This window comes from Dipodomys merriami, unplaced genomic scaffold (assembly GCF_024711535.1).
Source record: "Dipodomys merriami isolate MVZ:Mamm:240054 unplaced genomic scaffold, mDipMer1.0.p SCAF_7, whole genome shotgun sequence".
NCBI classification, from domain to species: domain Eukaryota; kingdom Metazoa; phylum Chordata; class Mammalia; order Rodentia; family Heteromyidae; genus Dipodomys; species Dipodomys merriami.
This window is the reverse complement of record NW_027206290.1, coordinates 69077703-69134702: the sequence shown is the minus strand read 5'-3', so window position 1 is coordinate 69134702 and position 57000 is coordinate 69077703. Positions and strand designations below refer to the sequence as shown.

General features: G+C 43.1%; 2 protein-coding genes, 1 long non-coding RNA gene and 1 other non-coding gene across 4 annotated transcripts; 3 read left to right on the top strand and 1 right to left on the bottom strand.

Annotated features, from left to right (window-relative positions):
- Positions 1-12601: 12601 nt before the first annotated feature.
- Defb126 (defensin beta 126) lies at positions 12602-21046 on the top strand. The gene is made up of 2 exons (XM_070006991.1): positions 12602-12802; positions 20607-21046. Exons 1-2 carry the CDS (start codon positions 12745-12747, stop codon positions 20987-20989), a joined length of 441 nt encoding a protein of 146 aa, XP_069863092.1. The 5' UTR covers positions 12602-12744; the 3' UTR covers positions 20990-21046.
- A 5897-nt stretch (positions 21047-26943) lies between these two features.
- Positions 26944-30760, top strand: LOC138816848 (beta-defensin 128-like). Its single transcript, XM_070006988.1, has 2 exons — positions 26944-27068; positions 30395-30760. Exons 1-2 carry the CDS (start codon positions 27020-27022, stop codon positions 30640-30642), a joined length of 297 nt encoding a protein of 98 aa, XP_069863089.1. The 5' UTR covers positions 26944-27019; the 3' UTR covers positions 30643-30760.
- Positions 30761-39407: 8647 nt separating this feature from the next.
- LOC138817426 (U6 spliceosomal RNA) lies at positions 39408-39514 on the bottom strand. The gene has a single exon (XR_011368871.1). It is a non-coding gene; the product is annotated as a U6 spliceosomal RNA (small nuclear RNA).
- A 4960-nt stretch (positions 39515-44474) lies between these two features.
- Positions 44475-50146, top strand: LOC138817300 (uncharacterized). Its single transcript, XR_011368801.1, has 2 exons — positions 44475-44807; positions 49777-50146. It is a non-coding gene; the product is annotated as an uncharacterized lncRNA (long non-coding RNA).
- The last annotated feature ends 6854 nt before the right edge of the window (positions 50147-57000 follow it).

The window sequence follows — 57000 nt, the reverse complement described above, 5'->3', positions numbered from 1 at the left end:
CTTGCATGCCTGAGGCCCTGGGTTCGATTCCTCAGCACCACATAAGCAAAAAGAAAAAAGCCAGAAGTGGCTCTGTGTCTCAAGTGGTAAAGCTCTAGCCTTGAGCTGAAGAGCTGAGGGACAGCGCCCAGGCCCAGAGTTCAGGCCCCACGACCGGAACCCCCCCCCCCCAAAAAAAAAAGAAAAAAAGAAAAACAAAACCAGAGTTTATATGGGACAATTAAAAAAAATGTTTTCATGTTTCACATTATATCCTACTGTACTTTCTTACTGTTATATTGTGGATTTATAGTTAGAATGTGATCTAGAATTTAGTCTTAATTCTTAAGTTCAGAAGATATGATTTCTGTCTCTGTCTCTGTCTCTTCTCTCCCTCCCTCTCCCTCTCCCTGTCTCTCTCCCTCTCTTTGTCTCTCTGTCTCTTTCTCTCTATCTCTCTGTCTCTCTCCCTCCCCCTAGTCCTGGGGCTTGAACTCTGAGCCTGGCCACTGTCCCTGAGCTATTTTACTCAAGGCTCCACTTTCTGTTTTTGTTTGGTTATTTTGTTGTTGTTATTTCTGAATTTGAACTTGGGGCCTGGGCACACTGTCCCTGAGCCTCTTTGTGCTCAAAGCCAGTGTGGTATCACTTGAGCCACAGCACCACTTCCTGCCCAAGCTGGTTTCAAATCACAATCCTCAGATCTCAGCCTCCTGAGTAGCTAGGATTACAGGCGTTGAGCCACAAGCACCTGGCATCCACTTTTGGTTTATCTGGTAATTTATTGGAGATAAGAGTCTCATAGAGGGCTGGGAAGGTGGCCCAGTGGTAGAGTGCTTGCTTAGCATGCATGAAGCCCTGGGTTCGATTCCTCAGCACCACATAAACAGAATAAAACCAGAAGTGGTGCTGTGGCTGAAGTGGTAGAGTGCTAGCCTTGAGCTGAAAAGCATAGGGAGAACACCCAGGCCCAGGGTTCAAGCCCCACGACCAACCAAAAAAAGAGTCTTATAGATTTTACTGCCTGGGCTAGCTTTGAACTGTGATCCTGAGATCTTAAGTCTCCTGAGTAACTAGGGTTATGTGTGTATGTTAACGGCGCCTGGCTTATTTTTTTTTCTTTCTTTTCCAACTTTCATGCTCTTACTCTTTCAGTTTGTTTCAGATGATTTGAGGGGAAGCAATAAGACTCTCCTTCCTTCCTTCCTTCCTTCCTTCCTTCCTTCCTTCCTTCCTTCCTTCCTTCCTTCCTTCCTTCCTTCCTTCTTGCTTGCTTCCTTCTTGCTCTGTGTAATTCAGTCTTCCCTAGAACTCATTATACAGCTCAGGCTACCTCAACTTTGTGATCCTCCTGCCTTAGTTTTCTGAGAGCTGGGATTATAGATACATGCCACCGTAGGCAGTAAGAATTTTTTTTTTTTTTTTTTGTTGGTCACAGAGCTTGATCTTTGGGTCTGGGTGCTGTCCCTCAGCTCTTCAGCTCAAGATTCACACTCTACCACTTGAGCCACAGCGCCACTTTTGGTTTTCTGGTGGTTTATTGGAAATAAGAGTCTCATGGACTTTCCTGCCCAGGCTGGCTTTGAACCACGATCCTCAGATCTCAGACTCCTGAATAGCTGGGATTACAGGAGTGAGCAACCAGTGCCCAGTTCAGTAAGACATTTTAAAAGTCTTTTTTTTGTTTTTTGTTTTTGTCGGTTGTGGGCCTGAACTCTGGGCCTGGGCGCTGTCCCTTAGCTTTTCAGCTCAAGGTTAGCCCTCTACCACTTGAGCCACAGCGCCACTTCCGGCTTTTTCAGCTTATGTGGTGCTGAGGAATCGAACCTCATCGGGCCTCATGCATGCAAGCAAGCACTCTACCACTGAGCCACCTTCCCAGCCCATAAAACTGTAAGTTTACTATAAATTACAGAGAAAGGAGATAGTAGCTCAGTTCACTCTATCAGTTTCACTCCAGTTTTGGAAATAAACAAAACCACAAATCATATACCACTGCAGGGCACATGGGCAGCAAAGATGGCGCTGGGAGAGAGCAGAGTGGGCTGAGCCCAATTTGCCTGATGATCAATGTGTAACCAGCCTGCGAAAGCTTAAGTGCATGATAGGGTGTGACCTTGACAGTGATTGGTTCCTCTTCCTCCCCTGCCATGCCACCAGCCCTTTTTGGCTTTAAAAAGGGCTGTTCTCTGCTAATAAAAGAGTTTTCTTCCTGCTTGATTTGGCTCTGCGCTGTGTCTGATTGTCTCCCAGGCTTAGGGAGGCTGGGGAACGGGCTAGCGGCTGCACTTACCTTTCCTCGACCCCGTCCGTCTGTCTTTCGTGGGACCGACGAAGACCCAACATACCACAGTTTATTCTGAACATGATTCTTGAGACCATAGATTACCTCTGCTTTTCTCACTACTCAATCTGCAACTCCTTGATCAGGATAGCAGAAGGAAGAAGGCATGCATGAAAGAACATATGACTGTAACCCTTGTAATTCATCCACACCTGTGTGCATGCACACTCATGTGCAAAACCAGCTTGTTCCATCTACTGCATTTTTTTTTATTGTAAAGATACTGTACAGAGGGATCACAGTTACATAAGTACAGTAATGAGTACACTTCTTATTGAGCATTATTACCCCCTCCTTTGTTTTTCCCCCACTATCCCTTCCCTCCCCACCTCTCCAACTCCTGCCTCCCCCCACAAGTTGTAAAGTTTGTTTTCAACATAGTGTCTTGCACATCTCATTGTTACATTGGGTCAACCTCTATCCTTGTTTCAGCATTTGGTTATTTCCCTTCCCCTTCCCAAATTAGAAAAATGTATATACAAGATGTAGGGTACCAGAATCAAATACTGTGAAAACAGAGGTTATACCATGGGGGAAGAACATACAAAAGAAACAAAAAAAATCATATAATACATTAAAAACAACAGTGACAAATTTAAAACCTCTTGTGTCCATATCTTGGGGTTCATTTTGCTTAGCATCATCTTATTTGGTCATATGTACATAGCTTTTGACCTTTTCTTGCATTTTTTCTTTTTTCTTTTTTTTGGTCCAGTCATGGGGCCTGAACTCTGGACCTGGGCACTGTCCACTGTCCCTCAGCTCTTCAGCTCAAGGCTAGTGCTCTACCACTTGAGCCACAGCGCCACTTCCGGCTTTTTGCTTTTTGCTTATGTGGTGCTGAGGAATCGAACCCAGGGCCTCAGGCATGCAAGGCAAGCGCTCTACCACTGAGCCACCTTCCCAGCCCCTTCATTTTTTCTTTACTGACAAAGCTTTCATTTTATTATTAGAGTGTCCCCAAAGAAACCTCCTATATAAAACAGTAGCTGGAAACAAAATAGACCAAAACTTACTGTATATAGTTACCCCTATAAAAAGGGTTAAAACGGTAATCAAGCCAAAGAGAGCCCCCAGGAGCTGAGTCCTGAGCTAGCTACAGACCTCTTCCCAGGGTGCACAGCCACCAGCCGAGAGCAGCAGGAAGATCTCGGCTCACACCTCACCTGTGCGGCTCCTCCTGCTTCTTCTGCGGGACTCTTTGACCTGACCACACACTGCTGTTTGGACTGGATATGATCACTGTAACCAGCTTCCTGCCATGGCCCCTCCCTGTGCCATGTCTGGGCCCACACCACTCACTAGTCAGGGGGTAAAGACTGTAGGTCCCTCGCCTCTGCTGAGGCTTCCAATGACAGAGATCCTGAGGAAATCCTCACTGACAAGAGAGAAGCCACTATTCCCTCCCTGAGGAAAAAAAAAATCCTTGTAGCTGGATAGGGATGGTCTCTTATCTTGTAGGAGTAGTCAGCTACTGAGCTCTTCACACTGTGTCCATTCCATACCGACTCAAATGGCTGATCCTTCATGGCCAGCAGAGACAGTGTGTATCTTCAGTTCTGTCATGGAATCCATCTGATGTGCAATTTGTCAAAAGTCACTAAGCACCATCAAGAAGCTTGGAAGTGACTATACCGTGGTGCCCAGCTAGAGTCAAAATCAATATTGGACAACAAACTTTCAGGAAGAAGTTTATAAATTCCTTAATATATATGTCACATCTAGACTGAACCAAGAGGATACAGATAGCTTAAACAGATCTATAATGAGGTCAAATGAGTCACAGAGAATCTCTAAACAAAGAAAATTCCCAGAGCAGATGAATTCACTATTGAATTATATCAAACATTTAAATAACTAACATTAAATGCCTCACAAACTATTACCAAAACTACAAAGAGAAAGAATTATCAAATTGCACTCTAAAAAGTCAATACTATCCTAATAGCAAAATCAGGTAAAATAAGGGTCATGTCTGTAATCCTAGATACTCGGGAGGCCCAGTTCTGAGGATCGTGGTTCAAAGCCAGCCAAAGCAGGGAAGTCTGTGAGACTCTTCAGTTAACCACCAGAAAACCAGAAGTGGCACTGTGGCTCAAAGTGGTAGAACACTTCTAGCTTTGAGCAAAAAGAGCTTAGGGACAGTACCCAGGTTGAGAGTTCAAGTCCCATGATTGCTGAGTGGGGGAGGGGGAGAGAGTACAGAAGTTAGTATGCTGGCTAGCTAAAGCTCTGCATCTAAGGCTCTACCCAAGACAAAGAAAAGCACAAAGGTGTACATATCAGCTACTTGGCTGGCTAGAGCCCTAACCCACCATCCAATACAGTGGTTAAGATTTACATACAACTGACTGAAGCTATTTGCTCCTCATTTTCCTAGTGAAACATTCAACTGGAGAAATAGGTGGAAAAGGGAAAAACTCACCATGTAAAACCAGAGTTGGCAATAGATTCCATGTATAGAACAAAGAATGAGCTGTGGGTTGCAGAGCTCTTGTTCTCCTGCTATCTAGGTTCAAAGACTCCACCTTGGGAACCACCACTCAAACCCAAGTCGAAGAAGCCAACTCCTCAGACTTGGGTTGAGACTTTTACTCCACAGGACCAGCCCACCTCACCCCAGAAGATGGCTCTGACTCCAAACCCTCAGACATTGTACTCAAGCTGTAGCTACTCAATCCAAGGCCCCAAAGGGCATATTTGAGATAAGACAACAGGAAATCTGCAAACAAAAAGAAGTAGTGAGGATGAGAGATTAGCGAAGAGCCTTTATTGTATTGATCAACCTTAGCACACATATACTCTTTTCCCTTTTGATCTTTTTAACCCGTTTCAATCTTTTAATCTCTTCTATATGTCATTTTTCTCATTGCTTTTTCTTTTCATTTTTCTATCTCTTGTTTGCAAACTATTTTACTGGTGATTTCCTCTCTTTTTCTTATTATTCTAACTTTTATATCCTGGTGCAATTTCTCCACAATAACTGGGTGATGTTGTTACCCATTCATATTTGCTTACCTGCCTCACACACAGTTCATTCCCCCTACCCCATCTTTCTCCTTGTTTCTTGAACCCTTATCCCCACCATTTATTTTTACTAGGTATTTTTAACTTCTGTATAAATAAGTTTTAGTCTTCTAACATCCTACTGTACCATTTAAGGATGTTAGACCTATTCATACAAAATTATTAAGATGAAAGAAGCCATGTACAAATACCATCACAAAATTAAAAATATAAAGAGCTAAATGGATTCAAAATATACACTAATGATCAACTAAATGGGGACAAATAAACAGCTAAATTAAATAAGGAAAATAATGCAAAGCATAAAAGGAAACTTCAATAATAATAATATAGAAATCCTGAAAATGTCAAATCAAAGCTGTGATAGAAAATGCACATTAACTCATATCTGACAGGTCCCAGTGGCTCACAATTATAATCCTAGGTACTTAGGAGGCTGAGATACAAGGATTTCAGTTTGAAACAAGCCTGGGCAGACAGAACCACAAGACTCATATCTCCAATTAACCAGCAAAGTATCAGAGTTGGAGGCATGGTTCAAGTGGTAGAGTATCAGTTACAAGTTAAAAACTGAGTATGTGAGGCCCTGAGTTCAAACCCCAATACCAACACACACACACACACACACACACACACACACGCACACACGCACACACAAACACACATGCACACACACACACACACACACACACACACACAATTAGTTGAAAGTTTCTCCAATGGAGAAACTCACATGGAAGACAGAATATGGGTTGGTGACAAAATAGATGTCATAGAAAAATCATATGAAGACAAAGAAACAGAAAGGAACAAACATGAATGAAATGAGCAATACTGTTAACTCTTGGACTCCACTAAAGGACCAAACCTCTGAATCATAGCCATTGAAAAAGAAGATGTTAAGTAAAGGCATGGGACATATATTCAATAAAGTAGGAGAAAGCTTCCTAAATCTTGAGAGAGACATGCGCATTCAGGCACTGGAGGCCTTTAAGACTCCAAAAAGACAAAATCAGAATATAATCTCTCCATATAATATTATCATTAAAAACATTAAATATAGAGTGTAAGGAAAGAATTTTGAAAGCTTCAAGGGAGATGTGCCAAGTTACCAATGAAGGCAAACCCATCAATACAACAGCAGACATCTTTCAAAAGAACTTTAAGAGCTGGGCGCCAGTGGCTCACGCCTGTAATCTTAGCTACTCAGGAGGCTGAGATCTGAGGATCGTGTTTCAAAGCCAGCCCAGGCAGGAAAGTCCATGAAACTCTTATCTCCAATAAACCACCAGAAAACTGGAAGTGGCGTTGTAGCTTGAGTTGTAGAGAGCTCGCCTTGAGCTAAAGAGCTGAGGGACAGTGCCCAGGCCCAGAGTTCAAGGCCCATGACCAACAAAAAAAAAAAAGAACTTTAAGGTAAAGAAGATTTGTAATAATGAATTCAAAGCACTAAAATAATTGCAGATTACTCAAGAAATTACTCATTTATAACTGAAAGATAAATTTTAAAATAAAAAGGCTCTGGCCTGTAATCCTAGCTTCTCAGGAGGTTGAGATCTGAGGAACACAGTTCCAAGCCAGCCCAGGCAGGAAAGGCCATGAGATGCTTATCTCCAATTAACTATTAGAAAACCAGAAGTGGCACTGTGGCTCAAATGGTAGAGTACTAACCTTGAGCATAAAGAGCTCAGGGACAGTGTCCAGGCCCTGAGTTTGAGCTCTACAACCAACCACCACAGCAAAAAAGCTACCCATGAAAAGCAAAAGGTAAAGTAATTTGTAATGTCTACATTAAAAAAATAGAGATATCTCAACTCAAATAAATAGCCTAATGATATACCTCTAGTAAAAAAGAAAAAAATAGGAACAAGCCAAATCTAAATATAGCAGACAGAAAGAAATAAAAAGCCAGGCACCAATGACTCACATTTGTAACCCTAGATAAAAAGGAGGTTGAGATCTGAGGATCACGGTTCACAGCCAACCCAGGCAAGAAAGTCCATGAGACTCATCTCCAATTAACCTCCAGAAAACGAGAAGTGGTACTGTGGCTCAAAGAGGTCGAGCACTAGCCTTGAGCGAAAAAGCTCAGGGACAGTGCCTAGGCCCCGAGTTCAAACCCACAACCGACAAAAAAAAAAAAAAAAAGCTCAGAAATTAATTAAATAATAATTATTAATAATAACTAAAAAGCTATGCAAAGAGTAAATGAAACAAAAAATAGGTTCTCTGAACAAACAAATACAATTGATAAAAAAAAACTTTAGTTAATCTAATTAAAAGGAGGCAGAAAGGGCTGGGAAGGTGGCTCAGTGGTAGAGTGCTTGCCTTACATGCATGAGGCCCTGGGTTCGATTCCTCAGCACCACATAAGCAAAAAGCAAAAAGCCGGAAGTGGCGCTGTGGCTCAAGAGGTAGAGCGCTAGCCTTGAACTGAAGAACTGAGGGACAGCGCTCAGGCCCAGAGTTCAGGCCCCACGACTGGATGCAAAAAAAAAAAAAAAAAAAAGGAGGCAGAAAATAACCCAAATTAATAAAATTAGAGGCGAATTGGGGAATATCACAACAAATAGTAATAAAATACAAAAGACTATGAGGGAATATTTTGAAAACCTATATTCAAAAAACTGAAATCTAAAAGAAACAGATTCCTAGAAGCAATTGGCCTACAAAAATTGAGCCGAGAATGTATAAACTTCACCAATAGATCTACAGCTTGATAACAAGCACTGAGATTGAAGCCACAATAGTCTCTCAGAAAGAAAGCCCAGGACCCAATGATCCACTGCTAAATTCTACCAGGCCTTAAAAAAATAAAAAAAGAACGAACACCAATACTCAAAATTTCCATGAAATAGAAAGAGAAGAAACACTATAAACCTTGTTCTATGAAGCAAGTATCGTACTCATACTAAAACCCAACAAAGATACACACGTGTACACAAACACACACACACCATAGAGAACTGCAGACCCATTTCACTGATGAAGATAGACCCAAAAATTAATACTCATAAACTGAACTTCAAGCCACATTGAAGATTGTCCTCCATAATCTAGTTGTTTTCATTCCAGAGATGTAAGGACAGTTCAGCATGTACGAATCAACAAATGTAACACAGCACAAAAACAGAACCAAAGACAAAAAAAAAATCACATAATCAGAGCACACAGTGAGGAATGAACATAGCCTGGGTCCCAAGATCCTCCCCAGATCCCCTGATCCCCAAGGGGCAAAGGGAAGGGGCCAAGGGACATGCTACAACCTCTCTGTAGATACCTGGAGGCCTGACTGTAGCTGCCTACGGTCTGAAGCCAGCCTCAAAGCAGTGAATCCCTCTCCCATTTCAATGAGTTGAGGGCAGCAATGGCTTCTCAGATTCTGGCCCTGCATGCTGCTGCTTTTCCTCTCACAACCTTGCAGGGCCCAAGGCAAAGCTCCCACCAGGCCACTGGGCAAAGAAGTACCTTTGGGCAGTGGCAGATAATGTTCAAGTGGTTCTACCTGGAGCAGAAAAGCTAAGAGCCAGTGTCCAGTTCCTGAGTTCACACCCCAGTACTGGCACATTTAAAAATGTATCACGAGCCGGGTATCAGTGGCTCATGCCTGTAATCCTAGGTACTCAGGTGGCTGAGATCTGAGGATTATGGTTTAAAGCCAGCTCCTGCAGGAAAGTCCGTGAGACTCTTACCTCCAATAAACCACCGGAAGTAGCAACCCATGACAAAAAAACTTGATCACGAAATTTTGTGGGTTTTTAAAAAATGGAACGATGAAACCAATTCTCTGAGCAGTACACAAGGTGTTTGTTTGTACTGGCTTCGGTAGGGAGGCAGAGAAGTACTGAGGGCTTCTTACCAATGGTTTGTGATGCTGCAGGATTGAACATTGTCCCTTAGGTCTATGCATTTCATTTTATTTGGTTCTGTGGATAGTGTAAGTAAAGGGCAAATGAGTTCTAATTTACAATATCTAGTCTTGCTAGATGTGAAAAAGGTTGCTAGTGACAAAAGTAGAGCTAGTAAACTAATACATTGAATACATTTTGTGTTAAAATTTATAGGAAGATTGTAAATATTTTGGGAGTCAAATTGCTAAAATACCCTTGAAACATGGCAGATGCATAAATAACCCTGACCACTGGGTGGATGCAGATGGGAAGGGTTCTAGGCCAGAACCTTCCTTTCAAATTGGAGCTTTTGGGTTTTTTGTTTTTTTGTTTTTGTTTTTGTTTCTTTGGTCCAGTCATGGGGTCTGAACTCTGGGCCTGGGCGCTGTCTCTCAGCTCTTCAGCTCAAAGCTAGGGCTCTACCACTTGAGCCACAATGCCACTTCCGGCTTTTTTCTTTTTGCTTATGTGGTGCTGAGGAATCGAACCCAGGGCCTCAGGCATGCAAGGCAAGCGCTCTACCACTAAGCCACTTTCCTAGCCCAGGAGCTTTTGTTAAATGTGTGGTTTATCTGGTACTACTTGAATGCATGGTGGGAAACTTAAGACCTTATTAGAAGCATCTAGTCTTTCTAGATGTCTAAATATGCATAACCTTGTAAAAATAGAGGGTTAACAGAATGCCCTTAAACTATTCGTTGTGGTTGAATTTGGGAATGAATTGTAATGTTTTAAAGACTATGCTATTTACTGGGTGGTAGCAAGGGTGGTTGGGGAGGAAGTGTGCAAAGAGCAGGCTCTCTTGCGCCTGTTCGGTTGGTTCAGATGGTCTAGACTTTGTTCTATATGAGTATTTTAGTTAATATAGCTAAATATTTAAGAGATAAGTCCTAATGCTCAAAGTAAGAAATAGAAAGTAATCCCTACATAAATGTCCTTTGGTTAGTGTTTAGCAAAAAACTGTCTCCTGGGAGTGAACTTAATATTAAGTCTTTTTTTTTTGGGGGGGGGTCCAGTCGTGGGGCCTGAACTCTGGGCCTGGGCGCTGTCCCTCAGCTCTTCAGCTCAAGGCTAGCGCTCTACCACTTGAGCCACAGCGCCACTTCCGGCTTTTTTCTTTTTGCTTATGTGGTGCTGAAGAATCGAACCCAGGGCCTCAAGCATGCAAGGCAAGCGCTCTACCACTGAGCCACCTTCCTAGCCCAATATTAAGTCTTTATCTTGGAGCTGGCATCTAGAGTGATGGAGAGGGAGAAGGGGAAGATGAGGGGAAGGCTCACTGCAGTAGCTCCACATCTAGAAGAGAGACTTCAGTTAGAATCATGAGTCTCTATGTGCATTTTTTGTAAAGTACTTGTATTTGTGCACAAAGCTTATTATTTCACAGCACTGAATCTTTATAGATGTCCTAGGTGACAATGAATGGTAACAAAGCAGAGCAAGTGAGATAGCTAACTTAAGTATCTGTTATAAGCAGCAGAAGGTGCATCTTGGATGTAGAATTGTGCCACCTCTGGGCAATAGAATCAGGACTTATTTGGAGGCTGGCAGCAGAGGGGTAGAAGGGAGTCTGCAGGGAGAGATTGTGCAGGTATAATCAGATTTACATTTTATTAAACACAGTCATGTATGTATGTGCATCTTCTGACTGTGCCATGGTGATGCATTAGTTTGTGGAGCTACGTTTTCTTGCTAATATGTTAACAAGTAAGTGTTATCACAGAGGTTATTTTATTTAATCATCTCAATTGATGCAGGAAAAGCCTTTGACAAAATTCAAAATCCAAGCTGGGTGCTGGTGGCTCATGCCTGTAATCCTAGCTACTCAGGAGGCTGAGATCTGAGGATCATGGTTCAAACCAGCCCCAGCAGCAATGTCCATAAGACTCTTATTTCCAATTAACCACCAGAAAACCAGAAGTGGCGCTGTGGCTCAAGTGGTAGAGCGCTAGCCTTGAGCTGAAATGCTGAGGGACAGCGCCCAGGCCTAGAGTTCAAGTCCCACAATCAACAACAACAACAAAAAATTCAAAATCCTTTTTCTGAGAAAAGCTCTGAAGAAACTAGGGAAAGAAGGAACATAGTTCAACATAAAAGGTTATATATGACATGCCTATGGCAGCCATCCTAAAAAGAAAAGAGCTGAAATAATTTCCTTTAAAGTCAGGAATGAGACAAGGCTGTCTACTTTCATCACTATTATTAGCACAGTGCTGGAATTCCTAGCTAGAGCAGTAAGACAAGAGATAAATAAAAGACATTCAGATAAACAATATGATTCTATGCTTTAAAAAAACTCTGACTAAAAAATTAGAGAAAGGGAGAGATTAAACTTCTTTCTGTATGTTTTCTTCTGAAAATATAAATCAATTTGCAGGACCCTGGGTTTAGTGGCAATGTAACTATCACACAAAGGGACAGATTCTAAATTATCAATATACAGGATTTCATCAAAAATAAATACCAATCATTAAAAGACACAAAAGTTGGGTCTGAGAAGGTGGCTCAGTGGTAGAGTGCTTGCCTAGCATGCATGAAGTCCTAGATTCAATTCCTCAGCACCACATACACAGAAAAAGCCGGAAGTGGCACTGTGGCTCAAGTGGTAGAGTGCTAGCCCTGAGCAAAAGAAGCTCAGAGTCAGTGGCTGAGGCCCTGAATTCAAGCCCCAGGACTGGCAAAAAAAAAAAAAAGACACAAAAGTATAGACAAGTCACAGACTAGAAGGAAATATATGCAAATCAGATATTCCACAAAGTTTTTGGATGTAAAATATATAATGTTAGAGTGTATAATGTCATCACTAAATTTACGAAAAAGAAGAATGAAAAGATGGAGTAAAGATTTAAACAGCTCCTTTACCAAAGAAGATATGTGAATGGCCAATACTGCCTGAGATGATGGTCAGAAAAGAATAATGTATAGAAAATAATCTGGTACGTATGGAGAGGATTGATATATAATAGATAGATGGATAGATGGATAGATAGATAGACAGATACATGGGGATACATAGACAGATACATGGGGATACATGCAGAAAAGAATGATATGCATTACATGTACTGGAAGGCATTATGTTTTAGTGGGAGAGATGGACAATGAATAAACTATTGTAATTCAGAAAGATGAACACTCTGATCGAACCCAGGCAGCTGTGAAAAAAATCAGACCAGGTACAGAAAAGGATCAGCATGAAGTCCTCCTGTAATTCTTCTTGCCCTTCCAATCTCCACACACTTCAACAGGACTTGCACCTTCTCTGCTAAGTTTTTCTCCTTCCCTCAAGGCATACCTAGCACAGGGCCCTTGGAGAATGATGCTTCAATTAGAGCTGCTGGCCAATGGACTGAAGTTACACTTGGCACAGTAGCGTATATCCTGCTGCTCTACTGATTGAGCCCAACCCTCCCTACGCAGACAATAAAGATCTGTGTTTAGAGTCAACCTGAATACAGAGTTCTGGACCCTGCAGAACCTCCTGCCAACTGTCTTTCAAGAACCATGAAGTCCTTATTGGTCACCGTTACAATCTTTATGCTCCTGGCCCAACTGATTGCAGGTAAATGCAAAATCTTGGGGAAGAAGATATGGCTAGCATAGAACAGGGGCCTGCACAAGAGTTCTCCATGGAAGGGAGATGAAGTTTGTCCTGCTGCTGCCCAGGGCCTCTGTCCCAGGCAAGGCAACCTCAAGAATCTCAGAGTAGAAGCCAGGAGCCTGTAGCTCACGCCTATAATCCTGGCTACTCAGGAAGCTGAAATCTGAGGATCAAGATTCAAAGCCAGCCCAGGCAGAAAAGTTCAAGAGACTCTTATCTCCAATAAATTACTCATAAAAAGCCGGAAGTGGCGCTGTAGCTCAAGTGGTAGAGCACTAGCCTGGAACACAAAGAGGCTCAAGGAACATTATCCAGGCCCAGAGTTCAAGCCCCAGGACCAGTAGAAAATAATAATAATTATTATTATCATCATCAGCTCAGAGTGAATGATTGGCATGGGGGTGGGAGATGCAAATCATCTGTAATCACCATCACAGGCAGAGACGGGCCAGCTATTCCAGGCTGCCCTCAGTTCTGACACTTAGAGCCAGGCCAGTCCAACCCTGCTCATTTCACTCTGCTCAAGGGTATGACTTTCACAGCTCCATAAAACCACTTCTCCCAAGTTCTTAGTCTTATAGACAAGATCTATCATGTTATTACTGATTTTGATTGTGGTTAGAAGGCTGCTTCTAAATACATATAGGACAGTAAGGCAGAAAAGAAAAATATGGACAATATGGGGAACTGTTGGCAGGTAATATCAGATTTCAGTTCTATTCATATAAGCATTCCTTCTTACTTTTCCTTCTTCAAATGTGGTTTTAGCTTTTAAGACAGAATTTTGGTATGTAGCCCAGATTGGCCTTGCAATCCTTGAACTTGCAGTCCTCGTGCCTCTACCTCTGTTGGGCCAGGATTATAAGTATATGCTACCATGCCCCACTCACTTTGTTATTTCATATTATTTTAAATTACTTTCTTTTGTTTTGTTTTGTTTTTATATATATATTGCAATGCTCACCAAACTCAGGTAAATGTGATAGCTAGGTAAATGTGATAGCTAGGTAAATGTGATACCACTGAGCTATATTCTCAGCCCTATTTTATTTTTGATTGACACATAATTGTGTATATTTGTGATGTCTTGATACATATGCTCATTATACAATGATCAAACAAAGGGTAATTAGTATGTACATACCATCTTAAACATTTACCATTTCTATATGATGGGAATCCAGATCCTCTCTTCTAGCTATTAGGCATTACATAAGATATTATTGTTAACTGTAGTGGTTCTCCTTAGTAACAGAACATCAGAACTTGTTTCTCCCACCTGAAATTCTGTACTTGATACTTTAAAAACCAAGACATGGATCATGGACCTGTTTTGGAAACAGAGAAATCGACTACAACTTCATCACTCTCCACGTTTTTAAGTTGCAGCCAACTGCTATATGGGTTTGTTACTTGCTTCTTTACCGTTTACTTTTAACTTTTGACTAACATGTTCTGATTTATACATGTTAATGAAGCTCTGTGTAATAATTCCACGTGTGCATATAATGTACAGTGATCAAATACAACCTCCCTTTACCCTCTCGTTTCCCAACCATGATCAATCTCTGGTCTTCATCTAGGTAGACTTTGTAAACTTTGTCTTGTGATGGTTTTGTTTTTATATATTTTTCTTACCATGTAGTAGTTAAACAAAGAGGTTTAATTGTGTTATTGCTATTCATGTATATAATGTCCCCCATCAAACTCACCCCTTCTTCTCATCTCCCTTCGATCCTCTCCCTTCACTCCCTTTTTTCAAAAAAATTTTATTTTTTATTTTTTTGGTAGGTTGTGGGGCTTGAACTCTGGGCTTGAGTGCTGTCCCTGAGCTTTTCAGCTCAAGACTAGTGCTCTACAGCTTGAGCCACAGCATCACTTCCAGTTTTCTGATGGTTAATTGAAAATAAGAATCTCATGGACTATCCTTCCTGGGCAGGCTTTGAACCATGATCCTCAGAGCTCAGCCTCCTGAGTATCTAGGATTACAGGGGTGAGCCACCAGCACCTGTTCCCTTTCCTTCTTAAAACAATGTCAACAAGTTTACTTAAACTTCAGACTGCACTGGGGCATTTTTCATAAGTCCTTTTTCTTTGAGAATATCATTTGAAGTAGGTGCATATTTTTCTGTCTCATTTTTGTGCTAGTATTGGAGAGTCCTTTGTTGTGTCATTTGGGCATTTTTTTCCCTAATGTGCTAATAATTATAACTAATACAGTACAACCTTGCTGATAGATGACTGTGAAACTCTCTGACTAGGTAAATGAGAAGCTCCATTTCTCAGTCCATGGTTACTAATTCTTTTAAATTAACAACAATGTATTTTCAGTTGCTCTTTTTGTTCAAGGCTAGCGCTCTACCACTTTGAGCCACAGCACCCCTTCTGGCTTTCTGGTGGTTAATTGGAGATAAGAGTCTCATGGACTTTCCTGCCTAGGCTGGCTTTGAACCATGATGCTCAGATCTCAGCCTCCTGAGTAGCTAGGATTATAGATGTGAGCCACTGGCACCTGGCTGTGTGTTTGTATTTTTAATCTTCCTCTCTCAATATGTTGATTGGTTTTACACTTTGTATTTATTTAAGGCACTGTCCCTCAGCTTTTCAGCTCAAGGCTAGCACTCTATCACTTGAGCCACAGCACCACTTTTGGCTTTTTTGCTTATGTAGTGCTGAGGAATTGAACCCAGGGCCTCATGTATGCAAAGCAAACACTCTACCACTGAGCCACCTTCCCAGCCCTGTTCTTCTTCTTCTTGAGAGCAGTTATTCCCTAATGCTTACTATTTCTCCCAATTCTGTTGTGTTATAGTTTTTTCACATTAGATTCGATTTGATTTTTCATGTGAGGCACAAAGTGAGCAGCCATCTCTTTTAGATTGAATTTCCTAATGGATATAGTCACATAATAACTCTGTAATTTGCCTGTAGAGATCGTAGTTTATGTTCTCTGTTCAACTTGGCAGTGTATGAGTTCATATGATGCAAAGGCTGTCTCCAAAGGTGTTCCAGGTTGATCACATCTTCCAAATTCTGAGTTTATGTTGCTTGATCCCTCCCTCTTTCTCAGGGGCTTTAATGACATACCTCACATACTTGCATGGTATCTTCTTTCCAAACTAAAGGGCCCTGAGAACATTCCTTATGGCCACTCTAGACAAACACCAGCCATTCAGGATCCTTCTTTATAATTAGCCAAGCTTACCTCCAGGTTCAGAAGCATCACAAGTACAATTCATGTATGCCAGAGCATAAGGACACAAAGGCAGGAAACTTGACTTGAGGCTTCTGTCCATATAGCTCATTTGTAGAAAGCTAAGGAAAACTATTTTAATGTTATCTCCATAAAGAGATTTTGGCCAGGCACTGATGGGTCACACCTATAATCCTAGCTACTCAGAAGGCTAAGACCTGAGGATCATGGTTCAAAACTAGCCTGGGCAGAAAAGTCCCTGTGAGACTCTTATCTCCAATTAACTGCCCAATAAAACAAAAGTGGCTCTGTGCTCAAAGTGGCAGAGCGCTAGTCTTGAGCAAAGGAGCTCAGAGATAGCGCCCAGGCCCTGAGTTCAAGTCCCACAACTGCAAAAAAAAAAAAAGGTATTTCAAACAGTGAGAGAGAAGGGGATCCATTGAAAGAGGATCTGGAGATGGGTTGAAGAGGAAGTACAATGAGAAAAATTGATTAAATCTTAATGTTCATCAGAAATATCAATATCAAGTTCTTCCTCTACTCTTGGCCTTTGCATATGATGTTGCTTCTTTGAACACTCTTCCTCAGGATCTTTAACTCCTGTGTCCTTTGATCTTTTAGGTCTAGGGTTAGATGTCACCACTTCTTCAGGGCAAATATCTTCAATGACCCTGGGCAGAATTCAGATTTCAGGAATGAGGGCTAGGAAGTGTATGTGTGTGTACTCAATACTCAGAAAAGGAGAAAACAGCTGATAAGAAGTATCAGGGGGGCTGGGAAGGTGGCTCAGTGGTAGAGCGCTTGCCTTGCATGCCTAAGGCCCTGGGTTTGATTCCTCAGCACCACATAAGCAAAAAGAAAAAAGCTGGAAGTGGTGCTAGCCTTGAGCTAAAGAGCTGAGGTACAGCGCCCAGGCCCAGAGTTCAGGCCCTACAACCGGACCCCCCCCCGCCCCCTCCCCCCCCAAAAAAGTATCAGGGGCTGGAAAGGTGGTTCAGTGGTAGAGTGTTTGCCTCACATGCATGAGGCCCAAGGTTCGATTCCTCAGCACCACATAAACAGAAAAAGCTGGAAGTGGCGCTGTGGCTCAAGTAGTAGAGTGCTAGCCTTGAACTGAAGAGCTGAGGGACAGCTCCCAGGCCCAGAGTTCTAGCCCCACGACCAACAACAACAACAAAAAAAAAGTGTCAGTAGCGATACAACACTCACAAATGATTGCTAAGATTAACCTATTATATCCTTTTTTCTTTATCACACTCATCTCAGTCTATACACACTGTGTTTAGTCTCTTGTTCATTTTCTTTCTTCCACTGTCCAGTGTAAGACCCTATCTTATTGTTTTATTCTCTTATTCTCAACCTCTTGCAGAATTCTCTGCACAGCAGGCATCTATCACATAGTTCTTGAGTGAATAGAAAAGTAGTTTGAGCAATGTAGAGCAAGGAGAAGTTCCAACGTCTCTTCCTGGCCTCCATGTGTTAGAACATGTGATAAGATATTTATATATGTGTGTAGTATGGGTACACAGGCAACCCCTATATAATGTCTCCCTAATGAATATATTGCTAATAGGACAGCATTTAATTTTTTATTCTCAAAATTTTTGAGAATATCCTTATATCTTAGTCACATGAACATACAGAGAAAGAGATAGACAAGCCAGGTGCTGGTGGCTCACTCTTGTAATCCTAGCTACTCAGGAGGCTGAGATCTTAGAATCATGATTCAAAGCCAGGTTAGGCTAGGCTAGAATGTCCATGAGACTCTTATCCCCAATTAACCACCAAAAAACCTGAGGTGGCACTGCTCCAAGTGGTAGAGCAAAAGAGGTCAGGGATAGCACCCAGGCCCAGAATTCCAGCCCCAGGACAGAAAAGGAAGAAAGGAAGAAAGGAAGAAAGGAAGAAAGAAAGAAAGAAAGAAAGAAAGAAAGAAAGAAAGAAAGAAAGAAAGAAAGAAAGAAAGAAAGAAAGAAAGAAAGAAAGAAAGGAAGGAAGGAAGGAAGGAAGAAGGAAGGAGGGAAGGAGGGAAGGAGGGAGGAAAGAAAGAAAGAAAGAAAGGGAGAGAAAGAAAGAGAAAGAGAAAGAAGAAAGAGAGAATGAAGAGAGAAAGAAAGAGAGGAAGAAGAAAGAAAGAGAGAAAAAGAGAGAAAGAGAAAGAAGAAAGAGAGAGAAAGAAGAAAGAGAGAGAGAAAGAGAAAGAGAGAGAGAGATAGACCAAGATAAGTGTGAAAATAAAGAAACAGATATGTATGGATTTTTTATATTTGTTTTCCCATAACTTGACCCATTTTTAACGAGACAATATATATATAAGACATGTCTAATGTTCTGATCTAAATATAATTAGGAGAACTTCAGAAATATAGAAAGGCATTTTGAAAAAAAATCTCACCAACTATCAACAAAAGCCATGTGTGTTTTAACAATGAGGAGAATATCAGGAATGATGTGAACATTTTTTTTTTCTGGGTCCTGGAGCTTGAACTTGGGCTTGGCTGCTGTCCCTGAGCTCCATTTTGCTCAAGGCTAGTACTCTACCACTTGAGCCACAATACCATTTCCAGCTTTTTCTGTAATTGGAGACAAGAGTCACGGACTTTCCTTCCCAGGCTGTCTTTGAACTGTGATCTTCAGATCTCAGCAGCCTGAGTAGCTAGAATTACAGACATAAGCCGCCAGTAAGCAGCTGATGTAAACATTTCTTTTGGGGGCGGGGGGCCGGTCGTGGGGACTGAACTCTGGGCCTGGGCGCTGTCCCTCAGCTCTTCAGCTCAAGTCTAGCACTGTACCACTTGAGCCACAGCGCCACTTCTGGCTTTTTTTTCTTTTTGCTTATGTGGTGCTGAGGAATCGAACCCAGGGCCTCATGCATGCAAGGCAAGCACTCTACCACTGAGCCACCTTCCCAGCCCCTGATGTGAACATTTCTAATTTTTAGAAGTTCCTACCTCTTTTTATATGTTTCTATGTGTCTTAGATCCACATTGGGAAACTGTTTGTAGATTTTGTGCTCATGTATAAAATATTTTTTCAAAGTTAAAATTCTGAGAAAAAAGGCCGGATGCTCACGCCTGTCATCCTAGCTACTCAGGAGGCTGAGATCTGAGGAGCATGGTTCAAAGCCCGGGCTGAAAAGTCCATGAGACTCTTATCTCCAATAAACGACTAGAAAACTGGAAGTAGCGCTCAACCGGTAGTGTGCTCACTGAAAAGCTCAGGTATAGTGCCCAAGCCCAGAGTTCAAGCTCACGACCAATACCAAAAAAAAATAAAAAATCTGAGAAAAAGTCTTCTAGTAAGTTTATATGCCGAGTTCTGATTTCAATAATGAAGGGCCCAGACAGGTACCTGTATCATGCTTGTAATCTTAACAATGTGAGAGAACAGAGAATGAGAGGATTGTGCTTTGGCTTTGATGTCAACCCAGGCAGAAAAGTTCACAAGACCCTTTCTCAAACCATAGCTGGACACTGGAGCATTTACCTCCCAGGTTACCTGAGAGGCTGACATTGGAAGGATCACAGTTCCAGGGCAAACTGGGTAGAAAAGTCCATGAGATTTTATATCATAGAGGGAAGCTAGATATGGTGGTGTGAGCCTGTGATCTCAGCCACAATGGGAAGACATTGCCACCATTAGTTAATGGCCAAGGTCTGAGGCAAATCAAGAAGCAAGACCCTGTCTCAAAAACCACTGGCAAAAAACAGGGCTGGGCGCATAGCTCAAGTGGTATAGCACCAGCCTAGCAAGTTAAACCCCAAGAAAGGAAAGGAAAGGAAAAAAAGAAAGGAAAGGTGAAGGGTCCCACACATCCATCCCAGGGGACCACGCAGAGGCAGGCAGGCACAGGAGAAAGATGATTACAAGGTTTATCAGAGGAGCCTTATTTTCCCCAAGAGGGAGTACATCACTCCTATCCCTATCAGGGTAGCAGGAGAGTCTGAGCATTGGAAGTGAGGTAGATGGGAGCCCAGGTAGATCTGGGCGGAGAGAGAGAGGAGCCATATGTATGGCGGGAACTCCAGGGATGGGAGGGGCTCAGGTCTGGGTGGAGCTGAGGACCAAAGGTGAGCATTAAACTAACAGAAGCAAAGGAAGAAAGAGAGGGGAGGAAGGGAGAGAAGGAAGAGAGGGAAGAAGGAAGGAAGGAAGGAAAGAAGGAAGGAAGGAAGGAAGGAAGGAAGGAAGGAAGGAAGGAAGGAAGGAAGGAAGGAAGGAAGGAAGGAAAGGAAGGAAGGAAAGGAAGGAAAGGAAGGAAGGAAAGAAATCACTAAGGCCCAACCATGAATATACAATTCTGGACCTATATGGGTTTATAAAATCGCATTTAGTATTCAGAGCAAGCTCTATGGATTCAGAAAAGAAAAAAAAGTAAACTGATGAGCGGCCTGATTGTCAGTGCTGATAGTTATTGCCCATTGTATGTACCTTTAAAAAAATTAAAAAAAAAACAAGTATCTCAGATTGACTGTTGTATAGAGTCCCTTTGCGCAGGTAAATGCCGGTCGATCGTTTGTGTTTGATCATCAACACCTCAGGTGGAAATACTGGTGTCATCTCTTTGTGCAGGTAACTGGTACGTGAGGAAATGTGCCAACAGGACGGGAAATTGCAGGAGCACGTGCAGAGTTGGAGAGGTGCAAATACAGCCGGCCACGGGCATCTGCAGCCAAAAGAAAATGTGCTGCATTCTGACCAGCCAAAACTGCGGCGGTGAAGGAGTCGCGCCCGGCGGAGGAGAAGCCGCGGGAGGTGGAGAGGCCGCCGGCGGCGGTGGAGGGGCCGGGGGCGGTGGAGGGGCCGGGGGCGGTGGAGGGGCCGGGGGCGGTGGAGAGGCCGCTGGTGGAGCTGAAGAGGCCGCGGCCACCACCGCGGCCCCCGCCGAGGCCCCGGCCGAGGCCCCCGCTGAGGCCCCCGCCGAGAGCGAAGGCGAGGCCGAGGGCGAGGCTTGAACAGGCCCAGCTCCTGACGCGAGGCCCAGGCTCGATTAAAACAAAGAGGGCTCCGCCTGTGTTGTGTTCTCTCTGCACCCCCTCCCCGCCGCGCCTCCGCTCCACCGGGTTTTGAAGGAGGCCAGGTCTCCTAGGAATCGGGGAGGGAAGGTCAGTCCACGCCCTTCCTGTAGGACCCATCGGCCTGCACCTCCGAGAGACCCACAATTGGTGCTAGGAAAGGCTGTTGAGACGTAGAGGGTTGATCGGCCTCCCCGCCAGGGCCTGCTCCAGTGGTGGAACGGGAGAATCTATTTGCACCGCTTGCTTGCGAATCGCAGGTGATTGGCTAGTGGGGCTGCGCTTCCCACTGTAAGAAGAACTGGGATATGATGATGGAATGATTTTAGGCCTTTGGTGGCTGTGATTTTTTGTTTTTTTCTGCAGATGAAAGGCAACCTCTCTCTCACACGGCGTGTTGGAAAGGTTAGGGCTGCAAAGCACCCCACAGAAAGCCTCGATCATCATTTTCTAGACAACCTACAATGACCACACAGGCCTGCAGGGACTATGATCTTACAGGGTAGAAGTAGAAAATGGATTCTTCTTTTTTTAATGAATGGATATCAATTAGGGAGTTTCATGTTGACATGATCGTCTATGTACATCCAGTGCTTCCTGATAATAATAACCCCTCTGACATTCTTCTTCCTCCCATCTCCTGCTCCCAAACCAGTCTCAGCAAGTTTCCGTGCTCTATATTTACACCCGGATATAATGTGTCTTGTCTATATTCATTTTCCCTTCCCCTTGCCATTGTCTGACCCACTCCCACCAATGTCAACACTCCAGATTAAAAAAAAAAAAAATTTCAATTCCGTAATATTCTTTTCCATGAAAGTACTTGATTGTTTAAATTGTTTTTGTTAGGGTGTCTCACACATTCATTTGCCACATGTTAGTCAATGTATGTATCTATATGATATAAATATATATGCACACGTGATCCTGTTTGTACTTAGTTATATTTTAGGTGTAACACCCACATAATGAGAGAAAGCGTATGTCTTTTGTCCTCCTAAGCCTTACCTATTTCATTCTATATGAGAGTTTACTGGTCCATCCATTTCTCTGCAAGTGACATGATTTCATTCTTCTTTTCAGCTGCATAATAGCCTGTGAATATATAAAACTCGTTTTCTTGATCCATTCACCAATTGTAAGGCATCTGTGCTGTTTTATAGCTTGGCTGTCGAGAATAATGCTGCAATGAACATAGGTGTACAGGCGCCCTTGTTATATGTTGAAGCACATTCCTTCAGATAAATGCCCCCAAGAATGTTATTGCTGGCTAGGAAATTTTATTCTGAAGCATGAAAAACCTGGGACATCTTAAACTGACTATACATTATATCATCCAGTTTTCTCTTGGAAATCCTCTTCTTTAACTTCTTACTTATGAGTAAGAAAGAAGGGATAGCAAAAACTTCCCAGCATGATTTGAATGCTTGGACTGGCACTAACCTTAAGCTATAGATTTTTCCCCTAAGAGCTCCACCCACATTATAAGATGATATGACTGGGCATCACCGCCATCTCTCCACTGGTCAGGCCCTAATAGTTGCACAGGAAAGCAGGAAATGTGGTTGCTTTCATTTTTCTGGACCCCTGTCAATAGCCATGTTTGTCTCTGTTGGGCTCATTCTCCCTATTTGTGAGAGGATAGGGTTAGACTGATACCTTGGGTCCGGGTGTTATACTGACAGCCTTCTGAGTCTACAAACATCAGAGGCGCGCATGCTCCGGGGGGCCAGCTTCACCACTGACTCAAGAGAAGTCAAAGATTTGAGTTGTAGACCAACAGGGAGAGCACTTGGGTGGAAGGGTCATTGCCTATAGAAATGAACTCCAGGAAATGGAAACAAGAGGGTTTTTTCTTTGTTTTTGTTTTCTTTTTGTTCTTGTTCATTTATCTGTCTTTGGGAGGGAAGGGGAGGACACAGAAATGAGGGACAAAAGGTGAACAAATGCAGCAGTGGTAATCACTAGACACTAAGTGGAAAATGAACCATATAACATGTGAGTGGGGACAAGAGGGGAAAACTGGGAGAGAGTGAGGGGAAGGGGTGACATTGTCCCAAAAGAAATGGACTCTTTACCTGACATGTAACTGTAATCCATCTGTACATCACCTTTATAATAACAATAAGAAAGGTCATCTCCACTATAGACACACGTCTATGGAGACTACCATAGAGTCCTTTTCCTTGTCCACTTGATCCCAGACTGGTTGCTAACAGATCCAGGTACACTCTCATCCACTCCTACTACATGCCGTGACTCCTATCATTACTGCCACCGTAAGGCTGAGCCTTCAAGATTTACAATGGCATTCTGGCAGGTGCCCCACCACCATCCTGCATTCCTTTCACACATGTTCACCCTTCTACTACAACGAGGGCCAAAATCAGTTCTGAAACGTAAATCTAGCCCTTTAGTATCCTTGCCCCCAACATCCTAGGCCAACTTTCCAATCCAGCCTTCACTGTCCCTTGAATCCAGAACCTCAAGTATATTCTTAGTTTTGTCCCTTATCACTCTCCCATAAGACGTCTTCCATTTCACACACACACACACACACACACACACACACACACACACACACACACACTTATTTCTGGTTGATTTGGACTCCCAGATTGTTTTGATATTGCTTTAAGATTATATATACAGTTGCATGCTCACTGCTTGATCTTGCCTGTAAGAATATCTTCATTTTTCTTCTTGAGGGCATTGATAACATCTCTGCTCCCCCCAAAATTGAGCTGTGGTTAGTTATTGAGCTCCAGTATTATTGTTTGTCTGGGATTTTATGTCATTGTGTTACTAATGTACTCTAAATACTCTGTCTTTTCCTTTCTATGTGTGACATTGATGATCAGGAAACATTTTCCTTTTTTTGTTCTTTTTTCCTATCATATCCTAATTAGCTTAATTCTTGTTAAAGAAATAAAGGAACTTCTTAAGGACCCAGAAGATTTCACAGTGCTACTGAAATCTTACCCTCCCTTATCCTAGATCTGCCCCAGGAACAGGTTTCTGTTTGTGCACACACCTATGGTCTATGGCATACCACGGTGGAGAGACTTGAAGGACGGATTGTCCCAATGGATAAGACATCCTTGCCTCCTGACCCCATGGCTGTCCTTTGAGGCAGAAGTCATACATGCACCCAGCAGGAGAAATATATGGAAAGTCTTTTTGGCAGAGGAGAGGATACCAGGAAAACATATGTGTACTTTGGGGTCAGATATAGCTAACCTTATTTGTGGTCCTCCTGGAAATGTGCTTACTCTTAGACTATAGAAACAAGTAGATTCCCTAGTTCTGAATCTTTGCTTCTGAAAGTGGAGAACAGAGACCATCTATAATCCCAAAGAAGGAACTTTGAGGATTGTACTAGTGGTGTATTACGTTACTACCATCATAGGAATCCACTGATTCCTGCAAGTGGTCTAACAAGGCACCCTTCCCCAGGGCACTGCCCACCATACCATACTGTGGCTGCTCAGCATTGATACAAGTGATTACAAGCCAAGTTTCACCTGGAGGAAAACTCATTGCCGTGCAGAAAAGAGTGCAAGCAGAGAGATCTGGGCACTCTTTGAGCAGCCAGGTGGGGTTTAAAGGTTCCTGGTGGCACTTGCTGTACTTTCCCCTCGGGAAGTACCTTGATCATTGTCGTGGAAAGACCTTAGCATGATGAGCACTTTGATTATGGGACATAATCTCAGTGTTTATCATGGCCCTCTTATCTTGCTGTCTTCCATCTCCTCCTTCATACCATGCTTGAATTACTGGGACAAACCTTTCCTGCTTCAGGGTTGACTAATGGAGTAGCAAGAAAAAAAAAAAAGGAACATTCACTGTGTGAGCCAAACACAATTTATTTTTTAAGCCCACTCATTTCGCAATTAGTAATACTAATGATCCAAGCTGAGCTGTCTGGAGCTGCTTCTAATGCACAGTAAAGTTTCATAGGCAGTTTTTAAAAAATTATTTTTATTTATTTATTTTTTTGGTCGGTCGTGGGGCTTGAACTCTGGGCCTGGGAGCTGTCCCTCAGCTCTTTAGCTCAAGGCTAATGCTCTACCACTTGAGCCACAGTGCCATTTCCAGCTTTTTCTGCTTATGTGGTACTGAGGAATCGAACCCAGAGCCTCATGCATGCAAGGCAAGCACTCTACCACTGAGCCACCTCCCAGCCCTCATAGAAATTTTTCTGAGAAGATTGTGGGCCCGTAACTTTTGTCAAGGAGGACACTACTTTTCTAATTCCTGAATGAGAGTTTGGGAATAACCTTTGTATGGACTTGATATTTTTCTTAAATTGGGTTTCTGTACGGGAACTGGAACTTTCAGAGTGACAGAGAGAGGACATCCTTGGCACCATGACTGAATGGAGGCATGCCGGAAAAGGATGTATACAGAAGACCAACCTAAGCAAAGGCCTCCCTGATGCAATCAAACAGAGTCTGAGGCCATAACAAAAGGCTAGGTGTGCACTTGGCAGGAGAACCGGTGATGCAGAAACCACAGTTCTGTGGTGGTAGTGTGGGGGCTTCTACCACAGACAGGAGACTGTTGCCTGGTTGGAATAAAGTGCACTTCACACCAAATGTTGTTTTCCAGAACTGGTGTGGACTGGAGCAGTTATGACTGGGACAAGGCCACCTGGAAAGAAGTCGTGGCCAGCTGTTGAGATTGCAGTGTCATTGAGCAATAATTGTCCAGTCATTTTCAACCATTCATCTGGGAGATATAAGTATATAAAATGACTTGTGTGCCGTAGGTAAAGAAATCAAAATTAACAAGAACAGAATCCACCATTGAAGGGCTCCCAGATCCCTACAGGTTAACATAACACGGGGCAATCACCAACCAAAATATATCCATGCAACAGAGGTGGCATGGAAAGGGACACGGCATCTCTCTTAAGATGTTTCAGGGAAATTTCCACAGAGTTGCAGATAAATAAACTTAGCTTTGAAAGGCAATTCGGCAGGGTACCGGTGGCTCACACCTGTAATCCCAGCTACTCAGGAGGCTGAGAACTGAGGATCATGGTTCAAAGCCAGTCCAGGCCAGAAAATCCATGAGACTCCATTCTCCAATTAACCATTCCCAAAGAGAAGTAGAGCTGTAGCTCAGAGCGCTACCCTTGAGCAAAGGCGCTCCAGGACAGTATCTAGGCCCTGGGGTGAAGCCCCACAACCAACACAAAATAAAACAAAGACAATTATGAGGGAGGTAGGAGAAGATAATGAAGAGAAGTCATATAATTTTTGAAAAAGGACTTAAAAGTAAAAAGGAACAGGGAATGGCAATCCCAAATCCGATAGCAGCATAGACAGCTAGTTTGACAGAAACACGAGGGGTTCCATAAAGAAACCTGAAACAGGGCTGGGAAGGTGGCTCAATGGTAGAGTGCTTGCCTTGCATGCATGAGGCCCTGAGTTCGATTCCTCAGCACCACATAAGAAAAAAGAAAAAAGCTGGAAGTAGTGTTGTGGCTCAAGTGGTAGAGCGCTAGCCTTGAGCTGAAGAGCTGAGGGACAGTGCCCAGGCCCGGAGTTCAGGCCCCACGACCGGACACAAAAAAACAAAACAAAACAAAAAAAAAAAGAAACCTGAAACAGGAGAGCCAGGACCAATACATGCTGAGCTGAATACTGTGCCACAGAGACTTCATCTTTGCAGAATTTAGTTGTTGAATCCTTCTACACTAGAAAAGTAAAGCTTTATGGAAATCTCTCAAATAAAGCAATCTTTCTCCCCCCAAAAAATCTAAAATAAGACCAATGAGGTAGAACATTCTGTGATTATAAACTCCATATTTGCGGATGTAGGTGGGGGTGGACTTGGACTTCCTGTCTGTGCACGTGGCTTCAAACCAGAGCTTAAAACCAGTCATGGGTCATGTTCAAAGACTGACAGAGACCACTGGATACACGAGTTTGGCTGCCTCTTTCTTCTGGGAAGTCTGTGAGCATGAAGCTGTGTCTGCTTCTCATTATTTCGCTGTTTGTGGTACTCACAGGTAATCTGTCCAAATGTGCCATGACATGGAAGGAGATATGTTGCCATTTGTATTGTTGGACATAGGATCTTTTTTTTTTTTTTTTTTTGTCAGTCGTGGGGCTTGAACTCTGGGCTTGGGCACTGTCCCTGCACTCTTCAGCTCAAGGCGAGCGCTCTACCGCTTGAGCCACAGCGCCACTTCTGGTTTTCAAGTGGTTTATTGGAGATAAGAGTCTCACAGACTTTCCTGACCGGGCTGAGTAGCTAGGATTACAGGCGTGAGCCACTGGCACAGGGCTTGGACATGCATCTTTAAGACTGCTGATATCTACACTGTCAGCAAAGAGGCCCATTCTCCTGGGTGCCTTGCTGTAAAGAAGCAGGAGGCTGGAGGAGGGAGGGCTACACTCAGGACTTGGTGTCAAAGGTCACAGTGACCCATCATCCAGTTTTCCCCTAAGCCACCAATTTTCCACTCAGATTCATTTCCAGCCTGTGCTATCAAAGGACTGAGAACAGCACATGGTGGCTGTCATCAGTGTGACTTTATCATTGGCTTCATGGTTGTCAAGTTATGGGGATTGCCTGAATTATTCCCTTTGAATCTCAACTTTCTCATCTGTGGAGTGTAATGATCCTACAGGAGCTTAAAAGTGTGAGAGACTCAGGCTTCATAATAAGTCGCTGTCTATGCTAGTTCCTTTCTGTCTCGCTAGGAAGAAGGTGCATTGTTTGTCTTTTTGTGGCCCTCAAATGACACCCCTCTAATTCTTCAATATATTTCTTGATTATAAAGATCAGAACATATATAGTACACCTCTGCATTCCCCCCTTTTATTCCATATTTTGTGTAGAGGGACAAAATCAAGTTTAGAAAGAAGAGCTTTAAAAGTATTGTGGTTTATTCTGAATAGGTAATAGTTGAAATCCTTGTGTACATGTGAGGGTGTGTGTGTGTGTGTGTGTGTGTGTGTGTGTGTGTGTGTGTGTGTGTGTAAAAGAGAGAGGGAGTGTGTGTGTGTGTGTGTGTGTGTGTGTGTGTGTGTGTGTGTTCTGGACCTAGAACTCAGGGCCTGGTGTTGTCTCCTGGGCTTATTTTTCTCTCAAGTATATGGCTCTCATTGAGCCATAGCTCCACTTTAGTTATCTGGTGGCTAATTTGGTGGCTAATTGTAGATAAGACTCTCATGGGCTTTCCTGCCCAGGCTGGCTTCAAACTACCACCCTCAGATCTCACCCTTCTGAGTAGATAGGATTACAGACATGAGCCATAAGTACCCAACTACAGTTTACATTCTGCTGGGGCCACCTGTTCATGTAATTGAACCTGATCCTTGGGGAACTCATTTTCTTTAGACCAAGAAGAGGGAAAGGCATTGTGGTGGCTGGTCATGTTTATTACCATAGCTACTTGGGAGATGGAGAGTAGAAGGATCCTCGTTTCAAGTTGCCTAGGAAAAGTTAGCCAAACCTTTTCATTCCCACCGGCATAAAACACGGCTGGAGGTGTGGCTTATGTGGTATAGTACCAGCCTATCACAGACCTTGCATTCCAATATCAAAACCAGCTTTAAAAAGAAAGAAAGAAAGAAATGAAATGAAATGGAAACTGAAAATTAAAACTATAAAAGAAGGAGAGACAGTCACCTTCAGGAGAAACCTTACAATGAGTGTGCTACAGCATAAGAGGTCTGTTTCTAGCAGACGCTGGTGGCTCACACCTGTTTCTAGCTACTCAGGGAACTGACATCTCAGGATTACGGTTTAAAGATAGCCTGGATAGGAAGTCTGTGAGATTCTTATCCCTATTAATCACCAAAAAGCAGGAAGTAGAACCTTAAGTGAAAAGTGTCCAGGCCCTGAACTCAAGCCCCATTACTGGTACACCAAAAAGTCCTGTTTCTGATTCTCTCTCTCTCTCTCTCTCTCTCTCTCTCTCTCTCTCTCTCTCTCTCTCTCTCTCTCTCTCTCTCTCTCTCCCTTCCTCCCTCCCTCTTTCTGTCTTTCTCTCTTTCTTTTTCTCTTTCTTTCTTTCTCCCTTCCTTCCTTCCTTCCTTCCTTCCTTCCTTCCTTCCTTCCTTTCTTTCTCTTTCTTTCTTTCTTTCTTTCTTTCTTTCTTTCTTTCTTTCTTTCTTTCTTTCTTTCTTTCTTTCTTTCTTTCATCCTGATCTTGAACTTGGGGCCTGGAAACTTCCCCTGAGGGTTTTTTTTTGTTTTGTTTTGTTTTGCTCAAAGCTAGTGCTCTACCACTTGAGCCACAATGCCACTTCAGTTTTTGAGCAGTTAATTGGAGCTAAGACTCTCACGGGGAGTTTTCTGTCCATGCTACCTTTGAACCATGATCTTCAGATTTTAGACTCCTGAGTAGCTAGAATTACACCAGGGTATGCCACCGGTGCCCAGCTCTGTTTGTGATCTTCTTGTTTGGTTATTAGTGTTTCGTGGTACTGAACCTTGGACCCAAGGCTCACCCTTACTAGGTAACTGATCTTCTATTTGAGTTATTCTCTTAGACCTATTTTTTCTTTCTTGTATGAATTTACTTTTTTATTTTTATTTATTGAGAGATAAGATTTCTCTGCCTTTGCCTGGCTGACATCAAGCTTAAGATGCTCCTGCCTCCAATTTCACAGTAGTGGGGATTACCTTGAGCGACCCCATGCATGCCTGTGAGGTTATTCCCCTCCCCGCCCAGTCATGGAGCTTGAACTCAAGGCTTGGACACTGCTCCTGAGCTCTTATTACTAAAGGCTAGCACTCTACCCCTTTAAGAGACAACAGCACCTCTGGGTTTTGAGTGGTTAATTGGATAGAAGAAAAGTCCCTGTGAGACTTTTCTACCTTGGGCTGGGTTTGAACTGCGATCCTCAGAGGTCAGCCTGCTGAGTAGCTGAGATGACAAATGTGAGCTCCTGGTGCTGGCTCCTGTACCGTTCATTCAAAAAGCTGATGCAGCTCTGAAGTGTGCCAATGGTAACAAATGGATGCTTTCAGGAGAATCAGGGCTGAGGGAAAGCTGACTCTGGAGGACAGAATACATACTCACCTATGCCCTGGCTCTAAGAGACAGGACATTGCCACATCCAGAACCAGGGACCAAGGCTTCTTTTCTCTATTGTCACATATATTTAGATTTCTCAGAGCCAAGTGCTCATTAGCCAGGAGCCTAGGGACTTTGACAACCCATAATTTGGGATGATTCTCTAAGACTCTGGATTTTCTGTATAACGTTCTTTGTAACCTTCACTTTGGGACTACAAGAAGCCACAGCTAGTGGGAAACTACACACCTCTTCCACTCCTCTTCAGAAACTAACCTTAGTTCCACATTGTTTCCTGTATACAGATGGGGCACAACCCAAAAAATGCTTTGATCATATCACTGGCTACTGCAGGAAGCAATGCAAACCAGGGGAAATCTCTGAAGTAGAATGTGCATATGAGAAATTGTGTTGCGTTAATGAAGAGGAAAAGAAAAACCTCAGGGAATCTTCTCCTCCAGTTGAACCAACTTTGCTGTCATTGGACCAAGATGATTTTTTTGACCTACTGCCTGCCACATCTACCCCAAAAAAGAAATCAGAAAAGCCCTAGATTCCCTGAATTCCACTGAAGTTCTGTGGAATCCTACAGGCTACACGGAGAGATTCATCTACTTCTTTCTGTGCACTTCACTAACCCTATGTAATAAACTCCAGTGCATTCATCTATATTTATGTAATGATGTCAATGTATGAGTCAATGAGGGTACTGTGAGAGATAGAACTTAGATTGTCTACGTTCTAAAAAAGATGAGGATTTCCACAGAAAATTTTAGGCACTTTGTTCCTTTCTGTAGAACTGAAAATTTTTATGACATATGTCTATGTATAATATTTTCTCCCTCCCTCTCCCGCTTTCCCTTTATCTCTTTCTGAATCCAAAGGATTTTACTAACAATGAGAAATTGGAAATTAAACATCACACAATTCTTCAATGTATGTATATAATACATACTAATTTCAAGGTCTTATATTTCACTCGAACTCCAAAGAGGGTTCCAGGGCAAAAAAAAAAAAAAAAAAAAAAAAACCTGATTGGCCCTTGTTAGAGACCTTTGCTAATGCTTGTCTCCATGGTAGCCCATGGGCAACCTCCTAGTGGAATCCTATTCATCCTGATCTCCCAACTCACCACTGGTACACAGAGCCCACATCAGACTTCTCCACAGTTCACCTTTGAATGCTCTGGTTTTCATCCAAACAAAGTGCCCATGGGGTTTCCTGAGATGCCCTGTGCTTCCCAGAACCCTTCCCTTTGTGGATACCATTGTGGTCACTCAAATTGCCTCCCCTCCTAATACTTCCTGTGGCAAGCCTACATACATCCCAAGGAATCTCATTAAGCCCAAACTCACTCAGAAACTTCCTCTGACTTCTCATTTCACCTTTCCCTTCTCCTCTCCTGAATTAACATGTCCATTTCCTTGAGTTTCTTGTTCCAGTTCTGTCCTGTCATAGGTTGTGTTTGCTTGATCACTTTTCAGTCCTAGGAATTGAACAGAGGGCCTCATGTGTTTAGGGCAACACTCTACCACTTGAACCTCATCCTGTCATCCATGTTACACTTCTGATTTGTGTTTGTTTCAGAGCATTGGTTATAAGGAAGGAGGCCCTGAGTCATTTTTGTCCCTGGAGCACTGGTCTTAGCATGTTCATAGGTCAGTGGAATATTCTTTTCAATGGTCAGAAACAGTGTTAGCTGGTGAAAATACACACCAGGGGAATGTCCTTCAGTATGTGGTCCATGCCATAGATCATTCCTCAAAGTGCCACCAGTCTTCAATAGCCAGTGTACATGGACCCAGGAATTACAAAGTAGAGAAGGAAAACAGTTCCTCACATCATCACCCCTACTTGCTCTACCATTCAATTCCTTTGCTTCCTACCTTTTCTGACCATAGATTCTGTTGGTCTAAAGAGCTTCATTTCCAAATAAGAAATGCTTCCATGAAGATGCATAATGATGCCTTTGACATGAAAGTGGAGATTCCCATGAACCATTTTTAACTCCTATGTCTCTGAGCAACAGGCAAAAGGGGATCTGTTATGGGTGATCAAGGGGAGAGTAGGTTGCTCACTACACAGTGTGGGTCAAGAAGAGGTTTTCTGGAATTCAGAAGTTGCCCTTAGGTGCTTCACATTGTTGTCACGATCTGGGGTGAAAGTCCAAGGACAACCACAACAACCCATTTGAGGCAGAACCGTTACAGCCTAGGTCCTTCAGGAATGAAATGTTGAGTTATCCGAGCAGAGGAAAAACCTGTGGCCAAATGAAGTCTTGCCACTGGCCAAGTGGAATGTAGAATGGGTGATGAGACTGTGGGGTTTTTTTTTATTACTTACCAAATTGTAATATTTTATTTTTGGATTTGTGTACAATTCTGACACAAGGGATTTCCTTGTGGGATTTCCATGCATCTCCACCACGTGTTTGATCATGATCACCCCCAGTAGGACGCTTAATGGCCAGACTATAGGACCTCATGCAAATGGACTGAATATATTTGGCCACATGAGATGGACATGAGCCTTTTAGGAGTTCAGGGCGGAAGGTTAAGGTTTAAGGGGGTATGCTTGGGGGTCAGCTTTCACAAGGGCTGGACCTGCGATCATTAATCTTGATTATCAATTCAATAAGCTTAAGAAATACAAACATTAGTAAAATGTGCCTCTGAATTTTTCTATGGAGTTCTTTGTAGAGAGATTTATATCAGGATGGAGCTGACCCAGTAAAGACAGTCATTCCTTGACATTGTCATAAGATGACAACATTATCAGGAGATGAGGACAAGTTCTTGCCATGAGAGACTGAAACCACTGAAACTATGAGCTGGACTTAAATCCCCTGTTCCTATCAGATAGACAACATAAGGGACTAACCCAGCAGGACACCTGACTCTCAGTCAGGTCTCTCCTGTGTCTATATAGGAGGGGAGGGAGGGATGCTCGACATTCTTGATACAGCCAAGTGGGTGTTGGGGGATATCCTTTCTTCTAGGTCTCCACTGCCAAGAGAGGAGACAGGGTCACGTTGGCATGTCTGCCACCCGCTTGTGGGGGTAGTTCAGACTCCACTGACAAACCAGGAGGTAGAATGTGTATGGTGTTGGACCAGGTAAAAGCAGATATTTTCAAAAAGTGCATGGGAATACTACTATCCACCTATGAGAGAAATTAACACTTTGAGGTTAAATATTAAAGGCTACCAAATTCTCAATGGCTTGTTTAATTGATTAGAGGCAAAATATCCATAGACAGTAGCTTCTGAATGCACATGAATATGCAAACATGCAATTGGCAAAACACATTTTTGAGGTTATAGAAAATGGCAAGCTAGAAAGGCAGTATCAAGCTTGAAGCCCATTTTCAGGATAAAAGCCTGAGATTATGTAAAATTTGCTCTTGGTTATAGGCAAAATTGACTTCCAAATAGAGTTGTTTTGTGCAAAACTCTCCTCCAAAGCTCACGATATTCCTATTTTATTTTAAAAATATTGGTATTTTATGATAGGTGCTGGTGACTCACACCTGTAATCCTACATACTCAGAAGGCTGAGATCTGAAGATTGCTTTTCAAAGCCAGCCGGAGCAGGACATCTGTGAGATGCTTATCTCCAATAAATTACCAGAAAACAGGAAGAAGAGCTATGACTCAAAATTATAGAACACCGTCTTTGAGCAAAAGAACTCAGGGACAGTGCCCAGGCCCTGAGTTCAAGCCCCATGACTGACCAAAAATAAAAATTGCAGCTGGACACTGGTGGCTCACGCCTGTAATCTACAATACTGAGATCTGAGGATCTCTGTTCAAAGGCAGCCCAAGCAGGAAAGTCCGTGAGACTCTTATCTCCAATTAACCACCAGAAAATTGGAAGTGGCACTGTGGCTCAAGTGGTAGAGCACTAGCCTTGCACTAAAGACCTCAGGAACAAAGCCCATGGCCCAGAGTTCAAGCCCCAAAACCAACAAAAACAAAATAATAAAAATTTGCTATTTTAAATGGGAAATACCTGTGTTTTGCTTGCCTTTTTAAGCTTTGGTTGCTTAGCACTTCACAAGTACTAGAGACCGAGTTCCTTAACTATTTCACGTTTGAGAGGATTCTGAGGGGCAGATGCTCAACTGTATCTGTCTGTCTAATCAGTGAAGAAAGAATAATAATAAAGACTAAATAATGACAAAGTGATAAAGAAGCACACTGAGATAAAACACAAGATGTGTGTGGCTCCAGGCTACTCCACTTTGATGATTACCATTACCCATGGCATCGTTATCCTTTTAATTAAATGGTGCTTGGCTCATTGTGGGTTCTCACACAGTGAATGATCCTTTGCTTCTTGACACTCAAACTCCATTAGTCCACCCTGAAGCAGGAAAAGAGTTTCCCCCTGAAGTTCAAGAGTGGTAAGAAGGGAAGGGGGAGCTGGAAGGCAGGAGGACACAACCATAGCTCAGCGCTGAGCTTATGCCCCATAATCAGAGTGCTCCTAGCTCTAAGTCTTCCCAAGATAGTGATCAAAGCACTTCCTGAGGAGAGAGCACACAAGGACCACTAGGAGCCTCTGAAGCCCCATCTGGCTGTTCAGGGAGTGCCAGACCCCTCCCCTCCATCACATGCTTCCCCTCAGGCCTCAGGGAAATGAGTTTCCTCCAGGTGAAACTGGCTGAGAACCACTTGTACCCATACAGAGAACAGTCATGGTACAATGGGCAGGGCCCTAAGGATGTGTGTCTTATTCATCTTCTTGTGGGAATCAGCAGCCTGTGTAGCTAAATTCCAATAATAAGATGAGCATCCTATGCTAGTGTTAGGACCTTCTTTGGAAGTAGGTATGGTCTTTATTCTTCCCATTCAGCACTGAACACTCAGAGATGAGAAATCTATTTGTCTTCTAGAATCACAAATACAGTAAGCTATGTCTGACTCTATTGCCCATAGGTCTCCCTAGTGCCCCCCTCTTCCGGAGTGACTTCCCATACACCCATCCTGCTGTGTGCATTTCTGACTTGTACCTAGGAAGCCAATGGTGGATTCAGGAGGCAGTGATGAAGTCATAGTTGGGACTATCTGAATGTTAAGTCTCTTACTATTAAACATCATGAATCCTCAATGTGTCCAAAGCAGACAGAGATCACTGCCAAGTAAATCTACAGTAAATACAGACACATGTTCAGTAAGAGGCCAAAATCTTCTGAGCCCTCAAGAACTCCCTATACTTACTAGAACATAGCATGGTACAATTGCCATCCAACATATGGACTTGAAAAAGAGGTGACATCAAAAAGAGACGGGGCCGCCCTCTTCAGGTGGTTCAAAAAAATTTCCCCAGCTGTGGAGATGAATAAATTTGGATTTAAAAAGAAATTCAGAGAGAAATAGATGGAAGTGATGATGGGGAGAGGTATATAAAAGTTACATTATTTTTAAAAATTTTTGTAGGTGGTTTGGCTCTCACTGAATTACGGGAAAAGAAGTAGAATACAAAAATGCATATTAGAATTATGGTTACTATTACATTACTTTTATTTTATTTCATTTGTGGGGCTTGAACTCATGGCCTGGACACTGTCCTTGCCCTCTTTTGCTGAAGGTTAACACTCTATCACTTGGAGCCACAGCTCCACTTAATTTTTTTTTTTTTTTGGTCCAGTTGTGGGGCCTGAACTCTGGGCCTGGGCGCTGTCCCTCAGCTCTTCAGCTCAAGGCTAGCATTCTACCACTTGAGCCACAGTGCCACTTCCGGCTTTTTTTTCTGCTTATGTGGTACTGAGGAATCAAACCCAGGGCCTCATGCATGCAAGGCAAGCACTCTACCACTGTTCCCAGCCCTCCACTTAATTTTTTTAATTGTTGTTTTAAAGATGATATACAGAGAGGTTACAGTTACATAACTCAGGTAAAGAGTACTTTTCTATTTGGTCAATATCATACCTTCCCTTGCTCTCTCTAATATCTACCAACAGGTTGCATAGTTCTCTTTTTCAACAGTGTCCAGTGAACACTGGTGCTGCATTTGTTCACTCTAAAAGGGGTTTTCAAAAACAAAAAGAAGTAGGATAGAAATCAGAAGTCAAGTAACATCATTCACAGTGAGTTTGAGGTTATAAGGTGTTGTAGGACAGAAGAGCAGGGCCTATTCATGGTGAGCTGAATACTGTGCTAGAGAGACTTCATCCTTCCAAGAATTTAGTTGTTGAATCCTGCTGCACCAGAAAAGTGAGGTTTGATGGAAATCTCTCAAATAACATCAGTTCTTACGGCCCAAGCTAAAAACAATCTTTCTCCCTGAAGAAATGATCTAGAATTTCCATCAAGTTGACATGTTAGATATATGTCCCATATCTTGCAAACTGTGTTTGGGTTTGTGAGTGGAGACAGCAACAGGAAAACACCAAGAATGTTCCATCCCCACCAGAGCCTGTGACCAACCAGGCTTGACCCAGACAGGCTGGCAGCCATGGGCACAAGTCAGGGTCCTGTTGTCCTGGGGTTCACAGCTGAGGGAAGGGGAGTTAGGCCTGTGAGGTGGAACATTCTGTGACTGTCAGCTCCAAATTTAGGGATGTAGGTGGGGGTGGACTTGGACTTCCTGTCTGTGCACGTGGCTTCAAACCAGAGCTTGAAATGTGGACAGAATTCAGAGTCGTGGGTCATGATCAAAGACTGACAGAGACCACTGATACACGAGTTCGGCTGCCTCTTTCTCCTGGGAAGTCTGTGAGCATGAAGCTGTGTCTGCTTCTCATTATTTCGCTGTTTGTGGTACTCACAGGTAATCTGTCCAAATGTGCTATGACATGGGAGGAGCTATCTTGCCACTTGTATTGTTGGACATAGGATCTTTAAGACTGCTGATATCTACAGCAAAGAGGCCCATTCTCCTGGGTGCCTTAGCTGTAAAGAAGCAGGAGGCTGGAGGAGGGAGGGCTACTCTCAGGACTTGGTGTCAAAGGTCACAGTGACCCATCATCCAGTTTTCCCCTAAGCCACCAATTTTCCACTCAGATTCATTTCCAGCCTGTGCTATCATAGGACTGAGAACAGCACACGGTGGCTGTCATCAGTGTGACTTTATCATTGGCTTCATGGTTGTCTAGTTATGGGGATTGCCTGAATTATTCCCTTTGAATCTCAACTTTCTCATCTGTGGAGTGTAATGATCCTACAGGAGCTTAAAAGTGTGAGAGACTCAGGCTTCATAATAAGTCGCTGTCTATGCTAGTTCCTTTCTGTCTCGCTAGGAAGAAGGTGCATTGTTTGTCTTTTTGTAGCCCTCAAATGACACCCCTCTAATTCTTCAATATATTTCTTGATTATAAAGATCAAAACAGACATAGTACATCTCTGCGTTCCCTCTTTTTATCCCATATTTTGTGTAGAGGAACAAAATCAAGTTTAGGAAGAAGAGCTTTAGAAGTATAGGGGTTTATTCTGAATAGATGGCAGTTACAAACCTTATTTTTGTGAATTTGTGTGTATGTGTGTCAGAGAGAGAGACAGAAGATGGGGGGGGGGAGAGAGAGAGAGAGAGAGAGAGAGAGAGAGAGAGAGAGAGAGAGAGAGTGTGTGTGTGTGTGTGTGTGTGTGTGTGTGTTGTGGGCCTTGAGCTTGGGCCCTGGTGCTGTCCTTTGTGCTTTTTTTCTCAATTATAGCACTGTTGCACTTGAGCCTTAGCTCCACTTCAGCTATTTGGTGCTTAATTGTACATAAGAATCATGGGCTTCCCTGCCTAAGCTGGCTTCAAAGTGACTTCAAACATCCTCAGATCTCAGTCTTCTGAGCAGATAGGCTTACAGACATGAGCCACAAGCACCCAGATACAGTTTATATCTTAGTGGGGCCATGTGTTCATGCAATTGAGCCTGATCCTTAAGGAACTCATTTTCTTTAGACCAAGAAGAATGAGAAGCATTGTGCTGGTGGGTCATGTCTATTACCATAGCTACTTAGGAGACTGAGAGTGGAAGGATCACAGCTTCAAGTTGCCCAGGAAGAAAAAGTTAGCTAGATCTTCTTTCCATTCTCACCAGCACAAAGCATGGCTGAAGGTGCGGCTTATGTGGTAAAGCACCAGCCTAGCACAGACCCTGAGTTCCAACACCAAAATCACATTAAACAAGAAAGAAAGAAAGAAAGAAAGAAAGAAAGAAAGAAAGAAAGAAAGAAAGAAAGAAAGAAAGAAAGAAAGAAAGAAAGAAAATTAAATTTAAATTAAAATATCAAGAGTGAGAGACAGGAGTCACTTTCAGGAGAAATCTTACAATGAGTGTGCTACAGCACAAGAAGTTCTGTTTATAGCCAGGTGCTGGTGGCCCACGCCTGTAATCCTACCTATTCAGGGAGCTGAAATCTCTGGATTATGGTTAAAAACATCCTGATCAGAAGTCTATGAGACTCTTATCTCCAACTATCCACCAAAAATCCAGAAGGGGAGCTGTGTCTGATGTGGTACAGCACCAGGCTTGAGTGAAAAAACTAAGGGACAGGGGCCAGGCTCTGAATTCAAGCCCTAGTACAGGTACACACAGAACAGTCCTGTTTGTGATATTCTTTTATTTATTTTGGCCGTCATGAGGCTCGAACTCAGGGCACTGCCCTTGAGCAGTTTTATCAAGGCTAGCACTCTACCACTTGAGTTACCGGGGCACTTGGGATTTTGAGTGGTTAATTGTAGAGAAGAGTCTCATGGGGACTTTTCTGCCAGGTCTGGCTGTGAATCATGATCCTCAGATCTCAGCCTCCTGAGTAGCTAGAATTCCAAGTGTGAGCCATTGGTGCCCGGCTCTGTTTGTAAGAGTCTTGTTTGGTTATTATTGTTGCTTTTGTGGTACTCAAGCTTGGACCCAAGGCTCACCCTGGCTAAGTAATCGATCTCTTACTTGAGTTATTCTTTAGACTTATGTTTTTCTCTTTCTTCTTTCTTTCCTTATTTCTTCTTTAATTTTGAGATGAGATCTCTCTGCCTTTGCCTGGTCGGCCTCAAGCTTAAGATCCTCCTTCCTCCACTTTCACAGTAGATGGGATTACAACTGTGTTCCGCATGCTTGCCTGTGATGTTCTTTTTTTGCCATAGAACTTGAACTCAGAGGCTGGGCACTGGCCCCTGAGCTCTTTGTACTCAAGGCTAGCACTCTACCACTTTGAGCCACAGTGCCACTTCCAGTTTTCTGGTGGTTAATTGGAGATAAGAGTCTCATCGGGATTTTACTGTCTTGGCTGGCTTTGAACAGCAGTCCTTAGATCTCAGCCTCCTGAGTAGCTAGGATTACAAGTGTGAGCCACTGGTGTCCGGCTCCTGTGTTGTTCTTTTTTTTTTTTTTAATATGGAACACTTCACGAATTTGTGTGTCATCCTTGCTCAGGGACCATGCTAATCTTCTCTGTAGCATTCCAATTTTAGCATATGTGCTGCCAAAACGAGCACTCCTGTGTTCTTTTAAAAAGCTGATGCAACTCTGAAGTGTGCCAATGGTAACAAATGGATGCTCTCAGTAGAGTCAGGGCTGAGAAAAGCTTACTGTGAAGGATGGAATACACAGACTCACCTGGGCCCTCCTCTAGAGTCCAGATCCAGGAACCAAGGCTGCTTTTCTCTATTGTCACATATATTTAAATGTTCTCAGAGCCCCTTGGGCATTAGCTCAGTAGCCTGGGGACTTAGATATCCCATAAATTGTAATGATTCTCTAGGAGAAGACTCTGGATTCGTTGTGTAAATTCTGTGTAACATTCACTTTGGGACCTCAAGAAGCCATAACTACACACCTCTTCCACTCTCTTTTAGAAACTAACTTTGGTTCCATATTGTTTCTTACATACAGATGGGGCACAACTCAAAAAATGCCTTGATAATATCGTTGGCTACTGCAGGAAGCAATGCAAACCATGGGAAGTCTCTGAAATAGAATGTGCATACGAGAAAGTGTGTTGTGTTAAGAAAGTGGAAAAGAACAAACTTCAGAAAGTTGAACCAACTCTTCTGGCAATGTACCAAGATGATTTCGCTGAAATGGAACCTATTACATCTGCCCCAAATAAGACAACAGACAAGCCCTCAGTTGCTTGAACTGCACTGAAGTGCTGTGCCACCTGACATGCTGCACTGGGAGATTCATCCACCTCCTTCTGTGCACTTCACTCACCTCATGTAATAAAGTCCAGGGCATTCGTCTATGTTTATGTAATGATGTATTCACTCATTTGGGGACGTGTCCCACAAAAATGGATACTTGCTCTTGTAAAACTGGGGCCATTGAGGGTAAATGCAGGTGCTGTGAGAGGCGGGCCTTAGATGCTCTACTTCCTAAGAAAGATGAGAATTTCCACAAAAAATTTAAGTAATATTTTTTTTTGGGTCCGGTCGTGCGATCATTAATCTTAATTATCAATTCAATATGCTTAAGTAATGCAAACATTAGTAAAATATGCCTCTGAATTTTTCTATGGAGTTCTTTTTTTTGGGGGGGGCCTGTCGTGGGGCCTGAACTCTGGGCCTGAGCGCTGTCCCTCAGCTCTTCAGCTCAAAGCTAGCGCTCTACCACTTGAGCCACAGCGCCACTTCTGGCTTTTTTCTTTTTGCTTATGTGGTGCTGAGGAATCGAACCCAGGGCCTCAGGCATGCAAGGCAAGTGCTCTACCACTGAGCCAACTTCCCAGCCCCCTATGGAGTTCTTTGTAGAGAGATTTATATCAGGATGAAGCTGACCCAGTAAAGACAGTCATTCCTTGACATTGTCATAAGATGACAACATTATCAGGAGATGAGGACAAGTTCTTGCCATGAGAGACTGAAACCCCTGGAACTATGAGCCAGACTTAATTCTGCTGTTCCTATCAGGTAGACACTCTAAGGAACTAACCCAGCAGGATACCTACTCTTGGCTAGGTCTCTCCTGTGTCTGAGAGGGAGGGATGCTTGACATTCTTGATACAGCCGGGTGGGTGCTGGGGGATATCCTTTCTTCTAGGTCTCCACTGCCAAGAGAGGAGACAGGGTCACCTTGGCATGTCTGCCACCCGCTTGTGAGAGGTAGTTCAGACTCCACTGACAACCCAGGAGGCAGAATGTGTATGGTGTTGGGCCAGCTAAGAGCAGATGTTTTCAAAAAGTGCCCAAGTACTATTCTCAGCCCAGGAGAGAAATTAAACTTTTGAATATGCAGTTGAGGTTAAGTACTAAAGACCACCAAAATCTCCATGGCTTGAAATTGATTAGAGGCAATATATCCACAGACAGTAGCTCCTGAATGCCCATGAACATGCAAATATATGACTTGTAATACCCATTCTTGGGGTTATAGGAATTGGAAAGCTAGAAAGGCAGTATCAAGCTTGAAGCCCATTTTCAGGACTGGCCTGAGATTAGGCAGAAATTTGACCTTGGTTACAGGCAAAATTGGCTTCTAAATAGAGTTGTTTTCTGTGCAAAACTCTCCTCCTCACTGAAACTCACCATATTCCTATTTTTCTTCAAAAATACTGATACATTATGCCAGGCGCTGGTGGCTCACCACTGTTATCCTAGATCCTCAAGAGGCTGAGAACTGAGGATCGCATTCAAAGCTAGCCCAAGCAGAAAAATCTGTGAGACTCTTATCTCCAATAAACCACCAGAAAACAGGAAGGGGAGCTCTGATTAAAAATGGGAGAACACTAGCCTTCAGCAAAAGAGCTCAGGAACAGGGCCCAGGACCTGAGTTCAAGCCCCATGACTGACCACCCATCCCCTCCCACAAAAAAATTGCTGTCTTAAATTGGAATTACCTGTGTCTCACTTGCTTTGGTGCTTATGTTGCTTAGAACTTCACAAGTACTGAGGCTGAGTTCCGTAACTATTTCATGCTTGAGAGGATGTGCATGACTATAGCTGTCTGTCTAATCAATGAAGAAAGAATAATAATAAAGACTAAATAATGACAAAGTGATAAAGAAGCACACTGAGATAAAACACAAGATGTGTGTGGCTCCAGGCTACTCCACTTTGATGATTACCATTACCCATGGCATCGTTATCCTTTTAATTAAATGGTGCTTGGCTCATTGTGGGTTCTCACACAGTGAATGATCCTTTGCTTCTTGACACTCAAACTCCATTAGTCCACCCTGAAGCAGGAAAAGAGTTTCCCCCTGAAGTTCAAGAGTGGTAAGAAGGGAAGGGGGAGCTGGAAGGCAGGAGGACACAACCATAGCTCAGCGCTGAGCTTATGCCCCATAATCAGAGTGCTCCTAGCTCTAAGTCTTCCCAAGATAGTGATCAAAGCACTTCCTGAGGAGAGAGCACACAAGGACCACTAGGAGCCTCTGAAGCCCCATCTGGCTGTTCAGGGAGTGCCAGACCCCTCCCCTCCATCACATGCTTCCCCTCAGGCCTCAGGGAAATGAGTTTCCTCCAGGTGAAACTGGCTGAGAACCACTTGTACCCATACAGAGAACAGTCATGGTACAATGGGCAGGGCCCTAAGGATGTGTGTCTTATTCATCTTCTTGTGGGAATCAGCAGCCTGTGTAGCTAAATCCCAATAATAAGATGAGCATCCTATGCTAGTGTTAGGACCTTCTTTGGAAGTAGGTATGGTCTTTATTCTTCCCATTCAGCACTGAAAACTCAGAGATGGGAAATCTACTTGCCTGCAGTCCAAGATGGAACACATTCTAGAATCACAAATACAGTCAGCTATGTCTGACTCTATTGCCCATAGGTCTCCCTAGTGCCCCCCTCTTCCGGAGTGACTTCCCATACACCCATCCTGCTGTGTGCATTTCTGACTTGTACCTAGGAAGCCAATGGTGGATTCAGGAGGCGGTGATGAACTCATAGTTGGGACAATCTCTCCTTTTACTATTAAACAGCCTGAATCCTAGATATGTCGAAGAGCACTGCCAAGTAAATCCACAGTAAATGCAGACACGTGTTCAGTAATAGACCAAAATCTTCTGAGCCCTTAGGAACTCCCTTTACTTACTAGAACATAGTATGGTACAATTGCCATCTAACATGCATACATCAAATATAGTTGGCACCAGAACATAGTAGGTTCACTCCCTTCAAGTGGTTCAAAAAAATTTTCCCCGCTCTGGAGATGAATGAACTTGGATTTGAAAAAGAATTAGGAGTGAAATAGTGATGAGAAAAAGCATATAAAAGGTTTTTTTTTAAGGTTTTGCAGAATAGTTGGCTCTCACTGAGGTACTGGCTATGAAACCTATTAGATTTATGATTACTATTAGATTACTTTTTTTGTCAGACATGTGGCTTGAACTCTAGGTTGGAAGCTGTCACTCAGCTCTTCAACTCAAGGCTAGCGCTCTACCACTTCCAACTATCCAGTGGTTAATAGGAGATAAGAGTTGTACAGAGGGCTGGGAAGGTGGCTCAGTGGTAGAGGGCTTGCCTTGCATGCATGAGGCCCTGGGTTCAATTCCTCAGCATCACAGAAGTAGAAAAGGCCAGAAGTGGCACTGTGGCTCAAGTGGTAGAGTGCTAGCCTTGAGCTGAGGAGCTGAGGGATAGTGTCCAGGCCCAGCGTTCAGGCCCCACAACCGACAATCAAAAAAAGAAGAGTCTCACAGATTTTCCTGCCCAGGCTTTGAACCACGATCCTCAGATCTTAGCCTCTTGAATAGCTAGGATTACAGGCGTGAGCCACTGGCACCTGGCTTAGATTACTTTTGTTTATTGATTCATTTTTGTTGGTCATGGGGCTTGAACTCATGGCTGGGACACTGTACCTACATGGTTTTGCTGAAGGTTAGCACTCTAATACTTGGAGCCACAGCTCCACTTAATTTTTTAATTGTTATTATAAAGATGATGTGCAGAGGAGTTACAGTTACATAACTCAGGCCAAGAGTACTTTTCTATTTGGTCAGTATCATATCTTCCCTTGTTCTCTCTACCATCTACCCACAGGTTGCATAGTTCTCTTTTTCAACATGGTCTTCGGTGAATACCAGTGCATTTGTTCACTCTAAAACGGGTTTTCAAAAACAAAAAGAAATAGGATAGAAATCAGAAGTCAAGTAACATCATTCACAGTGAGTTTGAGGTTATAAGGTGTTGTAGGACAGAAGAGCAGGGCCTATTCATGGTGAGCTGAATACTGTGCTAGAGAGACTTCATCCTTCCAAGAATTTAGTTGTTGAATCCTGCTGCACCAGAAAAGTGAGGCTTGATGGAAATCTCTCAAATAACATCAGTTCTTACGGCCCAAGCTAAAAACAATCTTTCTCCCTGAAGAAATGATCTAGAATTTCCATCAAGTTGACATGTTAGATATATGTCCCATATCTTGCAAACTGTGTTTGGGTTTGTGAGTGGAGACAGCAACAGGAAAACACCAGGAATGTTCCATCCCCACCAGAGCCTGTGACCAACCAAGCTTGACCCAGACAGGCTGGCAGCCATGGGCACAAGTCAGGGTCCTGTTGTCCTGGGGTTCACAGCTGAGGGAAGGGGAGTTAGGCCTGTGAGGTGGAACATTCTGTGACTGTCAGCTCCAAATTTAGGGATGTAGGTGGGGGTGGACTTGGACTTCCTGTCTGTGCACGTGGCTTCAAACCAGAGCTTGAAATGTGGACAGAATTCAGAGTCGTGGGTCATGATCAAAGACTGACAGAGACCACTGATACACGAGTTTGGCTGCCTCTTTCTCCTGGGAAGTCTGTGAGCATGAAGCTGTGTCTGCTTCTCATTATTTCGCTGTTTGTGGTACTCACAGGTAATCTGTCCAAATGTGCCATGACATGGAAGGAGATATGTTGCTATTTGTATTGTTTTTTATTTCTTTATTGAGATTAAGTGATTACATAAATTTCACAGTATTGTGGGATAGTGATACTTAGCTAAAGTCCCAAACACATTTAACCTTCACAAGGCGAATTGTCATTATCATGGTCTATAAATGCTATGAACTCTACAAACTTTGATAGTACAACTATTTCTTCTGCGTTGGGTGATATGTACATTGCTTTCCTTTTGGTTGGTGTAAGTTGTTCCTTCTTTCTCGCTCATCTTCTCCCTCCCCTCACTGCCCTTGAGTTGCTTAGCTCATTTTCATCAATGTCAGTGCAGCTGTTGGGCCCCTGTCTGTATTTTTTCACTCATATGTCTCTCTGATCTTGGCTTACTTCACTCAACATGATTTGTTCTAGTTCCACCCATTTCCCTGCCAATGCCATTATTTCATTCTGTCTAATGGTTGTGTAATAGCCCATTGTACACAGGAACCATACTTTTTGGATCCATTCATCTGTAGTGGGGCATCTGGGTTGTTTCTGTATTTTTGGCTTTTGTGAGCAGTGCAGCAATGAACATGGAGGTGCATGTGTGCTTGTATCCTGGTTCCTGTTGCTCAGGGTAGATGCCTAGGAGTGGAATGGCTGGGTCATAGGGAATGTCTATATTGAGTTTTCTTTTCTTTTTTTTCTTTCTTTTTTTTTTTTCAGACATTTGGCCTGAACTCTGGGCCTGGGCACTGTCCCTCAGCTCTTTAGCTCAAGGCTAGCACTCTACCATTTGAGCCACAGTGCCACTTCCGGCTTTTTCTGCTTTATGTGGTGCTGAAGAATCGAACTCAGGGCCTCAGGCATGCAAGGCAAGCGCTCTACCACTGAGCCACCTTCCCTATGTTTAGTTTTCTGAGGAACCTCCAGACTGCTTTCCAGACTGGATATATTAGTTTACATTCCCCCCTGCAGTGCAGTAGGGTGCCTCTTTTTCAACATACCCTCTACATTTGTCATTGTCTGATTTTAGGATATGGGCCATTCTGACTAGGGTAAGGTGGTATCTCAGGGTTGTTTTTATTTGCATTTCCTTTACTGACAAGGATGAACATTTCCTCAAGCGTTTCTTTGCTATTTTATTTTTTGGTGGGGGGGGAGGTCTGGTCTTGGGGCGCTGTCCCTCAGCTCTTCAGCTCAAGGCTAGCACTCTACCACTTGAGCCACAGCGCCACTTCTGGCTTTTTTTCTTTTTTGTTTATGTGGTGCTGAGGAATCGAACCCAGGGCCTCATGCATGCAAGGCAAGCGTTCTACCACTGAGTCACCTTTCCAGCCCCTTCTTTGCTATTTTTATCTCTTCTTCTGAGAAGTCTCTCTCTAGCTCCCTTGGCCTTTTAACTGTATTTTTTTTGTCTTTTCTTTTTTGGTACTGGGGATCGAACCCAGGACGTTGCACTTGCTAGGCAAGCGCTTTGCCACTGAGCTACATCCCAGCCCGCTCCCTTGGCCTTTTAATGATTGGTTTGTTAAATTTGGGAAGAATTAGTGTCTTAAGTTCCCTGTATATAATGGATATTAGGCCTCTGTCTGATATATTGCTGGTAATTATCTTTTCCCTATTGGTTGCCTGTCTTTCTAGTTGGCTACCTATGTCTTTAGCTGTACAGAAACTTATTATTTTAAGGTAATCCCATTTGTTGAGTCTCTCTCCAATTTGTTGTGACCCTGGGACTCTGTTCAGAAAGTTCCTACTGTGCCTATAAGTTCTAGAGTCTCTCCTACTCTATCCTGCAGTACTTTCAGAGTTCCAGGTTTGATGTTGAGGTCTTTAATCCATTTTGAGTGGATCTTATTTCATTGGTGACAGACTTGGATCCATTTTAGTTTTCTGCATGTGGCTGCCCAGTTTTCCTAGCACCAAGAGTTGAAGAGGCTATGTTTTTTCCACTGTATATGGAGACAGGATCTTTAAGACTGCTGATACATACACTGTCAGCAAAGAGGCCCATTCTCCTGGGTGCCTTAGCTGTAAAGAAGCAGGAGGCTGGAGAAGGGACGGCTACTCTCAGGACTTGGTGTCAAAGGTCACAGTGACCCATCATCCAGTTTTCCCCTAGGCTCAGATTCATTTCCAGCCTGTGCTATCATAGGACTGAGAACAGCACACGGTGGCTGTCATCAGTGTGACTTTATCTTTGGCTTCCTAGTTGTCTAGTTATGGAGATTTACTGAATTATTCCCTTTGAATCTCAACTTTCTCGTCTGTGGAGTGTAATGATCCTACAGGAGCTTAAAAGTGTGAGAGACTCAGACTTCATGATAAGTCGCCGTCTATTCCAGTTCCTTTCTTGCTAAGAAGAATGCATAGGTTTTTCTTTTTGTGGTCCTCAAATTATATCTCTCTAATCCTTGAACATATTTCTTGATTATAAAGATTAGAATAAGCAAAGTGCCAGTGGCTCACGATTGTACTCCTAGCTACTCAGGAGGCTGAGAGCTGAGGATCTCTATTCAAAGCAAGCCCAGGCAGGAAAGGCTATGAGATGCTTATCTCCAATTAACCACCAGAAAAGTGGAAGTGGCTCTGTGGCTCAAGTGGTAGAGCACTTGCCTTGAGCTGAAGAGCTGAGGAACACCGCCTAGACCCTGAGTTCAAGCCCCACGGCTGACCAAAAAAAAAAAAACAAAAGAAAAAAACACATTAGAACAGAGAGAGTACATCTCTGCATTCCCCTCTTTTATCCCATATTTTGTGTGGATGGACAAAATCGAGTTTAGAAAGTAGAGCTTTAGAAGTATAGTAGTTTATTCTGAATAGGTGACAGCTGCAATCCATGTGTGTGTGTGTGTGTGTGTGTGTGTGTGTGTGTGTGTGTGTGTGTGTGTGTGTGTGTGAGTGAGACAGAGAGGGAGAGTGCCGTGGACCTTGAACTCAGGGCCTGGTGCTGTTTCATAAGCTTTTTGTTCAAGTACAACACTCTTGCACTTGAGCCTTAGCTCCACTTCAGCTATTTGGTGCTTAATTGTAAATAACACTCTCATGGGCTTCCCTGCCCAGGCTGGCTTCAAATTATCCTCAGATCTCAGTCTTCTGAGCAGATAGGATTACAGACATGAGCTACAAGCACCCAGATACAGTTTATATCTTAATGGGGCCATGTGTTCATGCAATTGAACCTGATCTCTAGGGAACTCATTTTCTTTAGACCAAGAAGAATGAGAAGCATTGTGCTGGTGGGTCATGTCTATTACCATAGCTACTTGGGAGACTGAGAGTGGAAGGATCCTAGCTTCAAGTTGCCCAGGAAGAAAAAGTTAGCTAGATCTTCTTTCCATTCTCACCAGCACAAAGCATGGCTGAAGGTGTGGCTTATGTGGTAAAGCACCAGCCTAGCACAGACCCTGAGTTCCAACACCAAAATCACATTAAACAAGAAAGAAAGAAAGAAAGAAAGAAAGAAAGAAAATTAAATTTAAATTAAAATATCAAGAGTGAGAGACAGGAGTCACTTTCAGGAGAAATCTTACAATGAGTGTGCTACAGCACAAGAAGTTCTGTTTATAGCCAGGTGCTGGTGGCCCACGCCTGTAATCCTACCTATTCAGGGAGCTGAAATCTCTGGATTATGGTTAAAAACATCCTGGATCAGAAGTCTGTGAGACTCTTATCTCCAACTACCCACCACAGCCAGAAGGGGAGCTGGGTCTCACGTGGTACAACACCAGGCTTGAGTGAAAAAACTAAGGGACAGGGGCCAGGCTCTGAGTTCAAGCCGTAGAACAGGTACACACAGAAAAGTCCTGTTTGTGATATTCTTTTATTTATTTTGGCCGTCGTGAGGCTTGAACTCAGGGCACTGCCCTTGAGCAGCTTTATCAAGGCTAGCACTCTACCACTTGAGTTACCGGGGCACTTGGGATTTTGAGTGGTTAATTGTAGAGAAGAGTCTCATGGGGACTTTTCTGCCAGGTCTGGCTGTGAATCATGATCCTCAGATCTCAGCCTCCTGAGTAGCTAGAATTCCAAGTGTGAGCCATTGGTGCCCGGCTCTGTTTGTAAGAGTCTTGTTTGGTTATTATTGTTGCTTTTGTGGTACTCAAGCTTGGACCCAAGGCTCGCCCTTGCTAAGTAATCGATCTCTTACTTGAGTTATTCTTTAGACTTATGTTTTTCTCTTTCTTCTTTCTTTCCTTATTTCTTCTTTAATTTTGAGATGAGATCTCTCTGCCTTTGCCTGGTCGGCCTCAAGCTTAAGATCCTCCTTCCTCCACTTTCACAGTAGATGGGATTACAACTGTGTTCCGCATGCTTGCCTGTGATGTTCTTTTTTTGCCATAGAACTTGAACTCAGAGGCTGGGCACTGGCCCCTGAGCTCTTTGTACTCAAGGCTAGCACTCTACCACTTTGAGCCACAGTGCCACTTCCAGTTTTCTGGTGGTTAATTGGAGATAAGAGTCTCATCGGGACTTTACTGCCTTGGCTGGCTTTGAACAGCAGTCCTTAGATCTCAGCCTCCTGAGTAGCTAGGATTACAAGTGTGAGCCACTGGTGTCCAGCTCCTGTGATGTTCTTTTAACAAGCCGATGCAGCTCTGAAGTGTGCCAATGGTAACAAATGGATGCCCTCAGGAGAGGACTGAGAAAAGCTTACTGTGAAGAATGGAGTAGACTCACCTCTAGAGTCAGGACATTGCCACAGTCCAGATCCATGAACCCAGGCTGCTTTTCTCTATTGTCACATATAGTTAAATGTTCTCAGAGCCAGGTGGGCATTAGACAGGAGCCTAGGGACTTTGACATCCATAATTTGGGATGATTCTCTAGGACTTTGCACTGTCTGTGTAATGTTCTGTGTAACCTTCACTTTGGAATCACAAGAAGCCACAGCTAGTGGGAAACTACACACCTCTTCCACTCCTCTTCAGAAACTAACCTTAGTTCCACATTGTTTCCTGTATACAGATGGGGCACAACCCAAAAAATGCTTTGATCATATCACTGGCTACTGCAGGAAGCGATGCAAACCAGGGGAAAACTCTGAAGTGGATTGTCCACAAGAGAAATTGTGCTGCGTTAATGAAGAGGAAAAGAAAAAGCTAAGGGAATCCACTCCTCCAGTTAAACCAGTTTTGTTGTCATTGGACCAAAATGATGTTGCTTAACCAATGCCCACCACATCTGCCCCAAATACGACTTCAGACAAGTCCTAGTTTCCCTGAGCTCCACTGAAGTGCTATGGAACCTGACAGGCTGCACTGAGAGATTGATTCATCTACTTCCTTCTGTGCACTTCACTAACCCCATGTAATAAACTCCAGTGCATTCATCTATATCTATGCAGTGATGTACTCATTCATTTGGCAATGTGTCCCACAGTTATAAAACTGAGGGTCACCAAACCTGCTGTGAGAGGAGGAACTTACATCCTAAGTTTGCTCCTGCTTAGATCTGACTTCCTAAGAAAGATGATAATTTCCAAAAGAACTTTAAATAGTTTTTTCTTTCTGTAGAAATGAAATTTTTTATATCTATGAAGACACGTGGCTGATAATTTCTCTCTCCGTACATCTCCACATTGCATTTGGAACATAGTCCCACCAATGTTAACGGTCATGCAAATGGACTGAATATATTTGGCCCTGAGATGAACATGAGCCTTTGGGAGGTCAGGGGTGGAATGTTAAGGTTTAAAGAGGTACACTTAGGTCTCAGCTTTGACAAGGACTGGACCTGAGATCATTAATCTTGATTGTCAATTCAAGAATCTTAAGAAATACGAACATTAGTAAAATATGCCTCTGAATTTTTTTGTGAAGTGGTTTCCAGAGAGATTTTTTTTTGCCAGGCCTGGGGCTTGAACTCAGGGCCTGGGCACTGTCCCCCAGCTCTTCAGCTCAAGGCTGGCACTCTACCACTTGAGCCACACCACCACTTCTGGCTTTTTCTGTTTATGTGGTGCTGAGGAATCGAACCCAGGGCCTCATGCATGAAAGGCAAGCACTCTACCTCTGAGCCACCTTCCCAGCCTTCCAGACATTTAGATCAGAATGGAGCTAACCCAGTAAAGAGAGTCATTTCTTGACAATGTCATAACAGCATTATTAGGAGATGTGGACAAGTCTTTGCCATGAGAGACTGAAACCACTGAAACTATGAGCCAGACTTAATTCCGCTGTTCCTATCAGGTAGACAACATAAGGGACTAACCCAGCAGGACACCTGACTCTCAGCTAGGTCTTTCCTGTGTCTAGATAGGGAGGGAGGGAGAGATGCTCTACATTCTTGATACAGCCGGGTGGGTGTTGGGGGATATCCTTTCTTCTAGTCTCCACTGCCAACAGAGGGGACAGGGTCACCTTGGCATGTCTGCCACCCGCTTGTGGGAGGTATGAGTTCAGACTCCACTGACAACCCAGGAGGTAGAATGTGTATGGTGTTGGACCAGCTAAGAGCAGATGTTTTCAAAAAGTGCCCAAGTACTATTCTCAGCCCAGGAGAGAAATTAAACTTTTGAATATGCAGTTGAGGTTAAGTACTAAAGACCACCAAAATCTCCATGGCTTGAAATTGATTAGAGGCAACATATCCATAGACAGTAGCTCCTGAATGCCCATGAACATGCAAATATATGACTTGTAATACCCATTCTTGGGGTTATAGGAATTGGAAAGCTAGAAAGGCAGAATCAAGCTTGAAGCCCATTTTCAGGATTGGCCTGAGATTAGGCAGAAATTTGACCTTGGTTACAGGCAAAATTGGCTTCCAAATAGAGTTGTTTTCTGTGCAAAACTCTCCTCTTCTCTAAAGCTCACTATATTCCTATTGCACTTCAAAATATTGATTTCAAGCTGAGTGCTGGTGGATCACAACTGTAATCCTAGATACTCAGGAGGCTGAGATCTGATGATTGTGATGCAAAGCTAACCCAAGGAGGAAAGTCTATGAGACTTTACCACCAGAAAACAGGAAGTGGAGCTGTGACTCAAAGTGATAGAGTACTAGCCTTAAGCAAAATAGCTCAGGAACAGTGCCCAGGACCTGAGTTCAAGCCCCATGACTGACCAAAAAAAATTGCTAGTTTAAATGGGAATTGCCTGCGGCTCACTTGCCTTTTTAAGCTTATGTGGTTTAACATTTCATAAGTACTGAAGACTGAGTTCCTTAGGAATTTTATGTTTCAGAGGATTCTGACTATATCTGTCTGTCTAATCAATGAAGAAAGAATAATAATAAAAACCAAATAATGACAAAGTGCTAAAGAAGCACACTGAGATGAAACACAAGATGTGTGTGGCTCCAGGCTACTCCACTTTGATGATTACCATTACCCATGGCATCGTTATCTTTTTAATTAAATGGTGCTTGGCTCATTGTGGGTTCTCACACAGTGAATGATCCTTTGCTTCTTGACACTCAAACTCCATTAGTCCACCCTGAAGCAGGAAAAGAGTTTCCCCCTGAAGTTCAAGAGTGGTAAGAAGGGAAGGGGGAGCTGGAAGGCAGGAGGACACAACCATAGCTCAGCGCTGAGCTTATGCCTCATAATCAGAGTGCTCCTAGCTCTAAGTCTTCCCAAGATAGTGATCAAAGCACTTCCTGAGGAGAGAGCACACAAGGACCACTAGGAGCCTCTGAAGCCCCATCTGGCTGTTCAGGGAGTGCCAGACCCCTCCCCTCCATCACATGCTTCCCCTCAGGCCTCAGGGAAATGAGTTTCCTCCAGGTGAAACTGGCTGAGAACCACTTGTACCCATACAGAGAACAGTCATGGTACAATGGGCAGGGCCCTAAGGATGTGTGTCTTATTCATCTTCTTGTGGGAATCAGCAGCCTGTGTAGCTAAATCCCAATAATAAGATGAGCATCCTATGCTAGTGTTAGGACCTTCTTTGGAAGTAGGTATGGTCTTTATTCTTCCCATTCAGCACTGAACACTCAGAGATGAGAAATCTATTTGTCTTCTAGAATCACAAATACAGTCAGCTATGTCTGACTCTATTGCCCATAGGTCTCCCTAGTGCCCCCCTCTTCCGGAGTGACTTCCCATACACCCATCCTGCTGTGTGCATTTCTGACTGTACCTAGGAAGCCAATGGTGGATTCAGGAGGCGGTGATGAACTCATAATTGGGACTATCTGCCTTTTACTATTAAACAGCATGAATTCTAGATACGTCAAAAAGCAGACAGAGACCATTGCCAGGTAAATCCATGGTAAATGTAGATAAGTGTTCAGTATCACATCAAAATCTTCTGAGCCCTCAAGAACTCCCTTTACTTACTAGCACTAACATGAGATAATCACGTAGCCACAAATATACATGTAGTAGAAGTGACACCAGAAAGTGACAGGGTTAATTGCTTCATGTGGTTCAAAAAAATTTCCCCAGTTGTGGAGATGAATAAACTTGGATTTGAAAAACAATTAGGAGTGAAATAGGTAGAAATGATTGGCAGATAAAGGGTTTTCTTTTTTTTTTTTTAACATATTTTTGCAGGTTAGTTTGGCTCTCACTGAGTTACTGGTAAAGAATTAGATTCATATTAATTCTAATTAGAATTACTATTAGGTTACTTTTTTTGCTTATTATTTTTATTGGTCATGAGGCTTGAACTCAGAGCCTGAGGACTGTCCCTGCGCTCTTTTGCTCAAGGTTAGCACTCTAACACTTAGCGCCACAGCTCCACTTAATTTTTTTTAGTTGTTATAAAGATGATGTGTAGAGAGGTTACAGTTACATAACTCAGGCAAAGAGTACATTTCTATTTGGACAATATCATACCTTCCCTTGCCCTCTCTCCCATCCTACCCACAAGTTGTATAGCTCATTTTCAATATAGCATGAAGTGAATACCATTGCTGCATTTGTTCACCCTAAAAGGGGTTTCAAGAACTTAAAGAAATAGAATGGAAATCAGATATCAAGTAATATAATCAACAGTGAGTTTGAGGTTGTAAGCTGTTATGAGACAAGAAAACAGGGGTCTATTCATAGTGGGCAAAATACTGTGCTAGAGAGACTCACCCTTTGTCCCACTGTTTCTGTGATTCCCCTTCACTTCCCCAGGTCAGATCAACTTATATACAAGACAAAGGGTATCCAAATCAGAAACAGTGTACACAAGGAGTAAACCAGAGGGAATAAAAGACAAATGAACTGTAAATAGTACCAAACACTTAAGTGTTTGAACATCCTTCCAAGAATTTAGTTGTTGAATCCTGCTGCACGAGAAAAGTGAGGTTTGATGGAAATCTCTCAAATAACATCAGTTCTTACGGCCCAAGCTAAAAACAATCTTTCTCCCAGAAGAAATGATCTAGAATTTCCATCAAGTTGACATGTTAGATATATGTCCCATATCTTGCAAACCGTGTCTGGGTTTGTGAGTGGAGACAGCAACAGGAAAGCACCAAGAATGTTCCATCCCCACCAGAGCCTGTGACCAACCAGGCTTGACCCAGACAGGCTGGCAGCCATGGGCACAAGTCAGGGTCCTGTTGTCCTGGGGTTCACAGCTGAGGGAAGGGGAGTTAGGCCTGTGAGGTGGAACATTCTGTGACTGTCAGCTCCAAATTTAGGGATGTAGGTGGGGGTGGACTTGGACTTCCTGTCTGTGCACGTGGCTTCAAACCAGAGCTTGAAATGTGGACAGAATTCAGAGTCGTGGGTCATGATCAAAGACTGACAGAGACCACTGGATACACGAGTTCGGCTGCCTCTTTCTCCTGGGAAGTCTGTGAGCATGAAGCTGTGTCTGCTTCTCATTATTTCGCTGTTTGTGGTACTCACAGGTAATCTGTCCAAATGTGCCATGACATGGGAAGAGATATGTTGCCACTTGTATTATTGTGGACAAGACCTTTAAGATTGCTGATATCTATAGTATCATTTTAAATGCTCAATATCAGCCAGGCATAGTGCCACATGCATGTTATTATAGCTACACAGTAAGCTGGTATCTGAGAACCACAGTTCAAAACCAACCGGGGCAGAAGAGTCTGTGAGACTCTTATCTCCTGTTCATCAGTAAAAAGTCAGAAGTGGAGATGCGCCTCAAGTGGCAGAGTGCCAGACCAAGTGAAAACAAATCTATGGGAGAGTGCAAAACCCTGAGTTCAAGCCCTACTAATGGCACACACACACACACACACACACACACACACACACACACAGAGACACACACACACACAGACAGACAGACAGACAGACAGACAGACACACACACACACACACACACACACACACACACACACACACACACACACACACACACACACACACCATCCATTCTCTTGGATGCCTGACTTGAGTTAGCCTTAGAAGATAAGAGGAAGGGATATAAGGAAAGCAGGGCTATACTCAGGACTGGGTGCCAAAGGTTACAGTAACCAATTATCCAATTATCCAGCATTCCTTGCTAAGACCCAGGAAATCCTGGCACAGGGAGATTACCACTGGCCATCTTGGTAAGTGTAGTACCCAATTATACTGCTAATGTCACAAGTCCTGTTTGTGAAATTCTTTGTTGTTTTTTTTTGTGGTACTGGGTCATGAATAGGGGCCTGCATCAGTTACACAAATACATGACTCCCTTGAGCTATGCACTTCTTAAATTTTTATTTTACTCTGAAAGTGACGTACAGAGGGGTTACGGTTACATAAGTAAGATAATGAGCACATTTCTTTTCAAATAGTGTTACCTCCTCCCTCATTTTTTCCCACTTTCCCTCCCTCCTGACTCCCCTCCCCTTCAAGTTGTAAAGGTCATTTCCAACACAGTGTCTAGTGAATATTGCTGCAGCACTGGCTCACCCTTTGTCCCACCGTTTTTGTGATTCCCCTTCGCTTCCCCAGGTCAGATCAACTTATATACAAAACAAAGAGTATCCAAATCAGAAACAGTGGACACAAGGAGTAAACCAGAGGGAATAAAAGACAAACGAACTGTAAATAGTACCAAACACTAAAAAAAAAACAACAAAAAAAAAAACTCTTATTTCTATATCATGGAGTTCATTTCAATTAGCACCATTTTATATGATCATATGTACATGAGTCATGCATTTTTATTCTTTGGTTTTTCAGATGGGGTTTCATTGCCTTTGTCTAACTGGCTTTGAAACTTGAGATTCTCCTGTCCCTTCTTTCAGAGAAACTGGGAGTACAGGTATGTACCACAAAACTGGTCTATGATGTACTTTTTTTTTTTGTCAGTCCTGGGGCTTGCACTCTGGACCTGGGCGCTGTCCCTCAGCTCTTCAGCTCAAGCATTCTACCACTTAAGCCACAGTGCCACTTCTGGTTTTCTGGTGGTTAATTGAAGATAAGAGTCTCATGAACTTTCCTGCCCAGGCTGGATTTGAACCATGATCCTCAGATCTCAGCCTCCTCAGTAGATGTACTTTTAAAAAGCTGATTCAACTGCTAACAGTGACAAGTTCATGATCTCTGGGGATGAAGATACAAGGCTGAGGAAAAGCTGACTTTGGAGTCTGGAGCAGAAAATCACCTTTACCAGGGCCTAGAAGTAGGACATAGAGCACAGTCCACAACCAGAAAACAAGATCTCTCTTCTCTTTGATCACATACATTCTAATGCTCTTAGAGTCAGCTGGGCATTAGCCAGGATCCTGGTTTGTTTTTATGATAGTACTGGGTCCTGAACTCAGGGCTCACAATTTGTTTGGCTTTTTTGTTGTTGGTCACAAGACTAGCTCTTCACCATTTGAGCCACATCTCTACTTCTGAACCTGGAGTCCTGACTTTCCATAGTTGAGCTTATTTCCTAGGAGGGAGCTCTGGATTCCCTGTTATCTGTGTCATGTTCACACAAGAGGCCATAACTTCTGAGAAACTACACACCTCTTCCACTCTCCCTCAGAAACTAACCTAGGTTCCTTATTGTTTCCTATGTACAGACAAGTCACGACCCAAAAGTGCTTCAGGAATATCACTGGCTACTTCATAAAGAAATGAAAACTAGGAGAAATATACAAAATGAAATGTCCACATGGGCAGTCATGTTATGTTAAAGAAAGAGAAAAGGCCGGGAGCTGGTGGCTCACACCTGTAATCCTAGCTACTCAGGAGGCTGAAATCTGATGATCAAGGTTCAAAGCTAGCCTAGGCAAGAAACTCTGTGAGACTCTTACCTCCAATAAACCACTAGAAAACCGGAAGTGGCA

Excerpts from the sequence above, each read along its gene's own strand:
- Defb126 (XM_070006991.1), top strand. The coding sequence starts at position 12,745 with ATGAAGTCCTTATTGGTCACCGTTACAATCTTTATGCTCCTGGCCCAA. Across the intron at positions 12,803-20,606 it reads CCTGGCCCAACTGATTGCAG|GTAACTGGTACGTGAGGAAA; the intron begins GTAAATGCAAAA and ends CTCTTTGTGCAG.
- LOC138816848 (XM_070006988.1), top strand. The coding sequence starts at position 27,020 with ATGAAGCTGTGTCTGCTTCTCATTATTTCGCTGTTTGTGGTACTCACA. Across the intron at positions 27,069-30,394 it reads GCTGTTTGTGGTACTCACAG|ATGGGGCACAACCCAAAAAA; the intron begins GTAATCTGTCCA and ends TCCTGTATACAG.